The 71,328-nt window shown below is 39.6% G+C and overlaps 6 protein-coding genes and 1 long non-coding RNA gene across 11 annotated transcripts in view; 4 read left to right on the top strand and 3 right to left on the bottom strand.

Moving 5' to 3' along the window:
- Positions 1–338, bottom strand: part of LOC104449210 (protein DETOXIFICATION 48) — a 2,360-nt gene extending 2,022 nt beyond the window's left edge. The window contains exon 1 of the mRNA XM_010063280.3: positions 1–338. This exon is cut by the window's left edge and continues 43 nt beyond it. Within this exon, the coding sequence (XP_010061582.2) occupies positions 1–83 (83 nt within the window). The 5' untranslated portion in view covers positions 84–338.
- Positions 339–2,051: 1,713 nt separating this feature from the next.
- LOC104449211 lies at positions 2,052–9,450 on the bottom strand. Of its 3 annotated transcripts, none has more exons than XR_005552250.1 (3): positions 9,165–9,450; positions 4,548–8,527; positions 2,052–2,546 (listed from the first exon to the last, which is right to left on the bottom strand). It is a non-coding gene; the product is annotated as an uncharacterized LOC104449211 (long non-coding RNA). The 3 variants fall into 3 exon arrangements; XR_005552249.1 differs by having other exon boundaries at positions 2,217–6,265; positions 8,435–8,527; XR_001988600.2 differs by having other exon boundaries at positions 2,217–8,527.
- A 7,563-nt stretch (positions 9,451–17,013) lies between these two features.
- LOC104449212 (receptor-like protein kinase 7) lies at positions 17,014–20,679 on the top strand. The gene is made up of 2 exons (XM_010063281.3): positions 17,014–19,724; positions 19,883–20,679. The coding sequence occupies exons 1-2, from the start codon at positions 17,153–17,155 to the stop codon at positions 20,260–20,262; spliced, it is 2,952 nt and encodes a 983-aa protein (XP_010061583.2). The 5' UTR covers positions 17,014–17,152; the 3' UTR covers positions 20,263–20,679.
- A 6,663-nt stretch (positions 20,680–27,342) lies between these two features.
- On the top strand, positions 27,343–31,063 carry LOC104449213 (receptor protein-tyrosine kinase CEPR1). Its single transcript, XM_010063282.3, is given in 3 exon segments — positions 27,343–27,657; positions 27,660–30,029; positions 30,375–31,063. Coding segments are annotated over 3 exon segments (2,862 nt in total). The 5' UTR covers positions 27,343–27,545; the 3' UTR covers positions 30,755–31,063.
- A 10,189-nt stretch (positions 31,064–41,252) lies between these two features.
- TUA1 (tubulin alpha chain-like) lies at positions 41,253–43,759 on the top strand. The gene is given in 4 exon segments (NM_001302731.1): positions 41,253–41,469; positions 42,131–42,365; positions 42,449–42,819; positions 42,936–43,759. Coding segments are annotated over 4 exon segments (1,356 nt in total). The 5' UTR covers positions 41,253–41,376; the 3' UTR covers positions 43,593–43,759.
- A 1,529-nt stretch (positions 43,760–45,288) lies between these two features.
- On the bottom strand, positions 45,289–54,476 carry LOC104449216 (protein FAM135B). Of its 3 annotated transcripts, none has more exons than XM_010063287.3 (16): positions 54,146–54,476; positions 53,428–53,797; positions 53,242–53,327; positions 51,388–51,542; positions 50,627–50,713; positions 50,260–50,454; positions 50,095–50,149; positions 48,728–48,967; positions 48,462–48,595; positions 47,726–47,915; positions 47,574–47,633; positions 47,244–47,486; positions 46,735–46,993; positions 46,449–46,654; positions 46,230–46,280; positions 45,289–46,081 (listed from the first exon to the last, which is right to left on the bottom strand). In XM_010063287.3, exons 3-16 carry the CDS (start codon positions 53,281–53,283, stop codon positions 45,791–45,793), a joined length of 2,208 nt encoding a protein of 735 aa, XP_010061589.1. In that variant the 5' UTR covers positions 53,284–53,327; positions 53,428–53,797; positions 54,146–54,476; the 3' UTR covers positions 45,289–45,790. The 3 variants fall into 3 exon arrangements, with proteins under 3 accessions (XP_010061589.1, XP_010061586.2, XP_010061588.2); XM_010063284.3 differs by having other exon boundaries at positions 50,627–50,691; XM_010063286.3 differs by having other exon boundaries at positions 50,627–50,691; positions 53,428–53,551.
- An 11,327-nt stretch (positions 54,477–65,803) lies between these two features.
- Positions 65,804–70,817, top strand: LOC104449217 (amino acid permease 6). Its single transcript, XM_039315084.1, is given in 8 exon segments — positions 65,804–65,960; positions 66,158–66,391; positions 66,738–66,831; positions 66,923–67,071; positions 67,074–67,142; positions 67,268–67,413; positions 69,130–69,357; positions 70,206–70,817. Coding segments are annotated over 8 exon segments (1,458 nt in total). The 5' UTR covers positions 65,804–65,845; the 3' UTR covers positions 70,629–70,817.
- Positions 70,818–71,328: the final 511 nt, after the last annotated feature.

The raw sequence follows: 71,328 nt of genomic DNA, 5'->3' as shown, positions 1-71,328 counted from the left end.
ATGGAGCTGCTCTTCTTATTGGGGTTCTTGTTGAGAAGGGTCTTCTCAGGGAAGTCAACTGAAGATGGGTTCGGGTTGCACATGATAACTCGATGAAGGAATGAATTATCTTTGTGGGGTGTAGTGATACTATAGCTTGTGGATAAAGAACACGAAAGAAAAGGTGTTTTCAAATGTTTGTGTAAGAGAGAGAGAGAGAGAGAGAGAGATATGGAAGGGAATGAAAAAAACCGAGATTGTGCAAAACTTTGGGTATCGTTGCGGCTTCGTTTGTTTGCTTTTAGAGGACGAGCTCTTTCTTCCTTTTTCTTCTCTTTTTTCGAGCCTTTTGATGAGAGTTCGGATGGCCTGGAAGGGTGGTGAAGAGGGGGTCGTCTATATATACAAGACCGGGGGGGGAGCCGGACCCGCTTTCGGTTCTCGTCCCATCAGACGTGTCGACGACCCGGGAAAAGTGTGCACCTTTACGTCTTTAATTTTTGCTCGCTAGTTATATCTAATGTAGGAGGGGCCTCCCCTAGGAATTGAAAAAGAAAGAATAGCATAGGAGGACCAAGTAATGCTCAAGCATACACCCGTCATCGAGTACGGTAAATTTTGTGTTAGGCCATTATGCGGTCACGGTTGTAATCATAATGAAAGGCGAAGAATGTAAAGTTAGACGGCCTGGGACTACGTATTATGTAGTCGCCCTTTCAGTGTCGACCTTCCCGTCGCCTCTAAGTCCCTTCTTAATTGATTGAATATAGAAAATTGCTGGGGCAGCCGGGTTGATAGTGAGTGACTGACGCTTTTTGTTAGGATCTAGCTGTGTGATCTTTATCCGACTATATAAGAAGGGCGAAAACCCCAGAAAGCTATTTGGTGGGGATAATTAGTATTTTCAAACCGACATTGGGACGGTGTCGGTTTGGGAGAGCATACACAGTTCAAGGTCTGTGTAGTAGTGGCCAATCCTCTTTTTGGGATGGGTGGGATTACAGTGATGAAGCCCGAGTATTTTATGGTTTTCACTTTAAGAGGGGATAATATTTTTATGAAGCTTGTGGCTTTAGGTGTTGTGATATCTCCCTTTCTTTTCGTTACGTACCGAGGATCCATAAAGAATTTTATCTTGAAGAAAAGAGTAGTGGGGGGGCAAGTGGAGAGAGCAAATTCGCCTGCCTGAAATGACATTGGGGAATAATTGGGGGAGGGGGTTTTCGTTTCTGGGGACATCGCTGGGTTTGCTTCATGGCTTGGTGGCAGAGGGGATGTTTGCATGCACTAAAGGGAGGCATGTCATCCTCCATGCATGCATGGCTCGCAAGGCTCTGTTTTGCCTTTGCCCAAAACCTCCGCCCATGTGATACAAACCCCCTGGCCATGTCTGCAACTGCTGTATGTTCTCTTATGCCGTCAAGGCATCTGAAGCCGGTTGTCAGCCACCGACTAATCTCCATCAAGTATGATAATCCTCCCCGTCTCGATCCCACTGGCTTATTAGAGATGGTGGGTCGGATCGCGCCACATCACTGGTGCCAAGTGTCGCAACACCAGAGCACGCCCCCTCTCTACTTGCTCTGTTTGAGAGGTAACATGCTGCTCTCTCTCTCTCTCTCTCTCTCTCTCTCTCTCTCTCAATCAAGTTTGAATGAGGTTAAAGCGCTTGGATTGCAGTGAGGTGAATATATGCATATAAAATAAACTTGTGGTGGGAGGTCATTTCTGGGGAGTAAGTGGGGGGGATATGGCTGATATCTCTGATCCATTTAGGAGATATCAGCTCATCCTATCTCCACATAAATTCATTCTTGGTCAATGATCAAAAGAGTCTACTTAAACAATGTCATCTGTTAAAGATTCTTTTGCTGAGATCTGTGATCCATTGGGAAGATATCAACTCATCCAATATCGATGTGAAATGATTCCTAATCAGTGATCCAAAAGATATATCTAAACTATGTCCTGGGTTAAAACTTCTAATCGATCCATTTGACAGTCCCCTTTGGTCACATTAATTTTCTGATGCACTAACCTAATCAACATGTTGGCCCAAGAAATTTCACTAATTAGACAAAAATAAAATGTGTTTATCAAATTCCTCGCAACGCTTTGCGCTAACATGATATAATTTGTCCATATTGATGGGTACGTGGAGTTTGGTGTATGGGTCCTCCATGGGACCACAAGGGGAGTTTAATGGCTGTGTACAGTACCGGCAGATGGAAGAAAGGGAGCAAAACAGGGGAGTTTACGTGCACCCACTCCAACCATTTAATCTGTATCCCTTCACTCACAACAGAGGAGAGACTGTCTCTCAGAAGGAGGGCCAAAAAATGGCTGTCTTCTGAGCAAAAAGAAACAGAAATCCCTTCCCCCTCTCCCACCACCATCTCCTGCCCCAATAAGCTAAAAAAGCAGCTCCACTTTTTATTTGCCTTTTATCTCAGACAGAGCAGCTTCAAGCACCAGTTTCGCCTCTGTTTCCTTGAATAAGAAATAGCTTTTCTGAAATCCACATCCTGTATGTCAGTGTCCATGTGTCTCCAGCTCACTGAGTGGCTCTACATGGAGATTGAGAGCTAAGTGACATGAAGGTTAAAAACAAGGGAAGAAGAACAAAATGGTCCAGATTTAGTGAGATAAGCACGTCAGTCATTCTCTAATTATTCAATAATGCCTGCTCATTTTGGTTAAATATAGGAGCTAACATGAGTAGACATAAAAGGCATGACACTGATTAATATGAGTGAAAAAGGTCCATCTTGGGTTTTATCATCCCCAATTGGGGAAGTGGGGCTAGCAGAAGAGGGCAGACCCCCCAGACTGTTTTCATGGAAAGGGACAAGCTCTAGGATCACATGGAGGAGATGCCTTCGCACTTGCATCAAAAAGACACATTGCAGCCAAAAAAGAAAAATATCACATAGTGGCCATCAGACCGAATTTCTTCTGCCTCCTAGCAAACAAAGTACTTAGACACTGTAATGCAACTCTCAATGCGAAAAGGATATACAGAAGTGACAGGACCTGCCAAGGATTTGACATTAATTAAAAGGTTATGCCCTTCAAGATTAGAACCAAATTCACAGATTCTATACCCTCATTCCTACGGTTCTCACCCCCCAACTTTTCTTGAAAAGGTTGATGCCTGAACTTGGAACAGACCCATCATACCAAAAAATAAACGCCTGACATTTCTTTCACTTTAAATACACTGTACAGGTAATCTAAGATTTCTTAAAGTCACATATGCCCAACAGCCCCCTCGACCTATGTATTACAAACATTCAAGCACTTATTGCTTCGTTCTTTCAGGTCGACTTCAGTTTAAACCCAATAAGAATGAAGATACTTGAAATAAAAGAAAAGTTTTAACAGCTTCATAGGTTAAATAGAAATTCAGACTTGAGCAGCTATGATACAGTAACCAAAAAGCATGTCACAGTAATAATTCTCAGGAGCAGGAAAGCAAGACATGCTCCTGTAGATACATTTAAGTGCATTAACAAAAGAACTTATTCCAGGATTCAGATGCAAGCAAGAAGGAAAAGGAAAGCTCGCCAATGGCCTTCCACCATGATCAATCAAGCTTTTTGGAATTTTAGAGCACCAAATATTGTCTCTATCAAGGTCTCAAGCAGCACAACTTATGTGCAAGCTGTTAACCACCAAGCATAATTGACCATATTCATACAACAAATTCGCTGGAAAAGAAATGCATGAGATTCCAATTCCATGATTTGGCAACCCATGCGTAATGACATTTACATTAAAAGGAAAATGATACTTTCTGGAGAATATATCCCAACCACCAGCAGCTTTTTTGGTTGGTGAAGAAGCAGCTGTGGGAGTATTTCCCGGATCTGCAACTCTCTATTTCACTTAATAATCAACGGTGATCACTGATCAGGCAGAAGTTTGAGAGTCCCAGAAAGCAGCATCTATCTTTTAATGAGAAATTCTTTCTTTGTGGAAAGTATACCCCACCAAGCATATTATACAACCATACCCGAGTTGCCATCAAGCACGTGAAGATCATTGCTTCCCGCATAGTTTGTCTTCCACAATTCCCAACATGCAAAATGTGTACTACTACAATTCTGATTGTAAAGATACCTCAATCCTGTGCTACTATTTATTGTTCTAACAACTATCACGAAACTCATGTATCTTTGCACATATAATGATAATCCAAATTTTAATTCTGTTGTCAGAATATGCTGTCAAAATAATAATAATAATAATAATAATAATAATAATAATAATAATAATAATAATAATAATAATAATAATAATAATAATAATAATAATAATAATAATAATAATAATAATAATAATAATAATAATAATAATAATAATAATAATAATAATAATAAGTATGCAGAAAGCAGGTACTAAATAATTTTGAGTTGGAAAAAAAAAAAAGCAAATTTTTAGATAGAAAACCTTATTGAAAATGACTCAATCGACAAAAATAAGTATGAGCAATAAAACATATTTCTACCATGACAAATTTCTACAAACAAATCGATACAACAAAATACCTCTTCTGAGGCTCTCACCTTTTGGGCACTCGACGATAGCGAAGAGACTTGAAAGTTAATAGAGGATCCATAGCTGCACCGCATGGGCTGGTAAGTTTTCACCACCAATTTGCTAAGACCATGGTCCACTTCTCCAGACACTACCAACTGCTCTTAAAAATTGAAAATCAACGACTCGAATGGTTGAAAGCACAAGAAAGAAAGACGGCTTAACCACAACAGCTCTAATTAATTAACTTGGCAATGCAAGTTTCAAAGGACTAGAAATTGTTAAGGGAATGAACTTAACACACAAAAATACTGAGGTACAATTAGAATGTTCAGTCTCCTTGCTTCTCATCAGATGCTTGTTTAAAGACGAGGCTTTTTGACACATATATCCAGAGAAGTAACAGATTCAGATCAAATATCAGAAGTAAAACTTCCTCATTTAGCACTTGCTTAAAGTACTAGAAGCGAAAGTGCCAACAATGTGATGGGTTTTTCACAACAGCCAGGACTCTTCCTTCCAAATATCCTCATATAACTAGTCCATTGATGAATTTCATAGTGAAAACAGAATTTGTAACTAATAACATTTTAATGGTATGCTTGTTAAATTTGCAAGCATCCATATAACCAAGTTCTGCATGATGATGCAAGGACGGCCTTATATTCAGTATAAACTCTTATGGGATATCAAAGCCACAATGAAATTTTATACATCCAGAATGCAGTAGCGAGACAAACAGTGATATCTGCATAAGTTGCTCACAGATAAAGGAATCAACCTCTTTGTGAGAATGGCTATAACAGAAGCCCCCATGAACATGAGGTTTTCAAAGCACCAAACACAAAAGGCATGCCATCAGCATTGGATGTTGCCCACTTGTATATCTATTATCAATTAATGCATACTGATGCCCCAGAACAGAAGCCTTTGCCTAATGTCAATATATGTACACTAATCATAAATGGCAGATAATCCGATCAAACCTTTACCCTGCCCCTTTGCCAAAAAAAGAAAATGATTCAGTGGATATAGCCTCACCAAATTAATTCGAAATCCATAAACCAATGTTTACCAACCGGAGGATTCAAAAACAGGTGAAATATTCAATCAAAAAGTTGGCATTCCCTCCACCATCTTTAGAGATGCACAGAAAGGACAGCAAGCTTGTCGTGAAAGAGACAACAAGTAAGCTTGTGAAACCATAAAAGCATGCATGATAAACTTGGAGCTCAATCTCACGTGCAGTACATATCATGTATACAGAGAGCATTCAACCCTAATAATAGAAAACAACAGTCCATATTAAATACTCAGATGACTTGATGGATGTGGTGTTGGTGAGATGTTCTTGCAAACTATGTTAGTTTCTTCAAAGTCAGTCTTCAGAGTTTAGTTTGTCCAAAGCAATAAATATAGAGGTCAAGAACTTAGACCATGCTTAAGATTGACAAAGTGTAAATTGTATAATATGCATGTATGTGTGCATTGGGTAGACTTTTTTTTTTTCTTTTTTTGGTCGGTGTCTGGATCCTTGGGATCATCAAATACATCCCTCCAAGAAATCATCAAGCTTGCCAGAAGACATTTTTCGGCTGCCATCTAGCAACTTGTTTTCCACTTATCAACATCTTTTACCTGAAACCATGCTCCACATATTTGGCATGAACCCAACTGTTTCAAATTGAGAATCTACAACCAAGGTCTCCCACAGGCACCACTGAACCTGATCGACATGTTTCATTGTCTGTCCAGCAATAATTTGCATTTCAAATCAAAAGTTTACCAGCTTCATCAGCCCATATTTATATAAAAACAAAGAACTATAGCTTCTATTGAATTTACTATGAATGCTCAGCAATTAACTGAAGACCCAAAATGGTTCCCTATGATAATCAAAGAGTTCAACAATAACCTGTCTTATTTTAACTAGAGATGACAAAGTAGTACAATTCTAACATAAAGAAAAACCACACAGGAGATCAACCCAGGAAAAGGATGAAAAGGAAGTTCCACAGGTTAATAAAACCCTGTTGGAAAACCCTGCAAAACAAGTAATCAGCGCAAGATGACATCCAGACTACATACTAATAAAATCTCCTCGTATAAAGCCAATAATACCAGCTATGGTACTACTTGTCGGGTGTTTTAGCTCCAAGATCACTGATCCAGTGTGGTGGTAGTAACACAAGGAGATTACGAAAGACGAAGCAGGACTACTTATACCAGATGTGGTACAGGTATAATGTTCACAGAAAATATATTAGTAGGCATTAAGGCAACAGTTCAAGACTTCCATGATTTACAGCCCATATAGCTTTCATGAGCCCACATTTGGAGAACACATCTTAGGGACTGTTGGGAGGGGGCCGTTCCTACCTGATGGTTCCAGGAAAATTAGCCATTTTTTTCTCCAGGGCCGTACTCCTTCCTTTCCAAGAATCCTCTAACATTTCTCTGGGATTAATCCCACTTGATTGTCTTAAGAGTACATGCCTGTTACCTCTACTGATGTTCTTGATGATTCTCTCCCCAAGCTTCATTGATGTGGCTCATTAGCTAGTCCATTCATAGTTGGCCCAGTCCTGGATGTCCATTGTTCTTATAGATAGAAATAAACGTGTTTTTCCTTCATTTATGCATCTTCTTCAGGTTGACAATCCAAGATATAGAGATCTCGCCTTTAACCTTCCACACTTCAATGGGTAACCATGGGTCTACTGCTTCACGATTCTTTATCTTTATCGAAGTTCTAGAAACTTCCCATTCCCTTATTTGTCAATAGGAGTTCCTACACTCTTGCAAATTATGGAGTTCCCCCCGGTTTAGAATTTCTCGTGACACTCCATTAAAGAGCTTACAAAAATACTCCATTTGTTTTTAACTGCTTCTACTACAACTAGGGCTTTTTCATCCTCGTCCTTAACTCATCTCAGCCTAACTAGATCTCTCGTCCTTCTTTTTCTTGCTCTAGCCTACTTGTGCATATACTTATCTTCTTCTTTGGTGTTCGAGAGATTATAAACATCATTGCTTGTTGATAGCCTCGTTGCACTCGCAGCTTTCTTATTCTGTTTCTTTGCCTCCATGTGCTCACCCCACACACTGCGTCATTTCTAAGAGATGACCTAGTTTTTGCACAATATTACAATAGGACTCGGTTTCATAGAGATTCTACTGTAGAAAAAGGAGTGCCCATTGTCAGCTACCTGACACACACCTCCCTACCTCTTTTATCCAAGCATACCCAACCATGTAAGAAAACTCCTACATTAATGGAGTTTGGCTTAAAGCACTTAATCTTTTTATCTAGCAGGTACTGACTTTTCATTGCTAATATCTCTACCAATCTGATTAAACAGAAATGCTTTTCATAGGCTTCACTTGGCTTGCCACCATGATTTCTTCAACAGATAACAACGATTAGCGTCAAGAAGAAATGCAAACTAGCAATTCAAGTAGGAGTAGTGCAATTAAGAAATGGTCAAAAGAAGTAATGCCTAAAAGGCCCAAACGGTTCCCTAAATATATCCTTTTAGATGGTTTAACTCTAGATGTACTTTAACAAAAGGGATAGTCAAACCTAATAGTCATGTTGGGTTGTCCATATATAAGATATTCTATATCCTATATGACAATTGATGACCGTTGCTAAATAGGATTGAGCGGATACCAGGCGCATTAAACTAGATGAGAAATGCACCTAAAATATGACTAAGTTCTGTAAGGCAGATGCAAAAACCACAACCATTTGTTGCCATATAAAGAAAGAAAGAAAGATGACTGAACATTGGCAAAATCAACCCCAGAGGTAGATAAAAATAGTAGACAAATCCTAATCAATCAATGGCATGACCTGATGGCAAGTACAGACATGGACAAAATCGATCTGAGGAGACAAATAAGCAGTATTCACCTGTTCATTTCCCATTAAATGGCCCTTCTCTCTTTTAGCCGCTCAATCTCCTAATTCAAAGTCAGAGCTGGTGCATGTCCTGATTAGCAACCACTGTCATCCAGAAAACAAGAATTAGAATGGTCATAACTAACCCAATGTTCCACCCTCCAACAACTTCATGTAAGCTGTTATCCCATTCAATCATTAAAAGAAGCACAAGCACACGAACTACTTAACATAGACTATCTTGCTAGACTCTGCAATACTCGGCAGTCCTCGACGAGTTCAAATCCTCAGTCAAGAGTCTTAGCCCTCCACACCAGACCATTGGAAATTCAGAACCCATTCGAGCAGCCGCAAAATATTGCCCGATGAACCCCCAACCACAATGTTCGTAACCACATATTGGCTAGACTATACTTAGTCTGAAGCATTCCTCCCACAGAAAAAGTTCCACAATTTACACACGAGACAAACTTGGGCAAGCTCACTCCCTCATCATCCACGAGCTAAAAAAGAGTAAACCCATTTCTAGGACAGCCTCGCCTCCGAGATCACACCCCCCGGGGGAGTCAATTAAGAACCAAAAACCCGAGCCAACCCCAATCAATCATTCGCAATCGTTGGAAAGAGAGAGAGGGAAAGAAAGAAAAAAAAGAAAAACTTTCTCGCAAAATTGCACAACCAGACATCCGCATTTCGATGCGGACCAAATGGGGATTAAGGGTTCGCGGTGCAAGGACGATACCAGGTTTCGCTTCGATAATCAACCGAAACGAACGGCACGCAGAAGCGGAAGGAGCAATCGGCTGTAACTGGGCTCCGAAGCGAATCATGATCGGCCGCCAAGAATCCCAGGTCTTCGTGTTAGCAAGCGTCGCGAAGGACGCAAAGACAAGAGCTCGAACGCTTCCGTAGCTCCTGGCCTCGTCTTGCTTCCATGGCAGAACTTTCAGGAGCAGTCCAGGGAAAGAGAGGGGGAGAGAGGGGACGGGTTCACCGGCGGGACGGCGATCCTGACTGTCGACCGTTTGTTGACCACGAATGAAAGTAAATCGGATTTTTTTTGTTCTTTTTTGAACCCATGAGAACGAGGGCACCCACCTATGGACTACAGCCACATCAGAACATTTAAAATAAAGACATAAACAAAAATAAACGATTGAAAAAACCTCATTATCTAATTAAATGCCCAAATTTCGACCGAAAAATATTAAATGCCCAATTAATCTTATGAAGGCAAATTATCTTTCATCATACTCAATTTCTTCTTGTTTCACATTTCTTTTCAGACAATAATTCTAAAGTCTAAAAATTCATATCAGGTATTGTAGTTTTGCAATTTAATATGTGTCGATAACAATTGAAAATTAAGGTACGTGCTTGTGCAGATTCCAAATGATAAGGTTTTTGTTGAGTTTTTTTGTTACTTTTGCCTCATCTGACTTCATTAATAAATGGGCTTGAGCAAGGAAGACAAAGAGGCTTATTTTGGCTTACAATGCTGCGGGTGGGAACATGATCGGTCAAACTGAAAAGTCAACTTCACTTGGACCTAGTGCAAATGGAAAAAGGCTCATCTGAGATGTAGAAAAAGAGGGATTGGATAGTGGGAATTGGGCTTTCGAATCAATAGGGATTGACGAACCCTCCATAGTACAGAGGCAAAGAAAAAACAATATTTGTGGCGGCCCAAATCCTGGCTTGCCACCTATTAATTTTTATAAACCAAAACATAGGGGTACCATATGTTGAACAATGTCTATCAATCCTACTTCCAATGAATAGTTCGTATGAGGTTGATATTGCTAGATGGCACGACATTTGCATGCAAATCAAATGTTCGATGACATAGTTTGATATTGCGCTGATGTGATCTTTGATTAAAAAGATAAAAGTGATTTTTTCTTGTACGTTAAGATGTCCTCACTTGGCCATGTAGGTCAGATTGCACGCTGGAATTGCCAGCAAACCGAAACCGCACGAAAAAGGGGCCTCACTTGAGCATGCTCGATCTGTTTCACTATGACGGCAATGTGGAGTGAAAGCTCGAGCAATGGTCACGGGAAGAATGTTAGGTGCTTCAGTATAACATTTTGAAGATCTATTGAGGAAAAAATTTGGGTGTTTGGCAATCATTCTTAAGGAGCTTTGAGGTAAAAGTTAGTATTGGAAAGTTTAAAAGCTCGAGATAGTTGGAGACTTGTTTTGAACTTTTGGCATTTTTAAAATGCTGAAACAAGAGTTAAATGATTATTTTCTTCCAAAACTATCCATATCAATGTTTCGGTTTTTTAGTTTTGCCCCTCGTTGTATTGTTTATTTTATTTGCGTGAGGGTGGCTGGCGGGGGCCGACAAGGCCAAATTTAACCACAAGCAAACAAGGGGTCAATGAGGTTACACGACTCACACGACCATTGCTTAAGGTCAAGCAACCCAAGCGACCTTCACCAAGGTTAAGGTCATGCGACTTTAGCCAAGGGTTGCCCGAGGTCGTGCAATCTCAATCGAGAGCTGCTAGTGCTAGATCTGACTTGTTGATGACCTAAGCCCTTCATCAAAGTTAGCAAAGGATTTGAATTATTTTTAATAGATAGAGAGAGAGAGATTGCAGCTAAAGTCCGTTGCAAATTTTTTTTTTTTTTGCAGCTAAAGTCCTTTGCAAAAATATTTTTTTATAAAACACTACTTAATCCAAAATTGCTTTACAAGAGATCTTTTAGGCCCCGCATGGAAACATTTTGTTTCTTTTCATTCAGGGAACATAAATAAAAAAAGTGTGTTTGTTGGGAACGGTTTTGAACAAAAGAACGTGTTTGGTAACGTTTGTTAGGGAATAAAAAATGAGTAGAAACACGTTTGGTAAATTTTTATTCTTTTTTTGTTTCTTTTAATTTTTTAATATTTTGATTTTGTTTTCCATTTTTTCCTTTGTTTTTTATTTTTTTCTTCTTTCGGCCAGCAGCCTCGCCCAGCCACGGCGAGGCCGAGCCTCACCGTGGTTGGGCGTGGCTTGGCCTCGCCAGATCTGGGCGAGCCCGAGCTCACCCAGCCAAGGCGAGGCGAGGCGTCGCCGGCGTGGGCCCGAGCCTCGCCGCCCTGCCGTCGGAGTCGAGCACCTGCGCCCGGCCCGCGGCTCAACGCCACCCGAAGCCCGCGGCTCAACGCCGTCCCGATCCCGAAGCCTCTAGTGCCGCGCCGCCGTCGCACCGTCCTCCGGAGCCCCTCGCGGAACCCTAGCCGAAGATCTCCCTCGAGCGAGGCCAAGCCTCGCCTTGGTGGGCGAGCTCGGCCTTCTTGGCGCGGGCGAGGCTCGGCCTCGCCGGGGCCGGCGACGCTCGGCGAGGTCGCCGACCCTCGACGGCGTCGCGGCCATGGCCGAGGCCGGCGACTAGCCAAAGAAAAAGAAGAAGAAAGAGAAGAGAGAAAAAACGCTTCTTCAAAATTGTTTAAACAAAAAGAACTTTTTGTGTTTCTTTTTTGCTCCAATTTTGTTACGGAACAAAAAAAACAAAAAGAACAGAAACGCAACCAAACGCGTTTTTGTTTTTTTTTTGTTCAGGGAAAAAAGTACAAAAGTGTTTTAGAAACACTTTTTTGGAGTGTTACCATGCAAGCCCTAACTAAACACAATTGTTATGCAGTCCCACCATGGATGACTCACATTTTAGAATACTTAAATATTAAATTACGTATTTATCTAATAACTTAAAATTTTAAATAATTAACAATAATTTCACAAAATTTTACATGGCATTGAAGTGTTAAACACTTAAAAGTCAAAATGTGACCCATCACATTTTCACATCGCAAACAACAACTTGCAAACAAAGACCTACCGCGGCTACATCTTTTTTATGAAGTTTTGTTTTGGCGTGTAGATTTAGGGATTTCATGGGGTAGAGACGGGTCGAGAGAGCATTGGGAGCACTTGCACTATGCAAAGTGAGAGCGAAACGGAAAAGAAAATTTTGAAATTTCAATTTTTGATGAAACGGGAACAAGGGCCAGTTGTATATCACGCAAGGTGCGGTCCAAGAAACTTCGTGTAGAGTGAGTCCAACTTGAACTTTACACCTTATATAAAATGAAGTGAGTGAGCTTGAATGTGCGCACGTGACAAGAAGCGAATGAACCTGCATAAATCCCACGCGACGCTCGAGGATCACCCAGAACAAACTAACATTCCAATACACATGTACCATTCCTTTCTCTTTTCCTTTTCTTCATCGGACGATACCAGCATTCGAGAACTCTTATCCGGTCCCGTGATTCCACGGTTCAACGTGGTCCAATGACGATAGGAAAATCGAGGCACGTCTCTAGAGAGTCCAATTGCAAATGACAAGGTCGGCTCCTTCTTCTTCTCCCTTTCGGTTACTTTTCCTCATTTGACTTCACGGGTGAATGAAAAGCTTGGGAGAGCAAGAGAAACGTGCTTTATTTGCTCGAAATGCATTGGATTTGGTGCCTTGGCAGTCAAACTGAGTAGTCAACATCACTCGGACTGGCGCGCATACGGAGGCCTACCAGAGATGTTGAACATGGACTACCGGTGGAAAAATGAGGGATTGCATTCATGGAACTTGGGTTGTCAAATCAACTGGTGATTGACGAGCCTGCAAAACAACAAATTTCCAGCGGCCAAATCCTGGATACCGCCTCTCATTTTTAATAAATTAACACATTTAGATGTCGAATTTCAAACGGCATAGATCGATCTTATCCTAGATGAATATTTTATACATTATCGATATGGCTGGACGGTATATTATTTGCGCACATATCTCGTGTTTGGTAACAGAGTTCAATCTCGCATCGTAATGATTTTCTCGATAAGGTATTTTCTTCGATAACTCCTATGTTGCAATAACGAATATTTATCTTTAGTCAGATTAAAACGATCTATTTCATCCATCGTGTACGAACTATCCCACAACATTGTTTATAACAACACTTTTCTAAACCGACGCAATTTCACATCTATTTTTGCCGTGACGATTTTATTGTCCGGCTATTGAAAAGCTATTCGTGCTGCTTGAGATCATTCCAAGCAAAGTCAAACACAAGGTTGCTGAAAACCACGAGGCGAATATTTCAAAAAGAATCATTCGGCTGATTTGGATTTTTCTCCAGTTGTCCTTTCACCTTGAATAGTAGAATAAGGGTGTGATGTTGTTAAAAAAAATAATAATAAATGGGTTGATTTAGCATTTTTCATCAACTAAATCAAAAGGAGTTAATGAGAGAATCCAATTATGCCAATTTAATAAATTTTTGAATTTGATCGCCTTACTTAAAAATTTTATGGATTAATTACACTTTTGTTACGAATTTTAAAACTTGTCATCAACTTATCTATTCACATTCTACTTAAATTTCACGGTATACACACTTTGACTTTTGGTTAATCCAAAACATCCGAAATTTTCACATCATACAAATGTTGACATATAAATTCTTATGTAATTCTTTCGTTATTTTAAAAACCCAGATAATCATTTATATTTCGGCAAAAGAAAAATATGTGCTTTCTTAATGTTTGCCTAATAAAAAAGCAAACAGGCTAATTTGATCTTCTAGATATCCGGCCTCCACACGTGGATCATTCTTATAATATAAAAGAAAAGCCACGCCATTTCACTCGAACATAAAAATAGAAAAATAAAACAAAATAAAATAGAAAAGCAAAAAGGTTAAAATGCAATACGTGGCCAAAAACATTATTTGCCAGTGAGAAACCGTGTTCCGGAAAAGGCTTCTTCCCACGAGCCTTCCGTTCTCCTCGGTCTACTAGTACTACTACTCCCGTCCTTCGGATGGAACCTTTCCTTTGTTTTCCACCGCTCTCTCTGGTCAGCTTCGGCTGCTGGCCATAAAGTGGAAAGGCAATTATGGAATTAAAAAGTGAAGAGAGGGAAGGGAGACCGTCCAAATTCAATGCTGAAATTCAACTTCTTCCTTGCCCGTCTTTTTCAATAAGGAGTCGGCACTTTCGTGGTGTTTTCCTAGATTCTGTACACATTCGGTGCGCGAATTAGGCTTCCATTAGGTTTAATGGGGACAATATATGCTCCGTTAATTAAGGATATGGTTTGTGGCCTCAAAATTTTAAAGCTTTTATCTGTTATTCTTGAGTGAGGACTGGGGAGAGATGATTTTTCTTAAAGCAATGCCGCGTTCATTTGTCTTAAGTTAAGACCGGTTTAAACAAGGTTGCCAACTTTTTGAATAGAGGCTTTCAAATTTTCAAGATTGATGTACAATTCACTCCAGACGGAATGTAAAGAGGCTACGCTGGCATTTTTTTTTTTATTAGTTTTTCGGAGAAATTTTCAAAGTGCATCGATTGTAAAAAAGAAAATCGGATGATTAATATCAAAGTTTACGAAATTATTATAACCATAAATGAAGTTTATTGTTTTCTTGTTAATGGGGAAAAAAAAAACAGCTCCACAGCTAGAAAAAAAAAATATCGCTTGCTCTAGGCTCATATATCACGAATGAGATTGGACCGACGTATTATCTAATCCAAGAGTGGATGTGTAGTGGAGGTCACTGTGCTCAAGTAATACAAGCATGATGAAGCCTAAAATTTGATATAAGTTGGACGCAAAAAGTCGACCCATAAGGCAATTTAGAAAATAGCAACTCCTTGAGTCTACAAATATGCATAAACTCACTCTCAATTATTATTGGACTCACCATTAGAATGATTTTTTTTTTTAACATATTGATAACGGTCTTTATTGTGATGCGAAAATTCATCGTTTACAAATGTCATGAGATCAATAGTGTTTATATAAAAAGTTCAAATTAACTTTCAACATGCGGGTTTGTTTACATTTATTTGGTCCTAGAAAAGTTTTTATTTTTTATTTATAACATTCCAGCACTCTTTTTCATTCCACGTAGATTACAAAACAGATGGTAATTTTTTTTTCCAATAATTTCCTAATGAACCATTATCGTCTATCTATATTATAAAACAAGCGACCCAAGAAGACTAATCATGCTTTCCCACAAAAGTTTTGTATGAATTGTGTAATTCTGTATTCATGTGGACCGTTAAATTCAAAGGCTCCGCGTTAAATTTTGGCTAGATTCATGTAATATCACCTCCTTTTTTGACCAAATCTCTAGTTTTGCTTTAATAATAAGATAACGAAATGCCCGGCGAATTCTCCAATTTCTTTCCTATAAGATTTTTGTTTTTATTAAGGGTAAATCCAATTATAACTATCCCTCATCTCAAGTATCATCTAAAGAATCATGTTTATCAAAGAGTACTCAATCCCTATCGCTTTCAGATTAGCTTATTCAATGTTCATCAGTCAATGTAATAACACTGTCTCCACGTCATGTTTGAATCACTCGTCCTCTTTGGCATTTGAATTCTTGTATTGAATCCATTGTAGATAAAAACCCATTTGAAGCCTCCAATCAATTTAAATAAATAAATAAATAATTGCTAGGAACCCACCTAAATAATAATCGATGGGGCAAGTGGTCAAAACTAAATTAATAGAAAAAGGAAAAAAAAAATGGGGGCAAAGAAGAAGAATGGAAGAAAACCAATCATTGTCGTTTTGCTAAAAAACCAAGCAAAATCAAACAAAAGTAAGAAAACGTATGGATGAGGCTTCACACTAAGTTTAATCATGTTCCCTCTTTATTGCTATAATAATAAGGGAAGCTTCCATGGAATTGCCCGAAAGATGGGGCATCGCCATTATATGGCAAAAGGAAAACGTTGCTCCTCTCAGCCACTTCTGAAGTAGAAAGCCACGAATGTTGTCTATATAAAAAAAAAAGGTATGCTATTTTTTTTATCCATTGAACGTGCAAATCTAGGCGACTTCTTGTCCTTTCTCTTGGGTATTACTATTTGTACGGAAGAAAAATGAGAAAAAAAAGAAGTATATGATATAAATGGTTCTTAAACTTTAGCGTAATATGTAAAGTAATTGATGAACTTTAATTTGTTCAATTTGGCCCTTTAACTTTAGCCTAATATATAATATCATTCATGAACTCTAAATTTATTTAATATGATCACTAAGTATATAATGTTCGCTTTTATGCAATCTAGAGACTTTGAACTTGTAGCAAAAATCTAAAAATCATATTGAATAAATCAAAAGTTCATGAATGATATTGCACATTTGATTAAAGTTTATGGACCATATAATATATTGTCATTCATGTCATTATCCCAGGAAAAAAAAAGAAAAAGATCCGAGACATTCACGTTAAATAAACTCATTTCAATTTCTGGCAAATAAAGAAATAGAGAGAAACAATTTCTGATAAGCATAAAGAAATTTGAGTTCGTTTGGCTTATTAAAATCGATTCAATCTCTTTCAATATGATTTTTAAATTGATATTCTAAGTTGGACGACACTGACTAGATTTCGAAAAATGTAGTTGGTACACGCAACGTGATGCTTCATCGAGTCGCCAATTGCGTATTAAAAGAGAAATTAAAGTTGGATGACTTATACTTACACCACCGCAATTAGCTCCTAATTATAACGAGGCACAAATTTACCGTTAAAACAGAAAACATGAACGCGCCAAGTCCCCTGCTCGAAGAAAAACAGAGCATTCATTGATGATGGCAACACAAATCTTCCTAAGTTGACTTGTCTTCATCTTCAATCTCCCTTCAACTTCACTTCTCTCTCTCTTTCTCTCTCTCTCTCTCTCTCTCTCTCTCTCTCCAGCGCCAATCATGCCGGCGTCGACGGCTCCCGGCAGGCGAAGCCTCCCTCCTCTGTTCCTGCTCTGTTTCCTCTGCCTCTTCTGCTCTGTCGCCGTTGCCGACGAGCTCCAAATACTCCTGAACCTCACCGCCACGCTCCGGACTCCAAACTCAAACCTGTTCTCCTCGTGGACGCCAAACAACCCGCCGTGCCGATTCGCAGGCATCGCCTGCGACGTCAATGGGTCGGTCACGGCAATCGACCTCTCAAACCAGCAGCTGACAGGCGTGCTCCCCCTGGGATCGCTCTGCGAGCTCAAGAACTTGGAGAGGCTAGCGCTAGGATTCAACTCCTTGCACGGAACGCCGACGGGCGATTTGAATGGTTGCGTCAAGCTACGGTACCTGGACCTCGGAAACAATGACTTCTCAGGATCGGTCCAGGACCTCTCGTCTCTTCATGAACTGCGTTATCTGTACTTGAACAGGAGCGGGTTTTCCGGGGCTTTCCCGTGGAGTTCCCTCAAGAACATGACGGATTTGATTGTCTTGAGCGTCGGAGACAATTCCTTTGATAGGACTCCTTTCCCTGAAGAAATAGGAAGCCTTTTGAAGTTGAATGAGCTTTACATGTCGAATTGCAGCATCGAAGGGCGAATCTCGCCCGTTATCGGGAATCTCATTGAGCTTGGAAGCTTAGAGCTTTCAATCAACCATTTGACCGGTGAAATACCTAAAGAGATTGGAAATTTGGTGAATCTCTGGCGACTTGAGCTCTATGACAACAGTTTGACCGGAAATTTCCCCGTCGGATTCAGAAACCTCACAAAACTTGAGTACCTTGATGCATCGATAAACTATCTCGAGGGCGATCTGTCTGAACTGAGATTCTTGACAAACATAGTCTCTTTGCAGCTACTTCAGAATCAGCTCTCTGGGGAGGTACCAATTGAGTTTGGCGAGTTCCAGAGGCTCGTCAATCTGTCCCTCTACACGAATATGCTCCATGGTTCTCTGCCCCAGAAGCTTGGCTCATGGGCGCAGTTCGATTACATAGATGTCTCGGAGAATTTCTTGACGGGTACGATCCCGCCAGATATGTGCAAGCAGGGGACGATGAGGGAGCTTCTCATTCTTCAGAACAGCTTCTCCGGTGAAATCCCAGGGGCTTACGCGAATTGCTCGAGTTTGACGCGCTTTCGGGTCAGTAACAACAGTCTCTCAGGTGTTGTTCCTGCTGGTATATGGGGACTGCCGAATGTGGACATGATTGACATCTCTTTGAACCAGCTTGAAGGGCCAATCACCTCTGATATTAAGAATGCCAAGGCACTGACTCAGTTACTAGTCGGAAATAATCACTTGTCGGGTAAGTTGCCAGAGGAGGTTACGGAAGCTGAATTGCTGTTTAAAATCGACTTGAGTTACAATAAATTCTCTGGGGAAATCCCAGAGAGTATCAGCAATTTGAAAAGTTTGGGCAGCTTCTATGTGCAGTATAATATGCTGTCTGGTGCCATACCCGAGTCACTGAGCTCGTGTGTTTCCCTTAGCAACCTTAACATGGCTCACAATTCACTGTCCGGTGAAATACCGTCGTCTCTTGGATCTTTGCCGACTCTGAACTCTCTGAATTTGTCCTATAATGAACTCTTGGGACCGATTCCGGCTAGTTTATCTTCCCTAAGGCTAAGCCTTCTTGATCTCTCCAACAACCGTTTGACCGGCCCTATCCCACAGTCTCTCTCGCTTGAAGCAGACAATGGAAGCTTTTCCGGAAATCCTGGCCTATGCACCACCGCTGCAAGGATCAAATCCTTCAAGCAATGTTCGTCTCATCCAGGCTCATCGAAGATCATCCGAACCGTCGTAATTTGCTTCCTTGTAGCTTCAGTGCTACTTCTGACCTCCCTGGCATGCTTTCTTTTCATCAAGAACAGAGAAAAGAATGGAGACAGCAAGTCAAGAGAAGAGTCCTGGGAAGTGAAGTCGTTCCACACGTTAACCTTCACAGAGGACGAGATTCTCGAAACCATAAAGCACGAGAACATCATTGGGAAAGGGGGTTCGGGCAACGTGTACAAGGCGAAACTCCCTAGTGGCCGAGAACTCGCTGTGAAGCACATCCCGACGGCGGATTCTAGTACCCATGGAAGGAGCCTCAGTACTAGCCCAATGCTAGGTAAGGGCTGCAAAAGATCCCGAGAATTCGAATCCGAGGTCCGTGCATTGAGCTCGATTAGGCACGTCAACGTGGTGAAGCTGTACTGCAGTATCACGAGTGAAGACTCGAGCCTGCTTGTTTACGAGTATCTCCCCAATGGCAGCCTGTGGGACAGGCTCCACTCATCCGGGAAGTTGGAGCTGGACTGGAAGACGCGGTACTGGATCGCGGTCGGGGCGGCCAAGGGATTAGAGTATCTGCATCACGGGTGCGAGAGGCCCATGATCCACCGGGACGTGAAGTCGAGTAACATCTTGCTGGATGAGTTCATGAAGCCTCAGATTGCAGATTTCGGGCTTGCCAAAATCCTTCAAGCTGGTCGCGGCGGCAAAGACTCCACACAGGTCATAGCAGGAACACCAGGTTATATTGCCCCTGGTAAGGAATCGATCATGGCCATGCCCCATGTATTTCCTTCTCTTCAATTGATTTCTGAGAGTTCTTTTGCAATTGAAACCAGATGGAAATTGATGAATAAGCCAATAAGGTTTTGGCAGTGCTTAGTGCTTATGATTCCTGTTTGGTCTATGTCACAGAGTATGGATACACGTCCAGGATCAGTGAGAAGAGCGATGTCTATAGTTTTGGGGTGGTCCTGATGGAGCTCGTGACGGGGAAGAGGCCGATAGAGCCAGGGTACGGGGAGAACATGGACATCGTGAGCTGGATCTCGAGCAACTTGAAGTGTAGAGAGAGCGTGATGCGCCTGGTGGACTCGAGGATCACGCAAGATCACACGCGAGAGCAGGCCATCAAGGTGTTGAGGATCGCGGTTCTGTGCACGGAGAGGCTTCCTTCACTGAGACCCACCATGAGAAGCGTGGTTCAGATGCTGGAGGACGCCGAACCATGCGGACCGGTCGACATTGTCATCGAGAAAGCCGGCAAGTCAGGTGTGGAGGGCGGGAAAAGCTGAGCAGGATGTGCAACTAAATAGGGGGAATGGGGTATTAGCCGATGCCGATGCCTGATGTCGTCGACGGAGCAAGACATCGAAGGCCCGGGATGAAGGGCGAGCGCTCCGCATCACTAGCCCTCCGGGAGCACCCGATGCTCCGGAACCCAAACATTTTGGGATGGAATGTTAAGGACCGGACAAACGAAGAGAAACTCTGGTGCAGGAGCATTTTTAGATTGTGTAGTATGGGAAACTTAATGTAAATGTGGATATAGTTAGTTGTATCGGAAGCCTAACGTAAATTCTACTTTAATGTAAGTGCTTTGGCGATTGCGTTTGTCTGTGTTAACTTTCATGGACGACAACACTCACCTGAAGAAAATGTGGCGGAAGATGTTGATGCGGATTGCGGAGTAATGAAAGCCTCCGTTCATACGGCCCATGTGATTTACGATCCAACCTATACTGGTATTTACACTGGGCCGGTGGCCCAAGTTGGCCATAGGTAGGGTTGACCAGTTCCTAGTCCAGTCTAGTAGAATTGATCACTATTTTTTTCCTATGTTTCCATTTGGAGCTTGAGCCAAATTTAGAGCTTGAGCCAAATTCTATGCTTCCATCCAGATATCATATTGTCAAATTACAAGCTCCTATTTTCTCAAAAACAATAAACTAAACTCACTATTTTTTCTTTTTGAAGAAATAAGGATACAAGTATATGTAGTCGATTTAGTTAGGTCCGATTCCGTATTGGAATTAGGAACTAGACCGACACTTGAGGGAACAGGATCAAATTGGGTAGTACAATCCGATCTGAACAGTCCGTTCTGTACACCCCTAGCCATGGGTGTGTCATTTCAATTCACATTGGGTCCAAATTAGATGAACGACCGGACGTAGAAAATTTGCTGGTGTTTCCAAAGTTCAAGGCCTCACTTTTCTATTTTCTCTTTTATTATTGATAATCCAAGCGTACAAGCGCAAAGAGCAATTACTTGAAAGCCCATGAAAATCTCGAGAAGTTTCGTAAACCAGTTAAATCCAAACCTTTGAAGCGGTTTGCACGTGGGCGTCTCGGTTCTTTCACTCGAATTAGTGGACAAGGTAATTGAAGCATTGAGAATCACTTCCTTAGGTATTGAATAAGCTCGGGGATGGGAATATTAAATGCTCCATCGGCCCACGCCCTGGAAGGTCTAAAGAGATCGGGGAAGTATTTGGGCATTCCAAACGGAAGATTTGCACAAATCGCAACACGAGAGATGATGCAAGTATTGGGTAAACAAGCTTGGAGGATGGTCGGAAGAGTATTCAGATAAAGGGTTTAAACCTTCATATTTGTTCAATCAAGATATGAAATAGAGTCGACATATTAAATTTATGAATCGTGAATTGAGAATTGAAAATCAACTCAAATCTGTAATGATGGGCCCAAATAAACCCAGTCCATGTTCTCCAAGCCCAAGCCCATATTTCAATAGCCATAATTCAGCCCACTTGCAAATTTCCTCCTTCTAATATGCATATGAAGTAGTGAATCCAGCGGACAAAACAATAAACGAGATCGTCCTCGACCTGTTAATTCATTGAATAAGAGGATTTCGGAATTATGGTACCAATTCGAAATTATGTAAAATTTGAGCCGCAAATTCTGATTTTGGAGTTACTGAGCTATGTGGGATTTCATGGAAATTGTCAAGTATGGCGTTGTAGAGTTGTGGAGTTTTATGGGAGTTGATTGAAGCAACACTTCAATCAAAACGAAATCTTAGAGTTTCAGGCATAGGCTACACGTTGTGGATGGCTTTGAATAATCTCTTGGGGTGAGCAATTTGCTGACGTATAGGAGTTGTTTTGTTAGCAAAAATATTTAGTTTGGCTGATTTGTAGTTGAGGTAACAATTTGCTCCATTTTGACATTATTTATCGCTTATTTAATAGGATTGTGAGTGCCATGATTCGAGTAATCCTTGCTGTTTCGTCGCAAGTATTTCCAGATAAGTGGTACTATCTCTTTTTTTGAGTTATGACTCATGAAATAGCATTTTTATGCATAAATATCTAGATTGAACATTTGCTACTCTTTCGTTATTTGATAATAGTTTGAAAAACGTGTTACAAAAGGTGTTGTGAAGGTTTATATATATGTATTGTGTTATGGACTGTTTTATGAAATGAGATTGATAATGATTTAAGAAATTTTTTATACTGGGCTTTTCAAAATGTCAAGGGTATATGAAATTGATTCTAAAATGATGTGAGTCATGTGAAGTGTATTTTGTTTGATGAACTAGGTTGCGAAATATTGTCTATTTTGGTTTGTGCAACCGATTTATGATACGAATTCTGGATTTGATTTTGTGGAAAGAATTGATTTGTGAAAGGATATGTTTGGTTTGTGAAACAAATTGTGATATGGACTGGTCAAAGCCTAAGTGCTACATAGCAACGTGACTCACGTGGGAGCCACTTCTAGAGCTTTGAACCATTGACATATGTTGGTTAAAAGTTAAGCGCTATATGGCGACTCCAATCATGTGAGAGCCACCTCTAGGGCATTGTATTGCTGATGTACGTTAGTCAAAGATTAAGTACTACACAATAACGTAATTTTATGAGAACCACCTATAAAGTCTTATACTATTGATATGTGTTGGTCAAGGGTTAAGCTCTAGGTGATAATACAAATCTCTTATTAGCCACCTGTGGAGCCTTGTACCACTCAAGAACTAAGTATTACTTGATGACATCACTCTTATGGAAGTCACCTCTGCAGTTTTATAAGAGACATAATGAAACCATCAAGAAAATACTTTCATACTTCTAGAAAATACTTCATGCCTTGGAATCTGGACAACATTTGGAATATCATCATCTCGAAAGCCCAAGTTTGGTCAATGGAATAAATCATTAACATGTGATTTGACATTAGTCTCATAGGAGAGCTAAGCGTTACATTTTTTTTTTTTTGGTCGATAGCTAAGAGTTACATGATGATGTCAATTTTGTGAGAGCTACCTCTAAGGCTTTGAGATGTGATATGATGTGAGTTTAGCCAATGAAATTGACCATTGACATGTGATTTAAGATTGATCAATGGACTGGATCATTAATAATATGTTTTCATATTATCAATGAAAAGGGTATTTCGAATATGAGTATTAAGTTTACTATATATTGGATTTAGGATATTCAATCCTAGTATTGCTTTACAAATATGCATGGTGGGTGCTCAATTCAATTATAAAAGATATGTACCACTCATTGAGCTGTGGTTGGTTATCTCCCCTCACATTCCAATCTTTTTGAGGTCTTTTCGTTAATGACTAGTAGGACGAGAGCAATATCTTAGGGTATGAGTTGATATAGTTTGATTTATCTCTAAGATGACATTTGTTGGGTTTAGCTGAGTTGGAAGTGTAAATATTCTTTTGCTAGATTATGGAAACCCCCATATGTTGTTTTGACTTTGAGGTTGTGTCCTTCAAGTGAAGAAAAAGATAGCCATGAAGAAAAGGATGACTGTGTCATTATTCCTATTCCCATAAGATTAGGGGTATGATAGAATCAAACTGCGAAATTTAGTGAAATACCCAAAATATTTATTTTGTCTTAGGCATATATTAAATTAGCCAGGAATATTAATGCTTCTTTAGGACAATAAGACAATGGTAATCATGTTTGCATAAGAAGACGTCTCGACCAATTATTTTCTTAACACGAGGATCATATTTAGATGCAATGACAAATCCTTGCACGTTACTCGATTTTATATTTGGATTGTGAGCAATAGAATATAGTGAAAATATTGTATGATTATACCATTATACACGAACAAAAAGTTGCATCTTTTGATAAGAACCAATAACACCAAAATTACGACTTAATTGAGTCGATGGATATATTCTAGATCATAAGTTCAATAGGGCAACGGATAGGTTCTTTTGCAATCGAGTAAATTGTCTTCTAATGGGTTTGTACTTGAAGACAGATCAAATCAAGAATCACACGGTTCCGATGACTATAGAATTACGAAGCTCTAGCTCGAGCTCAGCTCAACTAACTCTCACAGCCAGTGCTTGAAACACGACCGGGCACGATAGCTTCGTGGTCGAGATCAGCTCCAAAATCAGGCGGTTCAATCGCGGTGATCGACAACAACGATGACGGAAACGATTTTGGGCACTTAAAATGGGACCTTTTGCTCCGCATAGCATATCTTTCACTCAATCTTTTGGGGGAATCGCACTTAGGAGCAGAATTTGCAAAAGAAACGAGGCGAATCTCCTTTTTCATGTCATCTGATTAGGGTTTTGGGACGCGGCAGACCGCAAGAATGAAGAAGATGGCGGATTAGCAAAAGGAGATGCGAGAAGCATTCGCGGCCCTTGATTTTGGCCTGGCGTCCTTGTCATTCCTTCTCTTCCTCACTATACAAGAGCAATAGCCCAATGCCATCAAGCAGCAGAAGATGCACTTTGCCCTCCATGATTGACTTAACTGTTAATCCCCTACCTTTTGATTACACTAAGCCATTTTTTTGCAAGAATATTATTTGTTTATCCCGACAAAGCGGCCTCTCGGGTGCAGCCACGTCACGCTCCTTGAGCAATTCCAAGATGCCATGTCCACCTCCCTCTCTCTCCTTTCCTCTCCTCTCCTCTCCTCTACTCTCCTCTCCTGCTTTTGGAGAGTGGGCATCTTTGCTTTGGGAATTCATCATTAAGCTCAGCATTCCTCCATCCAGAGGAAAATATCATTTATTAATATTTAGATATGCTCTATGAGTGAGTTGATTTGAGAGCCAAAATCATGTGCAATCCGTGTTTTGTTTCCTACTAGATGCAATCGCATAAAAATCTTATGTGGGTTTTCAAAGCGTTGTTTATAAGAATTCTGGTTACAAATCCACTAGAAAATGTGATGCGCTTAAAGCATATTTCGATAGAATTTCAAGGCCTTAAACAATTGTTGACCTATTATTATTAGATGTTTGGATATGTTCTATGAGTGAGTTGATTTGAGAGCCATATTCATGTGCAAATCCAAGTTTTGTTTCCCATTAGAAGCATTTGCATAAAGATAGTATATGGATTTTTTTAGCGCTATATATATGAATTTTGAATACCAATCAATCAGAAGATGTGACGCACTCAAAACATACTTAGATAAAATCTCAAAGTCTATGTAAGTATCAATCTTTTATCAAGAAATTATCTGTGTTGATCAAAATCCAAGTACCACAAGAGTAAGTACTTGCACATCACGGAGACGGGAAACGATGATCAATCGCAATATTGGAATTTATCAACCGCCCTGAGGAAGATGACGCCTCAATGAAAAGGAAGTGCTTTAAAGAAAATCCAAAAAGGTGGGTGTGTGTATATATTTATGATTTGCGGATACACAGCAACCTCTAGCGACAGATGCATTTTAAAGAATTTCTTCATGGGAAAATAGAGCTGTTTAAGCCTCTAGCTTGATGACAGATGACGTCTATCGATTGATTGTTCCGACATCGTTGCACCTGGAAAAACTGAAGTTGCCAGTCACAGCTAATCAAAATCCACGATTGTCATCAGGACATGTCAGATGATTGCTGTATTATGAATGGAGAACCCACTGGGCGAACAGAGAAAAGACATTCCTGTACTCTTCCATGTACCTTTTTCCTTAAATTATTTCGCGTCGTCTCCCCCGGATTATTCCCACAAATGATCTGCGTAAAAGAAATGGGGATACTATTCCCCAAAGGGGCCACCTTTTTTTTATCTATTCAAGGAATTTGATCTTGATTCTGTGGTGTCGCTCGCCCAAAAAAAACCAGTGAAAGCAAAACCAACAAGCAACTTGGAGCGGCCCAGGACGAAGTCAACTATGGAAAGCGGTTCTTTTACCACCCCCACGATGCTCAAGAATCATATTTTTTTTACTGTGGTGGGATTATGCATGTTGTTCGGTTAAAGCACAAACAAGGCACCATGGACATGCATGGGATGGCACAAAAGTAGCTTAGGCACCACCAAGTTGAAGATAAAAGTGTTAGGACCCATAAATGAGATTGAGCAATAAACATTTAGAAAAACTGTTGGGGGAAATCGCCAAAAGGAAGCTAGATTCCAATTTATCAATATATTTGGTAGGACCCACTTTTACGAAGTTTAAGTTGATGATTTATGAGTCAAGATATATTAACTCTCTACACTCATACTTATTCTCCAATGTGATACTTTTCCGCATAATTCTAAAAATACCTTACTCACGTATGAGCTCCAATGCTAGGTTTGTTGCCCTTAATTTAGATATCATCAACTATCTCACGTGTGAGCTCTAGTGTCCCCTTTAAGTTAGATATCCTTCTGCATCAACTTATCTCATAGGTGAGTTCTAGTATTAGGTTTGCTCCCCCTTAATTTATATATACCTTATGCACCAACTTATCTTAAGTTGAATCTCTAATGCCCTTTAAGTGCTGCCATCAGGCTCACATTGCCACACGACGACGCTTCTGCATTGCTACTCCAAAACACCCACCTACTAAGAGACCGCATTGGTCACGTTGGTCAGGAGATTCCTCCCTTAAGATATATGACCAAACATTGATACATATTGAGAATAGGCCGCCAATCAATTATCAATTCTAACACCAGTTATTGGGAGCATACAACAAAAACCCAATACCTCTATCTGGGAAATCACCAAAAGAGAGCCCAAGTTCAAGCGTGTCAATTTATCAAGTTGAATCCACCTTCAACTGAGCCAATTAAAATATAGTAACTGCTCTGCACTCATGCCAGTTCTTTGATGTGTAACTTCTCTAACACAACCTAGTCGTGCATTCTAACAAAAACAATGGCACGTGGGATGATGGATGAGAGGGCAGCACAGCTGAGTGCTGATGCTTTGCTCTGGAAAAATGTAGAGATGGATACATGGAACTTGATTGGGATCGGATGCGGTTTATTCATGCGTCTCATCAGTTTAAAGTTGGGGCAAAACATTGGATGATATTCTCTGCTTGATTTAGTGGGGGTATACTCATAAAGGCTCCTTTATGCAAAGTCATGCATCTCTCTCTCTCTCTCTCTCTTTCTCTGTGAGAGAGATCAACGTACGTGCGCGCGCGCGCAGGGTACTTGTATGCACAAGCCAATCTTTTTCCTGTCAACCGGGCTTGTTACTGCTGTGCACCCAGTGATCCCATCAGTCCTGCAATTTATATACTTCTCACCAAGCTCACCAACTTCTCTGCAACAACAAACTTCCTGCACTCTCTCTCAAAACACGCCGAAACACGCTCAATGGCTCTTCACTCTGCCGTCTTCCTCTGCGTGTCGCTTGTATGCCTGTCGTGCCTATCTCAAGCGGCCAGCACAAACCAATCCCAATTCTTCGCCCTGATGAAGGATTCTTATATGGAAATGCTATGTTGAGTTGGAATCTCGATGGAGGGGCAGAGAATTCCTTCTGCAGCTTTGAAGGCGTCACCTGCAACCATCAAGGGGAGGTGGTAGAGTTGGACATAGACGGGAAGTCGCTCTCTGGTGAGTTTCCTGCCGATATCTGCTCTTACCTGCCGCAGTTGCGCATCCTTAGGCTCGGCCGCAATAAGCTCCGTGGCGACTTCTACAACAGCTTCATCAACTGCTCTCTTTTGGAAGAGCTCGACATGAGCTTCTTGTACCTCCACGGAACTCTACCTGATTTTTCTCCTATGCAATCTCTCCGGATACTCGACCTCTCGTCCAATCTCTTCACAGGCAAGTTCCCCATGTCAGTCTTTAACCTTACCAACCTCGAGTCGCTCAACTTCAACGAGAACGACCGCTTCGAACCCTGGAGACTTCCCGAGACCATCTCGCAGCTGAGCAAACTCAAGTCCTTGATCTTGATGACGTGCATGGCCGAGGGACGGATCCCGCCATCCATAGGAAACATGACCTCGTTGGTTGATCTTGAATTGGGTGGGAATTACCTGGTGGGGCCAATCCCCAAAGAGCTCGGCCTGCTAAAGAACTTGAAGCAACTAGAGCTGTACTACAACCAGCTCAATGGTAGCATACCAGAGGAGCTTGGGAATCTTACCGAGCTCATAGACTTGGACATGTCGGTCAACCTGTTGACGGGGAGAATCCCGGAGTCTGTGTGCAGGCTCCCTCATCTCGAAGTCTTGCAAGTTTACAACAACAGCCTCAGCGGAGAACTCCCGAGCGTGATCGGCAGTTCAACAGCCCTGACCATTTTGTCAATTTATGGCAACCAGTTCACAGGGGAAATCCCGTGGAATTTGGGGCAATCGTCGCCTTTGATCGTCCTAGACCTATCTGAAAACCAATTCTCCGGTCCCCTGCCAACAGAAGCCTGCAAAGGAGGTAAACTGCAGTATTTCCTATTCCTGGCTAATAATTTCTCTGGAAAGTTACCGCCCAGTTATGCAAATTGCTTGACCCTGTTGCGGTTCCGGGTTAATTCTAACGACCTAGAGGGCCCAATCCCGGAAGGACTTCTAAGTTTGCCTCACGCTTCGATCATAGATTTGTCTGATAATCATCTGAGTGGTACTATAGCGGGTACAATCGGGAATGCGAGGAACTTGTCGGAGTTCTTCATACAGAAAAACGACATCACAGGCGTGATACCTCCTGAAATCTCTGGAGCCACCAACTTAGTCAAGATTGATCTGAGTGGCAATAGGCTATGGGGTCCAATACCTTCAGAAATCGGCAACCTCAAGAAGCTCAATTTGTTGCTGCTGCAAAGTAATAGGCTGAATTCTTCCATCCCCAAGTCCCTGTCTTCACTGAAGTCACTCAATGTTCTTGACCTCTCCAACAACCTCCTGACAGGGAAAATCCCCGAAAGTCTCTGCGAATTGTTGCCGAACTCCATTAACTTCTCAAACAATCATCTTTCCGGTCCAATTCCGCCTTCACTAGTGAAAGGAGGTTTGGTAGAAAGCTTGGCCGGCAACCCAGGACTCTGCATTTCTGCATCCGCCGATTCATCGGATAAGAGTTTCCCCATATGCCCACAGACCTCCTCGCGGAAGAAGCTGAATTCTATATGGGCGATAGCAATTTCATCGGCTATCATTACTTTGGGAACAATACTGTTCCTCAAGCGCTACTGCAGCAAGGAGAGATCGGTCATGGACCGTGATGAGACGCACTCTTTGTCACTCTTCTCATATGACGTGAAGAGTTTCCATCGAATAAGCTATGATCACCAGGAGATCGTTGACGCCTTGGTCAATGAGAACATAGTGGGACGCGGCGGTTCCGGCACGGTCTACAGGATAGCGCTGAAAAGTGGGGAAGTTGTTGCCGTGAAGAGGTTGTGGAGCCGAAGTGCAAAAGATTGCGTCCCCGAAGATCATTCAGTTCTGGACAGGGGGTTGAAGACCGAAGTGGAAACTCTGGGAAATGTAAGGCACAAGAACATAGTCAAGCTGTACAGTTACTTCTCGAGTCGCGATTGCAGTTTGCTGGTTTACGAGTACATGCCTAACGGAAATCTCTATGAGGCACTCCACAAGGGGCCCCTCAATCTGGATTGGCCCATCCGTCATCAGATTGCGCTAGGGATCGCACAGGGTTTGGAATACCTCCATCACGATCTGCCAACGCCTATTATTCACAGAGACATCAAGTCGACCAACATCCTGCTCGATGCTCACTTTCAACCCAAGGTCGCTGATTTCGGCATAGCCAAAGTTTTGCAGGCAAGAGGCGGCAAGGATTCGACTTCTACTGTCATCGCGGGGACTTATGGGTACCTGGCCCCAGGTAATCTTTAAGTCTGACCTGACAAATAGTTCTTGCATCTTCCACCAAACGTGGTTAATTGTTATTCCAACTGGAAAAACGAATTTTCAAAGAACTTAAGTAGTGGTGCTAGGATGTTAAAAATTGTGCTATCGCCAAAAAGGGCTAGGTCACTGATTAAGCAGCACATTACAATTGGCCAAGAATGTTTTAAATTGGGTAGGAACCAATCATGAGTTCTAATTGCACACCTGCATGAGAAAATATGGTACTAATTTAGAATTAGTCTAATTTATTTCAAGTATGATTACTTCTTACTGTTGCATTGCGAATTGCTTTCACTAACCATACTGGTTTCTGAAACAGAATATGCATATTCATCAAAAGCAACCACCAAGTGTGATGTGTACAGCTTCGGGGTCGTCTTGCTGGAACTAATAACGGGGAAGAGGCCAGTAGAGCATGAGTTTGGAGAGAACAAGAACATCACATGCTGGGTTTCGACCAAAGTGGACACCAAGGAAGGCACTGTAGAAGTTTTGGACAAGCGATTATCGAGTTCGTTTAGGGAAGACATAATTCGGGTTCTTCGGATTGCCATTTGCTGCACTTATGGAGCCCCTGCTCTTCGTCCAACCATGAATGAGGTCGTTCACTTGCTGATAGAGGCCGACCCTTGCAAATTCGGTTCTTGCAAAACGTCAGACAAGATTAAAGAAACATTCGATCCTCCTAAAACAAAGTAACTCTTACGATCTGATGAGCAGTTCGGCAGGCTTCTCGGTGTAGGCATGTAGGAAGTATATTATATGTACACAAGTACAGTCTCTGAACACTAACGAGAGACACTTTTCATAAACAAGAATTTAAGAGCTCTGTTTTCTCTTTTTGGTCCTATGTATTAAGAATGTTGGCTTGTAGATTATGCCAATCCTTAAAACTTTCTCAGTTTCCTTTCTTTTTAATTTCTGGTTTCATGGCTCTGTAGTATACTGAGGAACTAAATGGCTATGACAGCTTTTTATGACAGATAGAATCTGTATATTTCACAGTCCCACCTTGATGTCCAAGCTTTTGACATTTTGTTTTATCTGCTCCTTTATATCTTTTGCCTTCTCATCTCTTGGAGGTGAGGGCGACGTAAAAAAGAAAGAGGAATTCAAAACGAGTGAGCGCATCGGTAAGGAGTGGAGAGCCGTGATTCGCAAGAGGCTCCTTTAGCAATAAAGTGGGGTTCTTGATTCTGAATTGATAATTGGGAGATAAATCTATGTGGAGGAACCATTCTTGACCGAGCCTATCCACTGGTAAAAGATAGATAGGCCCTTTGATTGACTGAATGAGCATCTTTGTCTCCACTGGAGTCAGAGACAGCGAAGGAAGCAGAAACCCTTTTCATCATTTTCACCTTTTCTGCGATCCCCGCTCTTTCTCTGTTGAACTTGATCGTTTTGCAAGGGAAAGAAGGAACAAAACCTGTTTTACCGTGGATAGTGGCTCTGCAAGTTGGAAGAACCTCGCCTCATTTGGAGGCATACAAAGCGAGGGATAAGAATCTTTATATTTGTCAGTGCCCTTTCACTTGATCTCGAGCCATTGCTGAGCAAGTGCAACCTAAAGAATTGACTCATATTCCAGGAAGCATAAACCAACAGGTTACAATTCAACTTCAAGTAACATAGTCTATTACGCGACGACCTAATAGACCAAGACCTCATCTGAAGTCAATTTCTATACAAGATAATTAACAATATCAATTTTTAGGACACCCTTTTTGGATTTCTCTTGTGGTTAGTCTATAAAAGACATAATTTCGAGAGGAAAGCATCACAACTATGACCGCACGTGTTTGAGCGCAAGAGCACGGAATTTGTTGTCTTGGCACTTTGCAAGGTATTAATCCTGGCTTTTATGAGTGGCTTGCGGGTCCTCTAAGAAGCATAAGATTCATTGGCGAAATGTATAACTTTATGGCATGGTGGAGACACCATAAAGAAAAAGTCGGAAGCTTTGATCAAAGGGGTGATGCTCCTGAGCATTAAAAGGACAGGAATAGCCAGAAAAGCTTCCAGGTCATGTTTGTCCACCATTTCGTACGCAACGGATCAAGAATCTGCAATAAGAATACACCAGATTTAGAGTAGCTAGTACGTCGATGTCTTTCAAATTGCATCGACCTCCTCACTCTGTTCTAGTAAACTGTAGTTGGTTCCTCAACTGACGCCATCAGATGAAAAGAAGGGTCTTGTTAAATTTTGAAACGATCAAGAACAATAACAAGTGCTTTCCAAACAGATGTGGAAGTTTTGCATTCTTTTCATATGCGTTTCTCTTGGACGGTAGGATAAAGGCCATTATTGCATGCCCCTGTAGCGGGTGGACCCGATGATCTCAAAAACACTTTCTAACAAGAGCCTTTTTTTAGCAGATAGACTAGCATTTGGACCGACATATGAGGCCGATAGGGGAAGTTCATGCTACTTAGCCTCGTCTTTCATGAGAAGAGAGTCCCACTTAACAATTATACCATTGAAATGATGGGACAAGCCAATCATATTTCATTAAAGTAAATTCTGTGCATCAAGAAAAATGCAACAATATGCTGCTCAATATGTTTGGGAATTCGAAAATATTTTAACTCTGATCAACAACACGTAGTGTATTTTATAGCGCTCTTTCGCATGAGCCCTCCGACCTCATGAAAAGACACTAGGGACTTTGCCACTGGCCCAGCTCATGATTGACCTAAACACAAAGGTTTGCCACGGGTGGGAGCTATCTCTGTCTCTCTTGGTATTCATTCAAACAGGATCAAGGCACGTTGGATCATGCAAATGATGATAGATGACTCATGCTTGCCCATCACATCCCATTTAAGTTCCACTTCTCAGAGAGCTAAAAGAAAAGGCTCATGAGTGAGGTGAATGAATTTGCTCGCTAGAATGCCAAGAACGTTCACAGCACCATTGCAAAAGGTGGCAGCAATGATTATACAAAGTCAAGTTGCTGCAAAGCATAATTTATAAAGCCCCACGAATGCCGTTTCCCTGTGCATTTGAATATGGTGAGGCTAATGCGGGTGTCACAATGCCCATCAGTGGGGCACTAGAGCTGGTAATAATGCCAGGAAGACGGTGGAAATCCTCATATGCACTCCAATTTACTGCTTTGAATCATAGTGTGAGCAACAGTTGTTTGGAGATCATCTGCTAGACCAGACATTGCCCATAAAAGGCTTATCTATGTAAAAGCACATGTCGAGGCACCAAGACATTGCATTAAAATTTCACTAATTTTTACCACTTATGGAGATGAAATTAATATAATAAGGGATATAGCGATATCACAGACATGTTAGGTGGACTTCCACAGTTCATATTAGGAAAATTATCAAGAAAGTCATGAGCTTATTATATTTATATCAATTTAGTCATGAACTTTTTACTTTGGCTAACTCAATCATGAATTTTTTTGACAATTTTCTAATATAATCCATGCGGCCAACTTTGATAGGAAATCTCTAAAGTGGATGCCGGCCATCTGTTGTACGTGGCACAATCGGCGATCGGCACTAATATGAATAATATTTGAAAATTTTTTGATTTTTTTTTTAAATATCTTTTTTTCCCTTTCTTTTTTCTATTTGCCAATGGCCGGCAACTCAGCCACCTACCATATAGGGAAGGGCGAGGGTGAGGGCCACTAGGAGTGAGCATGGTCCGGGTTGGTCCAAGCCACCCGCTAACCCTAGGACCAACCCGTACAGTGTCGGTCCTCAATTTTTAGGACCGAGGACCGACCCTATTGAGCCTAGGACCAAGGACCCGACCGACCCAACGGGTTCGGTCCGATTCCGAGATCAACTCGGGACCGATCGATAATTTTTTCGTCTTATTTTTATACTCCCTAAAAAACAAACTTACAAATTCAAATTACACTTCCATCAATAATGCGACATTGTGCAACTAAACTATAAATACCAATACATATTTAGCAAATTTAAGATGACACAATAATAGAAATTTTGTACTGCTAACCGCTCATCGAGATATGGGACAAGATGGAAATTTCTTGTAATCATCTATCTTTAATATTCATAACATCATATGCAAAAGCGTTTTCCCGCATTTGATCATGTAGAGTCCACTCAACCAAAAATGAGCTTCACACCACTTGACTAGCAAATCACCGTAGCAAGCTAAAGATTACTACTCTACTCTTCAAAAACTTCTACCATTTGACACAAATTGAAAAGCAAAGTGCAGCTGAAATTCACTAGTAAAATACAATTAAACCATAAAAAGTTCAAAATACTTAATATAAACCATGAATATATAACTTCACATCTTGTTAATTCACTTGAACTTCTAAACACTTGAAAACAAAACAAACGACACTTAATTAATACTCAACAAAAGTTTTAAATTGAAATTACTATTAGTACTATTGATAGAACATTTCAATATAATATAATATAAATGACATTTTACTTAGGTTTGAATATATAAGAGAATTGTAAATAATATAATATAATATAATATATAGGGTTGGTCTAGGGTTGGATCGACCCAAAACTCTTAGGACCGGGACCAACCCGCACGGTGTTGGTCGGGAATTTCAGACCAAGGACCAACCTGGGTCCTCTTGGGAATCGGACCAAGACCGGCGGGGTTGGGCCGGTCGGGGGCTGGTCTAAGGTCAACCCTAGACCGCTGCTCACCCCTAAGGGCCACCCTCGCCTAAGCAACACTTGGCAAGCTACCTTAGCTCGGGCGAGGGTCGGCCTCGCTAAATTTGGCAAGGGGGGCCTTGCCGGCGCTTGCCCTCACCTAGGCGAGGTCTGACGAGGACAACCATCGGTCCATCACCTATGGGAAGTGGTCAACAATTGGCCATTGATGAAAAGAAAAGGGAAAAACAAAGAAAAATATTTAAAAAAATTATTAAAAATTATTCATATCAAGTATCGATTGTGTTACATAAAACAAGTAGTATCCATGTTAGTCATTTCCGGCCAAAATTGGATGAATAAACTGTATTGGCAATTATGACCACAAAAAAGAATTGTATTGGCAATTTATGATAACAAAAACTAGAAAAAAAAAAAAAAAAAACTAAATTGGCAAGCGCCAAGAGGTTTTTGCCTAAATTAATAAAAGTGCGGTAGGTTAAAAACTTTCATGGTAATTTTCCCGTTAACATCATGCATACTAGAAAAAACCACGTGATGAAGAAAGAAGAATTACTTTTTATTTTGTAATGCATTTATCAACTGAATTTTTCTCGATCGAAGAATGGCTTTTCTGAATTTTTATGCAATTTTTGTATTCTCTTGCATTTCCAGCGGCATTTTCTACCAATAAAACTTACCACGTGGAGATGATGAGAAACCGTTTGTTTGTGGGCACACCATGCTAATGAGCTGAGGGATTAGTTAATAAAAAATCCACAAGTTGGAATAGCATTTCAAATTAATATCAAAGCACTCTTCTACTTTGCCCCTAAATTTGTTTCTAATTCAGTAAATGGATTTGAGAAAAATGAAGCGATTTGCTTGCAGTTGGATTTGATTTCAAATTATTTTAAAGGACTAATAGCGAAAATATTCAAATTCAGCTGCATGATTTTTACACTTCCACGGGAAAAATAAGCAAAAAAGAAAATGTGGAGAAAAAATTGAAATTTGTGTTGAAATGACCGGGAAGTTGAATTGTTTGACCTCAACATGGCCTGAGCTGAATCGGGCTTGGGCTTAGATTTTTCACGGCTTTTCTAACTTGGGCCGAGAGTTGAAGCATCTTCTTCTTCTTCTTTTCCCCTTTGGGCCGAACCACACATCGATGATTCTCGCGCTGGATCGCAGTATGAGCTCGAGCCCAAGCCTTGTTATCCAAGATAATGAACTTGTACACCTTTTAGCCCGCTGAAATTATGGTTTAAGTACAAGTTTCGGCCTTCCTACAACAGAATTATTTCGTCGAATCCAGTCCTTTGATTTCTTGATTTGTGCAATTTGGTCATTTGAGTTTTACTTTGTGTAATCAAGTTATCAAACTTCCCTGATTTGTTAAATCAAATTCTTCAATCAATCGCTCTCACTAAACCAAGTAAGCAAAAAACAGGGTATTTACCGCAATAAAAGAAAACCTGGTCGACTCAACTTTGACCCATAAATTTTTGGGTTGGGTCAGGTCAATTCGAATGAGAATACACTTCTTTGTTATTTTCTCTCGAATTATTATTTGAAAATTTGAGATAGTATAAGTTACACACTATCATAATCATCTTGAAAACAATGCATAATTTCTCTTGTTTTTTAGCCTCAATGGATTAGTCAGAGTAGTTTTATCATAATAGACATTATAAGAAGCATCTCCTGAGTTAGTATGTGCTTTGACAGCATTCTATCAGTACTTACAGGGTCAATAACTTGAATAACTACTTATAAAGTGTCATATTAATCTAATAAACTAATTTAGTAGACAAATCTTAATATCTTTGGTGCTGTTCAAATAATTCACAAGTTGAGTTAAGCTACCCTCTCGAATCATTTAAACTAGAGCAAATCATCACAATGAGATCGACCATTCTCACTGAGGTATATTTCAATTTTCTTTGTATCGAATTTCAGCTTAGAAGGACTATAAAACTGATCAGCGATATCCAATATAGCCAATAAAGTCCCCCTATCCCTTTTAAAAAAAGATCAACGTATGGTTTGCGAAACTAAGATCAACCTTAGAACAACATGGACAGTACTTAATTTTCCTTTCGGGAAGTAATTTTCCTTTCGAGCACGACTTCCCCATTGGTATTACAACTTGGATAACAAGTACAGATAAGAATTAGCGATGCAAAGCCTTGACCCATCATATAAATGTCTCAAGAATCGGATCGGACCAGCTATCTATCATTTTCCTAAACCTAGCCTAGTATGCTTGGATAACAAGTACAAATATCATTAATTAGCGATGCAAATCTTTGACCTATCATATAAATGCCTCAGGAATCTGACTAGTTTTCAAAATACACATTTAAGGAAAGAAAAAAAGGGGAACCCGAACATGGATAACATGAATGCATTGTATCCATCAGATGTTGACCCTACCATTTTTAAATGTTCATGATATGATATTGACCCTATAATCTTTCTAAAAATGATCCATTCGGCCAACATAAATGAAAAAATGAAAATAAATTAATCATTCACACCAATTGTTAATGAGGAAAACATTTTTATTGACTAATTATTTCAAAAAATATAATTGATCATTTGTAAAAAAAAAAATCAAATTATTTATTTATGTAAAACAAATAAAGCTTAAGGCTCCATTTGTTTCATGAAAACTATGGTGTTTAGGAAGTCATTTTCCATAAAAATGTAATTATTTTCCGGTGTTTTGGTGAAACTTAAAAATGAAGTGGAAAATATTTTATGCTATTCAAGTAAGAAGAATCTTTTTCTCCATGTACTTATTTTCAATAATTTTATTATTATTTCATTTTTAGAATCAATCTTTCATTATTTTTTTATTTTTTAAAATCAATTATTAAATTATTTTTTCTTTCTCTTTTTTTGTTTTCTTCTTCTTCTTCTTTAGCCAGTCAATAGCCGGTGACTAGTGACAAGTGAACCTCAAGCTCACTCACCCACCTCGGCAAGGCTTTGGCTTGTCGATACGATTTGGCGAGCAACAAGCCTAAGCTTGCTAGAGGTGGGCGAGCCTTGAGATCGCCGATGGGCTAGTCTTGAGCTCACCGATGAGCTCAAGGCTCGCCTATAACTCGCGATTGCCCAAGAAAGAAGAAGAGTGAAAATAAAATAAAATAAAAGTAAAAATAAAATAATTTAAAAAAAAAATAAATAAATTGTGGGGCTTGTAAGGATGTGAAATAAGAGAGAGAGCCAGGAAAATGTTTTCCTTTTTTAAAAATGAAAAACATTTTTCTCCAATTTAGAATATTTTTTTCCTTCATAAAAATTGTTTCCCAAAGCAATTTATTTTTTTATGAAATGAACACCAAAAATCCAGAAAAAGGTTTCTTTGAAATTATTTTATGTAAAACGAACAGAGCCTAAATAAATTGGAGATGATGAATCTAATAATAGCATAATTCAAGTTCATATGCGTCGGTCCGCTAGAAATTTTAATCATGTTGTTTCTTAGGGGGCGCATTTCAACATTAAAGAAATTTACTTGTACTTTTTTCCCTGAAATAATAATAATGATAATAATAATAATAATAATAATAATAATAATAATAATAATAATAATAATAATAATAATAATAATAATAATAATAAAATAAATAAATAAATAAATAACGTCTTCCCTAATCTAAATATGCCAACTAAAATTATAAAATCCTAGAATTGAGCTCTCCTTGTTGAGAATGCTTTGGCTTGGCACCTTCTTCACAATGCAAAATTTACAGGGTTACTACCACAAAAATACACAAAATTGATACACTTATGACAAATTTATTGCAAACTAATTTTTTTACCTTGAAAAATCCTAAATTGATATACTTGTTCCAAACTAATTTTTTTACCATAAAAAACCTACAAATTGGTATGTTTACCATCCATTAGTTTCCATTAAATTGAACTAATACCACAAAAAATCATAAATTGGCATGCATGTGATAAACATGTGATAAAACTCCAAACAAGTAAATTTGTCAGATGTTATATGTCATCCTAATTAGTAATTTAACATAAACTAACGGATGATAAATTCATTACAAATGTATCAATTTTGAGTTTTTTGTTGTTAAATAACTATTTTTGGATAAATTTGTCAAACATTATCAATTTGAGATTTTTCGTAATATTAACCCAAATATATATGCTAATTTATTTCCTACAGAAATATGTGATGTATACAATGGGCGTCACTTTTTCATTGGAAGCTAAAATCGGATACTATGATGCTAAAAGCGAAACTTCATTTCGTTATTCTTTTTTTCCTCTATCAATTAAAAAAATAGCACTCTATACAATGTTATCTTTCTAACGTACTGTTTTTGCCATTTGTTTTACTGTCGTTTTTATTCATCCTTTTGCTTAATTTGCTAATATCTCTGATCATAGGATTGTTTTGAGTTTTCTAATTCGACATGTGTTCATTATTATGATGTGTCAAGCAAACTAATTCTATAGTTATTTAAAAGTTATTGGGAGATTTGTGATTGACAGGGAAATTTTCTTTTTATTCATTCATCGAAAATTATTATGAGAATATTTACACAAGAAAACAAAATGACTCATTTCATAAAGAAAAATTAATAGGGTAAATAAAGATTATCTGAGTTTTGTATGAAGTTAGGTGTGGATCTTGATGCATTTAAAATGACCTGCTCTTATAACTCAGATTATTGATTCGAACTAGACAACCTAGACCCAAACTAGCCTGAATGCCAAGTCTACCAACATTGTTAATGTGGCAAAAAATGTCACATAATGATGAGGTACGGACATTTGGAGTGCCAAAATTTAGCACGGATGGATATTTAAGTGCCAAAAGTTTGGAAAGTGACACTTAATTGCAAAAATCGGAGCAAAAATGATAACTTAAATGCCACTCCGACCAAAATGTTGACGTGGTGATTTTCCGACAAAGGAAGTGTAAAACGACACTGTTTTGTATGCTGACATAGCTAAACAATACAAAAATAACGTTGTTTTGGTGCTAACATCATAAAAAATTAATATAAAAATTAATTAAATTAAATTTAAAACTAAACCTATTTAAAACATTGAACAATAAAATAAAAATATTAAAAAACTAAAAATTAAAAAAAAGGGAGGGGTAGGCGGTTGAGGGTTGAGCCCTCGCCACCGCCGTCGAAAGGTTGGTGGAGGGGGGAGGGTGGCTAGCGTCGCCGGCGGTTAGGGCCCGCAAGCCCTCACCTAGCTCCGACAAGGGTTGGGTCCCTTAGTGGGCCCCTTAGTGGGTGGCGGCCCTTGGCCCGGTTGGGTGAGGGGTTGACCCTTTGCCGAGGTTCTTGGTCCCCGGCGGGGCATGGTGACCCCGGTCGACCCTCCTCCTCCGCCACCGACCCTTTCGGCGATGGCAAGGAGGTGGACAACGCGGGCTTAACCCTCAACCGCCTCGCCCTTTTTTTTTTAATATTTATTATAAATATTTTTATTTTTTATTTTAAAATTTTTTAAATAAATTTAGTTTTATTAATTTTCATATTAATTTTTTTACCACTTAGTACAAAACGATGTTGTTTTTATATTGTTTAGTCGCGTTAGCATACAAAACAATGTTTTTGCATTTCATTTGTCGGAAAATCACTACGTTAAGCATTTTAGCGGAATAACACTTAAATGATCTATTTTGTTTTGATTTTAGCACTTAAGTGTTACTTTCAAAATTTTGACACTTAAGTGTCCATTCGTGTCAAGTTTTGGCATTTGAGTGTTCTTTCGTGTCAAATTTTGGCACTTGAGATGTACTTTTGCTCATAATGCTAATGTGATAATGAGACTAAATTAAATATATATTAAAAGTTCAGAGTCTACATTGAATAATTTAAAAATTCATGAATCATATTACATATTACGATAAAGTTCAAGAACTATATTAAAAAAATTAAATATTTATGGGTCACATTACATACGAGTGAAAATTTAAGGACTATTTATTTTGTTATTTCTTTTTCCATTAACAAAAATCTTCCCCACCTCATTTTAAATTCGAGAAAAGAAGAAAAGCAAAGAAAAATAATAGAGAGGAAGGGACCCAACTCGAGATTGGGCCCCATTGATGGAAACTCGCTATCTACTCCATCTCGACTCGACAGCCCATCCTCTGAAGATAACATCATCGTCCGCACCGCATTTGCACCCTACCTTCTGGGCTGAATGACCACATTGCCCCTCCACCAAATCTATCCGTTGCCTCGAATGCCGGATGGCAAAGCAGCAATTCCCGCAAAAGTCCGAGCCCATTTCCCTCCGGCCAAATCGAGAAAGGACTCTTGATTTTTGAAAACTGGGCGGGCAACTAACCTTGGTTAGGCGCCTCCATCATTAACCCCACACCAAAGTTAACACCCCCGCTTTCGCTGGCACTTTCTAAATCGAACCGCGGTTAACCAACCGCGGTTAACCAACCAGATATTTTTCAATTTTTTTCCAGTGGCGCTCTATATATCTTTAAACTTCCCCCTCTGCATTTCCCATCAGCTCTGCAAGTCCTCCTCCATCTTCATCTTCTTCATCGTCATCTTCTCGGAAGGCGTCTTGATAAACGCCTTTCTCCCCGTTCCTCCCTGCATCCCCATCCTCCGCTCGGAACCTTCTCGAAGCTTCCGATCCTCGGCCCCGGTCCCCGTCTCCGGCCAGCGAGAGAAAATGAGGGAGTGCATCTCGATTCACATCGGTCAGGCCGGCATCCAGGTCGGCAACGCGTGCTGGGAGCTCTACTGTCTCGAGCACGGCATTCAGGTGAGCCCCCTCCTCCCTCGGATCCGTCGCCGTCGCCGCTGCCGTCGTGTTCGTATGCGATGTTGTTTCTAGTAGTGAGTTTGGTTCCTCTGCTTATGACGTTTGGTGGACTCGCGTTCTCCGGCGTTGAGGATTTTTGTTCCTTTTTTTTTTTTTTTTGGGATTTAAGGTCGATTCGTGTTGTTCTGTGTAGTCTAGAGGTAGAACCGGACTCGCATGTGATTAGCGACGCGGATGTTGACGCTATCGCATGCGAAGATCTTGTCCGTGATAGCCTTGGATCCGAGTTTTTGGTCTGCGTTTCGTTGCTAGAAAATGCTCTAGATCCAGGCGAGATTAGGCTTTGATCTGTATCCGTTTCGCATTCGATCGTTTCCGCGGAGATCTGGACAAGTTGCTGCACATTGTCACCCTGTTTTAATCCTTGTAGTCTTAGACCTTCAGGTCGAGCAATTACAATAAGATCTGCCTGCGATTGGATTCGTACCTATTCTTCGTTGTTGTAATGTTAAACTCTGTCGATGCTATATGAATGTTCGTTTCTCGTGGTTGCTTGTGTTGCTACGGTTATGGTCGTGTTAGATCACATTGCAATGCAAGACACGGGATATCCTGTTCAGCTCATTAATTTTAATCGTGCTTTTCCAATTTGCTTCTGTAGCCTGATGGCCAGATGCCGGGCGACAAAACTGTAGGCGGAGGTGATGATGCCTTCAATACCTTCTTCAGCGAGACTGGTGCTGGAAAGCATGTCCCGCGTGCTGTGTTTGTCGATCTCGAGCCCACCGTCATTGACGAAGTGAGGACCGGAACATATCGCCAGCTGTTCCACCCGGAGCAGTTGATCAGCGGCAAGGAAGATGCTGCCAACAACTTTGCCCGTGGTCACTACACAAGTAATCATATATCGATAGCCCCTGATCTTGTGATTGTTGGGCAATGTGGTGGGTGCCTAACAATGTTGTTACGATTTTTTCAGTTGGGAAAGAGATTGTGGATCTCTGCTTGGACAGAATCCGCAAGCTCGCGGACAACTGCACTGGCCTGCAGGGATTCCTTGTGTTCAACTCTGTTGGAGGGGGTACCGGTTCTGGTCTGGGGTCACTTCTCTTGGAGCGACTCTCCGTTGACTACGGCAAGAAGTCGAAGCTCAGCTTCACTGTCTATCCCTCGCCTCAAGTTTCTACCTCTGTTGTGGAGCCCTACAACAGCGTCCTTTCGACCCATTCCCTCCTCGAGCACACCGATGTTGCGGTGCTTCTTGATAATGAAGCCATCTATGACATCTGCAGGCGCTCCCTTGACATTGAGCGCCCCACTTACACCAACTTGAACCGCCTTGTTTCTCAGGTAAATTGACTGGCCAGCTCATCTGTCTATATAGTTTGAGAGCTGAATGCTCTTTCTTGATGCGATTATGAAGATTAGATGCTGAATGTGCATCCCGATTACTTGTTTCGATGCAGGTTATCTCATCCCTCACTGCCTCACTGAGGTTTGATGGTGCCCTGAATGTGGATGTGACCGAGTTCCAGACCAACCTGGTGCCTTACCCTAGGATCCACTTTATGCTGTCCTCTTATGCTCCTGTTATCTCGGCTGAGAAAGCCTACCATGAGCAGCTGTCCGTGGCTGAAATCACTAACAGTGCCTTTGAACCGTCTTCCATGATGGCTAAGTGCGATCCTCGCCATGGCAAGTACATGGCCTGCTGCCTCATGTACCGTGGTGACGTTGTGCCCAAGGATGTCAATGCTGCTGTGGCCACTATCAAGACCAAGCGCACCATTCAATTTGTGGACTGGTGCCCTACTGGGTTCAAGTGCGGTATCAACTACCAGCCGCCTACTGTGGTTCCCGGTGGTGACCTTGCCAAGGTGCAGAGAGCTGTGTGCATGATTTCCAACTCGACCAGTGTGGCCGAGGTCTTCTCTCGGATCGACCACAAGTTTGATCTCATGTATGCCAAGCGTGCATTTGTGCACTGGTATGTCGGTGAGGGTATGGAGGAAGGAGAGTTCTCTGAGGCCCGTGAGGATCTGGCTGCTCTCGAGAAGGATTATGAAGAGGTGGGTGCTGAGTCTGCCGAAGGGGAGGATGGTGATGAGGGAGAAGAGTATTGATTTTGGTCTTCATGAATATTTTCTCTCAGCAAAATGCTGTGATGGTCTATGTAATCCTTCCTTTTTAGTTTTTTTGGCTTCCTGTACTGTAATGTGGCTGTTGGCTTTCCTTGGCACGTATTTGCATTTGGTGCTTTCAGGATTATGTCTAATAATCATTTCTTGTGTTTCGACTGCGTTTGGGAAGGACTTTTGCAAAGTCCCTTGGACCTCCAAAGCCCATTGGGCAAATGTGTTTGTGTTTGTCAATTATATTTGGAAGCTCATTTCTAAAGGCCCTCAGCTCAAGGCACCCTCTCCCTTGCTTTGGCTTTCTCGGCATTCAACAGTGAAGGGCTAAAAGAAATTTTCTTCCCAAATTATCTTAATTGATTTTTCATTTTTCCAGTTTCGCCCTCGCTATTCATCGTCGTCTTCTTCTTCTTGGGTGAGCGGGCGCGAGCGAAGGTCTTCTTCTTCTTCTTCTTCCATAGGTAGTTGTTGGTAACTGTCGCCCAAATGATTGTTGTCGGGGAGTGGCGCGACCGCCACGCCATTTGGGTCACGGTGACCTAGATCTGGGTTGAGGCGGCGTCGCGCGACCTCTCACGACCTCGCCGCCCTAGATTCGAGGGTGGTAAGGTCCTCCCGCGACCTCAATGCCCTAGATTCGGGGTCGTCGGAGGTCGAGGTGGCGTCGCGCAACCTTGTTGCCCTAGATTCGGGGTCGCCGGAGGTTGCGGCGGTGTTGTGTGACCTCGGGCGGCCTTTGCCGGTGGTCTTCGGGGGTTGGCGGAGGTCGCCGGAGATCATTGGCGGTTGCCTGCTCCTTGCCGGTCAATTTATTTATTTATTTTTTAATAAACTTTTTTATCACAAAAGTTCTTTATAAAGTAATTCCCTCAAACATCATTTTGTTCAAAAGTGCTTCACAGATTTCAAAATACAATTTACTAAACATAATTTGTATTTTGAAAAACACCTTTTAAAGGTATTTAAATTTTCTAAAGACTTTCTCCAAAAGTCTTCCTAAACGCACCTAACATCCTCGCTAATATGTTTGTTTCTGTAACAAAATTTGATTGAGATATACCACCGTCCCAAGAGACCTCTTCTTCCACGAGTGTTCTGCATGAATCAGTACGGAGATTGCAAGAGCTGAATGTCACTGAAATTCAGGTGATTACTTGAGCGATCTAAGTTCCGAGGACAGGGGGTGCGTGCGAAGATTTCACTTAAACATATCTAACATGAAAAGGATGAATTAGCAACGAATGAAGTGTCTCTTCAAGGATTAGCTTCTAGTTTTGTGAAATATGGATTGATGCATTGAGAAGAGATGTGGCAGCACGTGGAAGAAGGAGATGATGCTGTGATTATGAAAGTATGGTTATCTCCAGGGCTAATGAAACCAATTTGGTGTGGCGCTGCGTTATTAAGAAGAGTGCAGGTCGATAGGCTTCTTTATCAGGACCTGGAGTCGGTCTTTCTAAAGAATAAGATCAACCTCTTGATTTTACATTTATGGCAAAACTAGGGAGTTCTCAAAACTCAAATTTGGATGCTCAGAGCATCGATCCAATTCTCATTCATTCTATAGACTTATTAAACCTCCTTTTTCACCTTTTCAAATCATACTTCGTTCCGACTGAAAAATGAAAAATAAAAAATCACTTCGTAGCTCAGGAAGGATATTGAAATCAAGACACATGAAGGATGAAGATCAAACGATAGCTTCTAATTATTGCAAAAAAGCCAAAATGAGGTCTGATTACACAAATTGCCATATTTTGGACCCCCGGTATTTACAAATCAATATTAGGGCAACCATGTCAAAGGAGTGGCTGATTAAGTTCGTCAGCCTACAAACCGAATCATACTCATCGCGGCCTATTATCGAGCCACATCTACAAGAGAGCAGTTGAGGGCTTCCATCACAAAGCTCAAACCTGAGTCTGTACAACGAGCAAAAGATCAAGGGGGCAGTGCTTCTTGTCTCCCACTCTCGTGCAATTAGTCTGCTTATGCTGAAAATGTACATTGGCCTGACAGAATGACGTGCCAACCAGCTCTTTGGCTTTGGCATTGGAAAATCCAGCCCTGAGAAGCCGATCAACACTGATCCATCATCTTGATAAAGTAGGGCCCAGAAAAGATTTCACTGACGATAAGCTAAAGAGCCGATGTGACAAGTGTCTTCAATCGAGATATCCAGACTCTCAACGAAATAGTTCTGGGAAAGACCACATTACAAATCTGGCAAAAGCATCGGTCTCCAGGAACTCGATATGAGCAGCCCTCCCGATCAGGGTGTTCAAGTTCCTTCCCTGGGAGGAGGTATCAAAGTTGACATCACAGCGCATGAAGACTCTATGCTCTGATGAGGGAGCCCGTATTTGGTCCAAGCAATCATTTAACATCTCCAGAAAAATTTTGCCCTTCTTGGAGTAGTCAGAGGAGGATGCCTGGCACAATTCAATCCGTGCAGAATGATATGGAACATACCCATCCTGAGTCATAAAGCAAATGAACACTTATTGCATTGTTTACATAAAGACAGATGTGGTGAAGGCACCACCTGTGGTGAAGGCACAGAGGCATAAAGAAAAAGAAAAGAACTTCGTTCAATTCAAAGTTCCAATGGGATGAAGGCACCACCTGTGGTGAAGATAAAAGGATAATATGCCGGAAACTCTCCAGTGTCTTCTGCTGAAAAAAGAGAAAAGAAAGAAGATTTCAGACCTTTTGTCAATTATTTTTTTTTTTGATGAGGTGATACATACTCCCAACACTTCATGCAATCCAAAGACACGGATTTTCATCTTTTTCTTTGGTGGGGGGACAAGGAAAAGACAGAAAATAACTTGCTGGCAATACCTTACACAGTTTGTACAAAAATGTATTCTGGAGATCTAAATCATCAGTGAAAGTGAGCTGATGAATACACTGGGTGCCCTTAAACTTCTTCAGAAGCCACAATCCTGAGTTGAACAGTGAGTTTGAACTGTAGAGATACCCCAAGTGGGGACCAGATATCGAAATATATGTGTAAAGATATCTCAAGTATGGCTCCATAATGCCCTCTGCATCAACGAATAGACGAGTTTTAAAAACTGGATCATAAGTATGAAATACCACCAAAAGAAATGGAATGAGAAAGTACCAGTCAACGCAGTTCGTATTATAATATTTCCAATAGAATGGCCAACAAAGCTCAGCTTGATATTTCTCAAACTTCCTGACCTTGAAATTTTGTCCATTTTCTTCTTAAGGAAAGAAATAACTTCCTGCGCCAACCTCTGTCCCATTTCTTTGAAGTCCCCAGATGTCTTATCTTCATTTACTTCAGACATAAGAAATTCAATTTTTGGATCTATCAGCAACCACTGATTTCGGACAAGCCGTAAATCAAGATGATTTCCCTATAACGAAGAGGCAGATATAACATTCGATCATGTCAGCAAAATAAGACTTCTTTGAGGAAAGAGAAAAGAAACAATAAACATTATAAGCCAAATGAAAACTTGGCAATGCCAAAAGCAAGTACAAACGACCGCATCTTCAACATGGCTCATAAGCACTAATTTGGTGACCATGTGAGAACTGCTACAAAGTACATAAATATAAAGAAACACAAAGCTGATAACAAGAGCAAGGAACAGGCAAACATGCCTGAAATCCATGCACAAAAATGACCGCCTTCAAAACGCGACCACTCTGTTGCGTAGATGGTTTTTTGGCAGCATCGTAGCTGGGTCCACTTAAGCCTGGATAATCTTTCAGATTCATGTGATTAAAGTAAGAATTTACACTAACTGTACGTCTTGGTGCATTGACCACACGCTCCACGATTACTATTGGAATACGTGAAGGATCTCCGAATATATGCATGTCTTGGATAGAACGACTGTTTATCTGCGAGGAATGATAGATGTTAGAAGAACGCAACCTAAGCACATTATAAAAGGCTCAAATACTACATGTAAGAGTCAGAGATCTAACCCTCATTTGGGCAATACTACGGCGGTGGAGATCAGCACGCATGGCTGCACTCTGGGCAGGCTGCATTGAAACCAGAAGACATCAGAACCTGAAGCAAAAGACGTCCTGGCCCAAACTTGAATCTGAAGAAAAAATGAGTTCTAGTTCAGTACATCATCAGCTAATTTCCACAAACTTGAAACTCTCCTGTGTACACCATGGTGAGTTGGCTCATCAGCTCCACTGTGGATATAGTGAAGGGGCATCTCAACCTTTGTATATACCATCCATATCGACCATTCAGCTCTTCGATCAGTAGCCCATGCATCGCGAAGATATTCCATTATGCTAGTTTTATTAGCCCTGGAGATAACCATACCATCAGTTTCAGAAAAGCACAATTAGCAAGCTTACGAGTTAAATTCGAATATGAGATATATAACTTGTCAATTTGACTATGCAAAATCTATGTCATTTCTGACCGATCTGACGCAATGCTTTGAGAAATATGATCCAAAGTTCCCTCTGCAATTTCTGGTCTCATCCTAACATTGAGGCGTTCACCTTTCTAATGCGAATGTGGATGATTGATTTTTGCAAATTACCACCTAACAATTCAATTTCAAGTGAGACCACATTAAGGAAATTGGTGCCAGCTTTTTCATGCCACCAAGGGTCAGGCAGGAACTAGGAAGTAAAAGAAACAAACTCAGGCAGTGAAGTCCCCCAGTGCAATATCCCTGGAGCACACATAGGCATGCATACATGTTCCTTTGCACACGTGTGAATTTGCAGGGTTTACTGTGTTTTGTGTGTTATTAACCAAGCATGTAAGTCCAGAAAGGAGATCATTTGTTACAATAGCTTGAGAGATCAAATTGAAACCTTTAAGAAAGGTAAGAAGAAAACCTGTGGAACTGCAGAAAAGTATTCCACAAATATAGCACCTGGTTTCCCAACACATGAAAAGAATGAAACAAGTCCTCCCTGGATGCGGAATAGAGCAATCCATCATTCCGCGTATCTACATTTTGATTTGCTTTCTGTTCACGAGCCAGCAGGATGCATCACAAAGGAAAAATGAAATGACTAAGGGTAACAATTATCGATTCTTCATCCTCTAAGTGGAAATGAAAGAACCCAGATTCATTTTTTGCATTAAATGGAGTACAGACCTCAATACCATTTTGTAGCTTGTCTGGACCCAAGACCTTATCAACTTCGATACCCAATTCAGCTCTCAGGTCAATGAGTGTCTTATCATCTACTTTAGCAGTAACATCCGTTAAATCTATAGGTTGGTCAATTGCTTTGCTGAGATTTTGCAGCTCTTCAACTAGTAGGTCCCGAGAAGCTAATAATGCTCTTAGAACTGACAATTGTCTCTCATCGAAGGAAGACACCGGACCTACAGCCTGATCAAAAACCAATTATCATAATTAAAGAATCGCGATTTTATGAATTGGCAATAGATATTATTCAAATACAAATTTCACCAGCTGCTTCATAGTGGTCCATCAGTGACTGGTATTTGTTCCCAGAAACTTAAGGTACAATGTCCAAATTCTCCAGCAATGGTGTGAAAAGAGGCCATTGCCAGAACTTTTCTAACACGCCACAGCTTAACCAATTTTTCAATAGTTGTAGAAGATACTCTGAAGATTCAACACTTCTATACGCAAGGGATGATTTCCATGGCAACATATTTGAACAATACTTGAAGCAACTAATGGATTAGCAAATCTCATTCCTCTTTCAAGACTTTGAAAGGGGAGCACAATGCGTCTTCATATCTAAAATTTTTTGCATCCTTCTCTTGTAAAGGTAAAGCCTCAAACCTCATTCCTCTTTCTACACCCTTCCTCTTATATGTAATCAATACCCACACTAATTCTTTTCTCACTTGCAAGTAGACACGAGCATTCTTTAATTTGACCTCAATTCTATCGCATATATGAAAGTAAAGAATAAGACTTACCCAAAAAAAATTCAAAGAAGAGAGCACAGACACCAAAAGAAACAATCAAGTCTTTCCCCACTTAGCAAATATCTTACACAACAATCTCTTCAGCATAAAAAATCCTCGATAAAATCCCACTACCCAAGATTGATTCTAAGAGTGTCCTCCTATGTCCTTTGATGTCAAGTCGAAGGAGAGAACATTGTAAAAGGCCACCACAGCTCAATAAACAACTTTTACTCCTCATGGGGACATTATCTTTATGCAACCACTTTAATACATAGTAATGGATCAAATGGAAACATTTCAGGCTCATTCAATTTGTATGTGCTTCTTCATACATAAGATCATCAATACATTCACCAAACAAACTGCTAAAGCAAGCATACAAGCACACTAGCCATCAACCTGCCCTCAAATCCACAAAGATCTTCACTTCATTTGAGTAAACCGATGCAGTACTCATATGTCAACGACAAATCACATGCTATATAAAAAGCGACAATGACAGAATTGACAATACGAACCAGACACAAGAGAATGTAGAAGTCTCATAGAGAACACCTCAATACAAAAATGTACCTGACCAAGTCCATGGATATTTTCACCAGAAAGCTCTTCAACATTACGAGAATCTCTGAAAAACATTCCAACAGATTAAGAAGGCCAAAGTGTCAGTTTGCCAATGTGACAAATGACCCAGATACACAAAATTTCTGAAACATGGAAAGAAGGATGATTACGAACCTGTTTACCTTTGGAGGTGCAACAACGGAACTGGATTTTAACAGACTGATATGCACAGTTGTATCGACAAGTACAGCATGGAAAGCATCGAAATGGACAGGGCAATATGAATGCAATCCTAGAAGAGCCTTAGGAGGTATTCGGAATTCATGAACAGCAGCAGCACAAGAATCCAGAGAAGCCTGCAACCCAGACCTTCACAAGTACACTACAATCACCTTCCTGGTTCTATAAATTGCTTGAATCAAGCTCAATTTACATTTGTACATTGCATATTGTAAGCACATGCAATAGGGAACAGGAGGAACAAGACAATGAACTCTAATTATTAATTGAACTAGAAACAAAACTAGGCTGAATGACTAACCCGCTCTCGGATATGGGAGCATACATAAGCTCAAACTTCAATACTACAGCTGATGTGGATAGACCCTGAAAAAATTTGCAATGCGAGCTATAGATGTGTTACTAGGTTGTTTACTCAAACAAACAGCAAAAAGAAAGACAAGATAAATGGGATTGACAAAATTGACTACAAACCCAAGTGCAATGACTATATTCCATAGAAAGTCACAGAGATACAGTTGCCTCTGTCCTTGACCTAAATTAGAACTGAAACCTCTACATAAGGCAAATGAAATAGCTCACAAACATCTAAGTTAAAAAATGGCAATTATCAGCATTTATTGATCCATATTGCCAAAAAACCCCCTGTTACAGGTTTTCATCTGCCCATGAATACTTCTCTTAACAGTTGATGATTCCACATCCAACCGACTTTCATTTGTTACTAATCACACAGTTACTCCTTACTGCACATGTAATAGCCAACAGAACATAAACTTAAAGACTAAGAACAGGGAATTAACCTTTGTAGAGTTATTCTCTCTAATATTGCACACACCTTAGTTGCGATTTTGAACTTGAAGCATTAGAAATAACTACAAGAAATGGTTATTATTGGCACTTTATCTGATAACTCTATTTAAATTAGGGGTGCCTCCCCTTTCTTCCCATCTATCTTCCTTCCGGGGTTAAGTAACTCAAAAGAATCACATTTTGTCTATGTGTGTGCATCACTGCGTGAAAGAGAAGGCATGTTAAGGAGGGAGGGGAAGGGGGCATCACCTCAAATTTTCCAAGAGGTAAATTAAATGACACCATGATTGATAAAAGAACATCCTGCCTCGCGTATTTGATCCGAAAGGGCTGTGTAGAGAAACTGTTATCTGTATCATTGATCCTCCAAATACCATGTACGTCTTCAGAACCCAAGTCAGGAACTGCAGTACGAAAGACAAAAGCCAGAAGGTTAATTGAGAGAGAAGTCAATCAAAATGAACATCAAACCATGTAAATATCAATAGAAGAGTGAGAAAAATAAAGACAATAAAACATACAGTTGAGTCTTAAATGAAGATTCCAAATCGTGAGCTCAACCAAAACTTTCTAAAGTGTTCCAGTTTTTGGCTTCACATTACTCGGAAATTATAAATGGTTATTTGCGTATATGCAATTACAATTTCTGCCAAAGAGACAATGCTGTCAATGCGTTGCAAGCAGTTTCCAGAATAAAAAAGTAGCAAGGAAAAAAAGCAGGAGACACTATAAAGTGCATAACTTACACAAAATGTTTCAGCAAAAATAAAAATAAAAATAAAAACTTACACAAATTGCATTTAGTAGTTTTTCCTTCTTTTTCTTGAGAAAAATATAACTCAAAAAAATGAAATACATGAATCAATAGCACAAATAGATAGAGCTGAATCACAAATAACTTTTTAGTTTCAAGAAAACTATGACAAAAGAACAGGCATGATAACAGACAAGGCTTTCTGTATTTCCGCTAATGGAATATGGGAGTACTTTCACTAGTTAACAATCTCTAGTCGTCATTATCTAAAGGGATAATGGCACCGCTAGGCCCTGTATTTCTTCAATTGTCAATTTCTTCCCTATACTTTCTTGTTTTGCCACTATGGTCATTGAACTATATGTTTCTTTTTCACTTTAATCCTTCCGTGGAAATTATGGACAGAAATGCTGACATGGATGCCACATCAGCATGCTCTTCCACATCATTGTTGACCTGGATTAAAGAAAAAAAATACAAATCATGGAAACTCTAAGAAAGAAAAAATGATTGTGAGACACCAAGTAAAGGGACAAACGGTTGGTGGCAAGGGTTGCTGGCAACTAGGCCAACAACAACCGTTGGGCAAGCACACACCTTTGCTGTGAAGAAATCAGAGAGATGAACTGCATCAGGGTTGCACGGCCCCACATGACCGCTTTCCGGGGGTCATGCAACCCTGGTGATGCATTCCCTCACCCCCGCCACATGATGGCTGCAAGTGGCAAGGGCCTTTATTTAGGCTATTAAGGTGAATAAGTGGTTATAGTAATTATGTGATTTTTAATGAGCTCCAATGGTTGAGGTTATAATTTAATATGTTAGATTAAGGGTTGAGATAGTCCAACACTAGTAACCTTAGTATAAACAGGCCTTTATGTCATTAGTTTTTCTCAGTCAATAAAGATCACTGATTTTTAGAAACCCTGGATAATCTTTTCTGTTCCAAATTCAAATCAATTCAATTCAACTATTAATTGGCATTGTTGCTCCTTTTTAGGGTTTTCGTACATCGTTCCTGACATATGTGCTTTTCCTATTCCCTTTGCACACTCCATAGATGTTTGTAATTAACTATCTTTTTAGTTTATTAATTTCTACTTATCAATAGATGACGATAATATTTGGAACAATGCTTTAATTTGTTTTGAGTCGCAACCTATCACATTATGGTAAATTGGGGGCAAAGTAATTGCAATTGATCACCTATATATGTGCTAACACATAAACTGGTTGATGCTCAAAAAGTGTTTGGCATAACCTTGTCTCTTTGGTGTTTTTCTGGTCCTGCATGGAGAAAATTTGCTATGCAGAAAAGCAGAAAATAATCGCTATAATCTTTGACACACCTTCATACTGAACCACTCTTGCTGGAGTTCCTGGCGAACCATGTTCCCCGTCCTCCCACTTCATAGTAATTTTAATTTGATACCACCTGCACAAAGCATGACCTTAAAGCTAAAGCACATTGTCCCAGATTAACTCAAGAAACCAGGAAATTTAACCGTCGGGGGAAGTGTTCCATAGACACATACCCTTGTTGGAAAAGGTCCAGATTGTGAAATCTGTGGATGTAAATGGCAATCTCCTGCGTCGTGTCCATAATAGCCACCGGCTTAACCTTAGCCGGCCGTGGTTTGGCATCAGGTAACCTCTTCGCTGAATAACTATGATTGTTCAGACCAATAAACCACCCAATACGCCGAAACATATGTAATTCAGAGTTCCGCAGTATCGCATTCCACCTTCTTTCAGTCAAAGCATCATATCTCCAGCTCCACAAGCCAAAAGATCAAACTATTTTTTAAATTCTTCCAATCACACCATATTTCCGAAAAGAGGATGTTGCTTCCTAGACTTGCACATCAATTAGTTCATCTGCAATCCCTCTCCCAGTTCACTCTCCTATTAAATTAATAAAGGGTAAAGGCACATTAATTAGCTTCCAGTTTTAGACGATGGCGTGGAATTAAATCGCAGCGCGGGGCGATGTCAACAGAGGCGGCCGCCGCGCCTGTCATGCGCCGCGATTGGTGGCGTCATGCCTTCACGACGAAATGCAGAAACATTTTCAGCAAAAAGGCCCCACCTTTTCAGGCCCCTTTTTTTTTTTTTTTCCCTGAACACTCATTCTCCGGATTCCCACTTCCAAGTCCCCCATTGAAGCTCAAATTAGGCTCTTACAACAGAGAGAATACACAAGACGAAGCCCCCATATCGCAGATCCGAGTTCGATTTGGAAAGACGACTCACCTGAAATCCTCAGAGGTCGAGGTGAACTTCCCCGAATCCCTTCAATCTCCCGGAGCTACGGTTGCAGAATGCAGAAAGTGGGTCGCTCGATTCGCGGGCGTTTTGGGTCTGAAACCTAGTCGTCGTCGCTGTCGCCGTCGCCGCCGCCGCCGTCCCCGGCAGTAGCGGGACCTGCTGGTGTTGCTCCGACGAGACCTATGCAACTCCGTCCGTCTTGGACTCGAGCAGGACAAGCGAGAGAGCGAGAGCGAGAGCGAGAGAGAGAGAGAGACAGAGGGGGAGAGAGAGAGAATTGATAGATTAACTTAGAATTTAGGAATGGATTATGGATCGTGGGAGAGGCATGAATAGCTAAAGTTTTCCTATTGCTGTATTCAGCAATTTACACACGACTTTTGGAGGGGCAATTCCTACTATTTCGAAGTGTCCGGATAATAAAATGGCAAAGTTTTAATTATCCCACAGTCAATGACTACTTATGAAATTTTTTGGCCGGCCCGACATTAAAGTAAAAATCGACCGATATTGATATGGATAATATTTTACTATCTTTTATAATTTTTTATTAATTTTTATCTTTTTTTTTTTTTTTTTCTTTTTCCTCCATCCTTCTTCCTGGCCGGCATCGATCGATTAGAGACGAGCGCTGGCGAGGGCTAGGCTGCCCTTGCCATTGTTGAGTGAGGCCCCGTTAGATCTGACGAGGCATGACCTCGTCGTATTTGGTGAGACAGAGCTTTGCTAGCCGAGTGGGCAAACTAGGTGAAGTCGCCTAGCCATGACCAAGCTTCCTAGAGGCCAGTGAGGTCCCTCGTCGGCCCTACCTTTGGTCGTTTGTCACCGGTGACTAGCTAGAGGAAGGAGGAGGAAGTGAAGAAAAAAATTAATATAAAATTAAAAGAAATAAAATATTATTAAAATATTTTTTACGTCAACGTCGATCGACGGTTAGCCAAAATTGAGCGGATGGTGACCGAATTAAGCATAATTACAAAATGTTCATGACTCGATTTGTAAAAAAATGTTTATGATTGAATTGAGAAAATTACAATAAGTTTATGACTTTTTTGGTAATTTTCTCTATTGACCATATGATTTACCAACGGACATTAGAAGCCAAACTAACACACTAATTCCAACATTGCATTTATATCATAATCTATATTGAAGAACAAGGAATTGCACTCATCCCGTGGTGGATGAGATGGTTCGCGCCTCGCCTCTCAACCGGCAGGGAAGGGGTTCGAAACTTCTCGTCCCCATTATGCGACTCACCTATGACCTGTGGGAGGTGGGTCCTTGTGGGTCACCCCAGGTTTACGTCGCCGGTTGTTGGCTGTACGGCGGTTCCTGGGTCAAAAAAAAAAAAAAAAACAAGGAATTGTAACACAAGAGATTTTATGTGATATGTGCAATGGGCATATAAATAAAATCACGATACAATAAACTAATTAAAGTTGATCATTAGGCGGGCCTAGACCAAGCTTGGCCTTAGGGTTGGGCCTAAAGTTTCATCCATGCTTTGCCCATCATGAAATAATCTTCCAATCAGGTTGAGCTAAGCTCGGGCTCAACTAAGCCAAACTTTCTTCTTAAGTGTCATTATCCAAGCTCGTCCAAAAGTGCTTAAGCAACAAACAATGCAATAAAAATAAAGTTATTTTATCTATTTTAGGTAACAAATAATACACTATCTATGAAAAAATATTTGGATTTTCTTTTAATTATTCGAATTTTTCTTGTTTATGCAGCATAATGAGATATGGAGAGGACAAGGAAAAAAATAACAAAAATCGAGAATTCAAATTAAAAAGCGTTCGAAGATGGATATTAAATTAAAGATTCTCTGATTTATTCGCTAATTTTGTGCGAAAAATAAGTAATTGCCTAAGGATAAGGTCTTGAATGTGTCCTGTAAATAGTAGAACATTGTAAATAGTAGAACATTAAGAATTGGGGGAACAACTAGGTTTCTATTTTTAGATGGTTTTTTCATTATTTTGAGAGTTTTTCAAGTATTTAGAGAGAAGATAAAAGTTGTGACATAATTCCTGTTATTTGATTCAATATATTGAGTTTGATTTATGTCTTTGTTTTTTCTTCTACGGTGTTCTAATTTTCTTTTGTTAGAGCTACGGTGTAGCCTAACTATGATGATATGAATTTCATGATTTTTATCATGCAAATCATATATCATCGTGCTTAATGCTTTTAAGTGACTGGCCACTATTTGAATGATCTGATGTGTATATTTGAAATTGAGAAGTAATAATATGCAATTACTTTTTATAATATATAATCATGAATTAAATGTGGATAGAGATATACTACTTTGGGTGGTAAAGTGATCCAAAAGACTCATTGTAAGCCGATAATATTCATAGATTTTAATACACTTACGTTTATTTAAATTCACATAGAGATATAGTGGATTAATAAACTGGGTAAGTTTGCTATACCTAGAGATATGATAATAAATAGATTAAGAAATTCTGCTATTATATGTTTGATATTATTTTTGTATGCGTAACAATCTGAAATTCATATTTAGTGGTTATGGTGAAATTAGATATTCTAACATATTATCAAATTAATTTATTGCATTTAGTTTCCAAATTTTTCTTTTTAGATTTTTAGTTTTAATTTATTCTTAATTCTATTTTGATTCGTTAAATAAATTCCAGAAATAATCTATTTTTTAATAATTAATTAATTTATTATTTATCAATCTTTGTGTGATGGTATTCTTTTCTCATCATTATATTATTTGTTCGACGCGTTCACTTGCATTTATAATTTTGCAACAAATTTTGGCACTATTGCCGAGGATTGTTTGTTTAATACTAATTAATATTGATATCGGATAATTCTAAGTTTAATCTAGCTTTTTTTTTTTTTTAGGGTGTATATCGGTTTATGACACGAAGCCAACAAGGGAAATTTTTTGAGTTTGATCCAGAAATGAGCGTACATTTAAAAGATGACTAAGAGAACAGAGAAATCACATTAAGAAGATGGTAGATGATAGGAATGAAAATCCGTGTAGACTCTTGAGAGATTATGCTATGCAAATAGTTCAATGTACCATATCAAGCATCGGGAGATCTATAGTTCAAGCAAACAACTTTTAGATCAAGCCATCACTCATTCAGATGCTTCAACAAGTAGTGCAATTTAATGGGTTACCAAGCAATGATCCAAACACTTACATTGATGCTTTTTTTGAAATCTGTGACACCGTTAAATATAATGGAGTTATAGATGATGCTATTAGATTAAGATTGTTTTCTCTCTTAGAGACAAAGTTAATGGTTGGCTCTCTTCTCTTCTTGCATAATCAATTACTACATGGAATGATATGCCTTGAAAATTTCTTAGTAATTTCTTCGCACCTATAAAGTTTGCAAAGATGTGTAATGATATTACTAATTTTATAAGAAATTTCTTAGGAGATGTCCATATCATGGATTACTTGTATGGATGCAGACACAAACTTTTTACAATGGATCTATTACAAATCTTTGTTTTATAATTGATGCAATTGCATGGGGAACTCTAAATAATAAAACGCTAGAAGAAGCCTACAATCTATGAGAGGAGATGATATTCAATAGTTATCAATGGCCTACTGAGAGGTTACCAATGCGTAAAGTTAGCGGAGTTCATTAAGTGGATGCTTTTGCTGCAATTGCTACATGATTTAAAGCACTTAACAAAAAGCTAGATAACACGAATGTTTAGGTTATGAAAATTCATAATTTGTAATGTGATTTTTGTGGTGGACGACATTTTAGCATATAATGTCAGGTAGATAATGCCTTTTCACAACCTAGTGAAAATTCTAACTTTGTTGGAAACTTTAATAGATCACAGATAATTTCTACTCCAACACATACAATATGGGATGGTGCAATCATCCAAATTATTCATGAAATAGTCAAAATGTGACGAGACCACTAAAATTCAAACAACAAGAAGAGACAAAGTCAAATATGGAAGATATAGTTACCAAAATTGCTAACATTGCTCATGACCTCATCAAGAGCATAGATGCAAGATTTTAGAACTAGGAGGCTTCAATAAAAAATTTGGAGATGCAAGAGGGCTTGTTAGCAAACATGATGTTAGGAAGACAACATGGTTCTTTATCTAGTAACACAGAGAAAAATCCAATTGAAAACATAAAAGCTAAAACCTTAAGAAATGGTAAACAAGTTGGAGAAAAAGATGCTAAACAAGAGATTTTCATAGACAAAGAAGATGAAATCAATAAAGAACCAAATGAGGTAGGCAAGAGAAGTTTTTTCCATGTAATTCCAAGCCACATGTGTTACCGATTCCATTCCCCAACGACTCTAGTAGCACAAATAGCTAAGCCATTTTCTAAATTTTTTGATTTATTTAAAAAATTGCATGTTAACATTCCTTTTTTAGATGCCTTAGTGTGAATGCGTAGTTATGCAAAATTTTTGAATGAGATTTTAGCAAACAAAAGGAAACTAGATGATTATGAAACCATGAAGTTGTATGAGGAGTGTTTAGCCATCCTATTTAAAAAATTACCCCCAAAGTTAAAGAGGTCGAAAGAGTTTTACTATTCATTGCACTATTAGAGATTCTTACTTTGAAAATGCATTATATGATTTAGGTGTAAGCATTAATTTGATGCCTTTTTTAGTTTTTAGGAAACTAGGATTAGGTGAGGTAAAAATAACCACAATGTCGCTTCAAATGACTGATTGATGAATTAAATATCCTAGAGGTATTGTGGTAGATGTATTGGTAAATGTTGACAAATTTATCTTTCCTGCAGATTTCATAGTTTTTGACATGGAAGAAGATTTTGAGATACCATTTATCTTAGGTCAACCCTTTCTAGCAATGGGAAGAACCTTTATTAATGTGCAATAAGGGAAGTTAACTTTTAAAGTTTAAGCTAATTTTATTTCCTTTAATGTTTTAAAGTAATAAAATATCCATATGATGATAATTTTTGTTTTAGAGTTGAGAAGGTTGATAAGTTGATAAACAAGGTTTTTCAAGAAAATATTTTTAAAAAACCACTTGAAGCACGTCTAGTTTGACCAAGAGACAAAGAAATTGAGAATGAGGAGATAAAAAGGAGTATGCAAATTTCATAGAGGCAATTCCATCACATTCAAGGTAAAAGGCAATTAAATTTGAGTAGTTAGGACTTTTAAATTGCTAAAAGGAGGAGAGATGAAGCTAAAACTTCATCTTACGTACTGAACAACCAAGTCTTTTACAAAAGACAAAATACATAACGTAAAACACACCATAACTACTCATGTTCAACATAAAGCACTTACCCCACTAACACCTAAAAACTAGGATAACCAACACACATGACCCCACTAACTCTAATAACTGAAAAACCAAATCAGCAACACGTGTAAAAGGAAATAACTATTATAACAACAATCCCTCCCTTGAACTAATGTTTGCTAACATTCAGTTTAAAGGCTTGACTTTTTTCATCGTGCAAACACCTAGTAACCTTTTGAGCTTCACAAATGACTCCATCTTGAGGGCCTTGGTGAATATATCAGCAACTTGATCTTCACTCCTGCAACAGATTAGATCAATTGTTCCATCATTGCTAAGATCTCTCAAGAAATAAAACTTCACATCAATGTGCTTGCTTCTTCCATGTAACACTGGATTCTTGGAGAGTTTTATTGCTGAGTTATTGTCACAAAAATTTTTAGTAGGTCCCGGTTGCTTGAATTGTAACTCCTCAAGAATTCTCCTTAGCCAAATAACTTGACAAGCACTAGTTGTTGTAGCAACAAATTCAGCTTCTGTACTTGACAACAATTGGTTGCTTCTTGGATGACTACAGAATAACACATGTTCCAAACATAAAAGCATAACCCGAAGTGCTCCTCCGATTGCATATAATTCAAAAAGATGAGGACTCACATACACGCATGGATCACATAGTTAGAATTGCTCTTAACTTACGAATCAATTTCAATGTTTGGATGAAATTTGTTTTTCTCTTTAAATTGTGGATTCAAGCAAATATGGAAATATGTCAAGGAGGAGATATTTGGCTTGAGTATATATTATCTTGCTTTTGCTCGAGAACTAGCAAAATGTTAAGTTTGGGAGTTTGATAACTCTATAAAAATAGAGTTATTTTACCTATTTTGGATAATAAATAATGCAATATCTATGAGAAAATATTTGAAGTTCCTTTTAATTATTCGAATTTTCCTTTTTTATGCAACATAATGAGATATGGAGAAGATAATGAAAAAAATGGTAAAAATCGGGAATTCAAATTAGAAAGCATTGGAAGATGGATATCAAATAAAAAAATTTCTGATTTACTCCATAATTTTATGTGAAAAATAAGCAATTGCCTAGGGATAAGGGTCTTGGATGTATCCTATAAATAAGAGAACATTGAGAACTTGGGAGGACAACTAGGTTTTTATTTTTAGATTGTTTTTTGTTACTTTGAGAGTTTGTAAAGCCTTTTGGAGAGAAGACGAAAATAGTGATAAAATTCTTATTCTTTGATTCTAGATGTTGGGTTTGATTTATATTTTCGTTTCTTCTTCTACTATATTTTTTTTTTTATTAGGGCTACAATGTAGCTTAACCATGATGATGCGAATTTCATAATTCTTACATTTTGCAAAGGATTTTATTCATATGAGTTATATATCATTGCGCTTAATGCTTTTAAGTAATTGGCTATTATTTGAATGATTTGATGTGCATATTTTAGATTGGGAAGTGATAATATGTAATTACTCATTATAATATATAACGATGAATTAAACGTAGATAGAGATATACCACCTTATTTATGCAGCTTTCGGTGATAAGGTGATACAAAAGATGCATTGTAAGCTGGAAATATTCATAGATTTTAATACACTTATCTTTATTTAAATTTACATAGAGATATAATGGATTAATAAACTGAGTATGTTTGCCATACTTAGAAATATGATAGTAAATAGATTAGGAAACTTCACTATCACATGTTTGATATCGTTCTTGTATGCATAAAAATCTGAAATTCATATCTAGTAGTTATAGTGAAACCACTCTAAAAATATTTATCTGAGTGATTTAGTGCATTTAATTTCCAAATTTTTCTTTTAAGATTTTTAGTTTTAATTTATTCTCAATTCTATTTTGATCCGTTAAATAAATTTTAGAATTAATCTATTTTTAATATTTAATTAATTTGTTATTTATCAATCTCTATGGAACGGTATTCTTTTCTTATCTTCGACATGTTTACTTGTGTTTAAAATTTTACGAACAGGCCCATGGGCTGTCAAGTTTATGATTAGTTTAATTTTCAATTTTATGAATCGATTTTAATATACTTAAGTAATTTTACAAATCATTATTCATTGTTAAGGAGGTCATAAATCCTGTAAAAAAAATAATCCTTTTTTTTTTATATATTTGTTTCGTGACATTTCTTTTTTTGTACAAGTCAAAATGCCATAGGCACGGCAAATGTGGAGCTCCCCTATGACGATGTATTTTGCTACTTTGATCCCTAGCGGATGGCATTAGACGAGGGTTCTATTTATTTTACTGAAAGTGAATAATTTGAAAAAAAATCTTTTCCTAAAAAGATAATCGTTTGAATCACCCATAAAAACAAACGGATGAAAAATATTTTCATGATAACCGAAAATGTTTTTTTTTTTTTTTTTTGGTAAAAATGATAACCGAAAATGTTTGGACATGTATTATTGTGGAAATTATTTCAAGCAATTTTTTAAATATTTTTCAAATTATTCATTTTTCATAAAACAAACAAATGAAGTCAAAATGTTAAATTGCGAGTGTAACTGATGATCATATCCTCAAGTGATAAGAGAAGCGACAAACATGGCATTAGTAAAATTTCAAAAAAAAAAGAAAAAAAAAACCCATCGCTCATTTTGGTATCCTGTCAATCATCATCTTTTCTTTTCTTTTTATGTGCATAGTTTGTATCATGAAACCATGACTCCTAATGAAGAACATCACAACCCGAAAGGGGAAATGAGAAGCTGACGATGCACCTCACATTTTCCCCTGGGAAATGACAGCCCCACTCGCACATTTTTAGCTGGTTCAGAGCACAATCTTCTTCTCAAGTTTCCTCTTTCCCATGGCTTTTCACTCCTTTTTCTCTTTCCTTTTCATTTTGTGCCAGGTATACCGCAACTTCCAGGCGATCATACTGTTATCCAGTTTCCGCATCAGCGACTTTGAGTTGGTGGTGGGCAAAAAGGAGCAGCAAAGAGCCGAGCAGGTGCTGCCACGGTGTGAGTCGATGCACTTTCTCCTCCCATATCGACTCCTTCCCTTTTTCACGCCACGTCGTTCAGCAGTCCGGTCCAAAGAGAGAAGAGAAGAAAGCACAAACTTACCTTCTCTGAAAATGATCTAAATTGGCGGGTCTCTTCGTGAAAGGCCATCTCCGGCAATGTTCCCCACCTCTCCGGCCTCATCGACCTCAAGTCCCCCTACCTAAACGGTAATGCCTTCTCCGGCAGCTTCCCCGCCCTCCCTCACTGGCCTCCACCGCCTCAAGATCCTCGTACTCGTACTTGTTAGGAACTGCATCTCGGGCAAGATACTTGGTGGTCAATAACCCCATTAAATTCTTTTTCTTGAATATTATTACATTTGTTTCTTTCGTTCCTATACAGATGCGAAATAGATGGTCTTCCATAGCAAATTTGAGGTCCGGTCGCCCATTATACGCAAACAAAATGAATGGCCCAAATTGGAGTATCGGTGCCGTTCTCCGAGGGCGGTCCACCCAAAAATTTCAAACCTTAACTCCATCGCTCTTCCCCCTCTCTCCTTAACTTGCTAGCTCTCGGTATTGCTCTCTCTTTTCACCCCTCACCCCCAAAAAAATTGAAAAGAATAAAAATAAAAATAAAATAATCTACGTTATTGCTGGTCGTGTCATATAAAATGGCCGGTGCTAACTAATCCCTTACCAACATAAGGGAATGTATTATCCATGCGATTTCTGGCAAAAATAATCGAAAATACTAAATTGACAATTATCAAAAGGTTTAGAAACAACTTGGGAAATCGTCAAGAAATTCATGACTAAAATGACTAAATCCAGACAGAAAAAATCAATTAAATCAAAAAGTTTGCGAATGAATTCCCATAATTTCAATATATTTAATTTTTTTCGATAGTTTTCCCGACTAGGAATAGCCCTAAAGAGTAAAGAAGACCTCAAAATAAAAAAATGCAACCCGAAATGAATATATTAGTGAATAAGGTTGGGACCAATAATACAAAAAAGAACAAGAGCTTGTTGGGTCATGGTGACTTTTGGGGCTCGAGGTTAACACGTGACACCAAAATTCTATTGGACCCCCATCATGTGTTTGTCCCTTATCTCTCCCCGACCGTAATTGGTTTCTGTTTTGTCAGTTTCACGAGGGAATTAATATATTAAACAGAAAAATGTAAGGAAATTACTATTAAAATACTAGATAAATAAAATTTGGCTCATAACATATCCTTGCCTCGACCGACCCAAACGCACCCTCTCTTTCTTTCTTCATTTATTGTACTTTTCTCTCTCTCTCTCTCTCTCTCCCTGCGCACCATCTCTCTATTGTAAGCTCATTTCTATGACCGGGATACAAGATAAAGGCTGCCCTCGATTAGCTTAATATGGATATGATCAAATTTAACAAAATACAAAAGGGGTGTCACGTTTTTATTATGGAACAATAATGTAAAGTAATATCTGTACCTATTCCGATGTCATATATATATGGATTACATAAATGATATTTCATTTAATGTCTAATCTAATGTAATTAGGCTTTGAAAATAGTTAAAACGATTGCTTTTACATCCATTAACAATAATCAGAGAACCCACTTCAGGTTAAGTGTCCACTAGTCACAAAAGGTGGATGTTAAATGATGGAATTAAGAATATAAATCACATAATGCATTGAAGTGAATTAAACTATCCAAAATGATCAACCAAGTCTTACATGGAGCAACAGTGATTAATAAATCAAATTTTTGGTGGATTTTGATGGAAATATATCTATATATACATGTATACATGAGTTTAATCAGGTATTATCCTTTCATGTTTCGTTTAAACATAGAACAAACCCTTTTTTTCCCATCGTTTTAACGTAAATTTTTTATCACTTTGTAAGGTGACGTACTATTCCGACGGACGAACCGATTTTGGCCAAACAAATATATGTCATCTTAGCACTTCGGGAGCTATTCATATAAAGACTGCTCTTGGAGGAAAAAGATTCTAAACTGAAATCTGTCTGATCGCTTCTCCATTTGATAACTACGTCGACAGAGGCGGTGACCGCCAAAGAATCGGCACGCGGCAAAATGATAGCGCTCCCGTCGTTTTCCTGCGGATATCGCAACGAATTGCCAGGGATAATCGTGCGGGCCATGAGCGTTGTTTGGGGTAATTTGGAGTTAGGTCCACGTCATTTCATTTCCATTTAGTAAATGATTTTGAACGTAATTCCATGGAATAAGTTACGCCCCGCAGGTTGCGGCGGCTGCTATATTTTAAGTTAATTTTAACTATATAGTTTATATTCTTTGTCTGCTCTTTTTGTATTTTTATTAAGATGTGATGTTTCTTCTCTGGTGCCCCCGTGATCAAGATACGTCATTGCCCTTACAATAATTGCTACAAGACATATTCATGTGGTTCGTAATTTCAGAAAGCAAATCCAGTGGTGGTGAAAGATTGAAAAATAAAATAAAAAGTACAAAAATAAAAAAAAAATAAAAGGGTGTTTGTCTGACCCCCTTGACATGACTTTCCCGAATTGCACATTGAAATGACTAAGTTGACCTAAGTTTAACCAAGTCGAAGAATGCCCATTAATGGTTTGCTAATGCAAGATATGGAAAATATAGATCCCTCAATTCAAATGTATTGTTATTTTTACCGTCTTCTACGAACAAGCATTTGAGAAATGTGAAAAATGGGTAATCCACCCTTTAAAAGAATTGATTATCTGAGTCCTGATCATTAATTACACATCACATACCACTGATAAAGTAGTATGTAAATTATAATTATTTGTATCTAGCAATTAAGGAATGTTCATAAAAAGGTACACATAAGCAATTAGATGTAGGTACAAGAGAGAGGACTCCATAAAGGGCACAAGAGGAAGGAAAACAAGATCCAACCTTATGTTACCAATAACATCTTTGGCATTTACTCTGACCTACCGAAAAGGGATTAATTCCAATAATCAATCTCTACCCTTATCGAGAGAGAGAGGCCAAACAGCAAGATATAGCTACGAATCAAGCAGCGTCGAGAAGAGATCAGATAGGCTTTGATGAACACGGTCTGATGGAGGACAGATCGAGGCCTCATATAAAGCGGGGACCAATGTTCTAACAAGCATAACCATCAAAAGTGGAAGAAGGAAAGGAGAAACGGAAGAGAAGACCCCATTCAATTCCAAAGTCCAACCTCGCAAGTTTTTATTACTTTGAGGGCCGTGTCTAGTGTCCCTCTCCTTACGTCTCCTCCGCGTTCGGAACCCGAACCCTGCGGTCCCATTTCCCCCCATTAAGTTCTCCCACATAGAATCCTGAGTCCCAGAGAGAGAGTTCTCCCACAGAGAGAGAGAGAGAGCGAGAGAGAGAGAGAGAGAGAGAGATGGAGAGAGAGGCGATGGCAAAGAGAAACATGTGTGTGGAGCAAGATCCTGAAGCCTTTCGAAGCGGTGGCGTTCAGAAAAACCTGGATGACGACGGCAGAGTCAAAAGAACCGGTAGGAACTGAATCTTAATGAATTTGTGTTGCTTGTTTTCTTGCGTACGAATCGCTCCTTAGCTCTCTGATGCATTTGAATCTGGTTTGACGTGAGCTTTTACAGTTTTCATGACGATGGCACCGACTCTTTTAACATCGTTCTTCTTGCATGCAATCAATTTTTCTTCTGGGTTTTCTTGTTCCTTTTTTATGAAGGCACGGTGGTCACGGCCAGTGCGCATATAATAACGGCCGTGATCGGGTCCGGGGTGCTGTCGTTGGCATGGGCCATCGCCCAGCTAGGCTGGGTGATGGGGCCGGTGGTCCTCGCAGCCTTCTCCTTCATCACCTACTTCACCTCCACCCTCCTCGCCGACTGCTACCGGTCGCCGGACCCTATCACTGGGGAGAGGAACTACACTTACATGGACGTGGTGAGAGCCCACTTAGGTAAGTAGAGAAGTTGGTAAAATCCTTTCTTTCCATCTTCTTCTCCTTCTTTTTAACAATTAGATTTTCGGAAATTAGTAATGCATTTCCAAAAAAGAATATGAACGTGTCGGATTGAGGATTTTGTCAAGAGATTGGTCAATTAAGAGCATCATTTGGTCATTTCCTAAAAGAAACCCCACTTCCCCATGAGATCGAGACCCCCATGTTGAATTCTATTTTCTAAAATGATTCAAATGGGTTTCATTAAATTCGCCAATTGAACGAACCAATGACTGACATCCCCCCTTTTTTGGTTATTTTTCCTTATAATTAATTACCTTTCTTTCAAATATTTATATTCTAGGAGGTCGAAAGGTTCAGCTATGTGGATTGGCTCAATATGGGAACCTCGTCGGCATCACAATTGGCTACACCATCACAGCATCTATCAGCATGGTGTAAGTATATAAATGGGGCTTGATTTATCATTTATACCAAAGGATATTTTTTTCTGTCTCTATTTTTCCAAAAATATAATGAATTTTCCAGGGCGGTGAAGAAGTCGAACTGCTTCCACAAAAATGGGCACGAAGTGAAGTCGGTGTGCGAAACATCGAGCTATCCGTTCATGATCATATTCGCATGCATCCAAATCGTGCTCAGCCAAATCCCCGACTTCCACAAGCTTTCTTGGCTCTCCTCGTTGCCGCCGTCATGTCCTTCGCTTACGCTTCCATCGGCGTCGGACTCTCCATCGCCAAAGTTGCAGGTAAAGAGAAGAAGGAAAACAATCGCCGGAAGAGACTCTATATATTTCCTTGACATGATGTTAGATTGATTAGTGGAATGAGCTTCGATGTCGCATAAAACATGGTGAATGATTGACGTTGTAAGGTGGGGGACACCACGCGCGGACGACCTTAACGGGGACAACGGTGGGAGTGGACGTGTCGGGATCGGAGAAGGTGTGGAGAGTCTTCCAAGCCGTCGGCAACATCGCTTTCGCCTATGCGTACTCCACCGTCCTCGTTGAGATTCAGGTAAACATCAAACCTTAATCTGTCTATTCTAGCCTTTCTGGAGGAGTCGTTTTATTGTTCCGGTGCTTGAATATGGAACGACGAGTCATACCCCGATGGTCTAAGCAAAAGTTCCTATAAAAAAAGTAAATAGGAAGGCATGTTTGCATGCAATTGCATCGATGAAACCCAAATTTGTTTCAGAACAAAAGTCAAAGCGCAGTCATGAAAATTTGGAGTGCGTGCCCGGCAATTTCGGCTTTCCTGCCACGTTTTAGCATCTCATGCTCCAAGGATTTTCCATCAAGTGCGTATATACATGTAATAATACACTTGAAGTCACGAGAGAAAACAGAGGAAAAAAACAATTGTCATAATTTATAAAGTGATGGGCAATAAGAAAGACTGTCGTCCTAAAAACAAAGAAATAGGAGGACCATCGGCGTCAATCAAGCCCTGGCCACATGAAGCCTGGCCACATGCAGTGCATTTGCCTTTCGGTAGTTGTCCTCGACCGGCGTAGGACCCGCCCAAAGCCGTCTGTTTAGTCTAGTCAAGACAACAAGATGGTTATATAACCCTAATGAAGTCCCTCGATCAAGAAGATATTGAAATGATAGCGGCATAATCGAGGATTCGTTGTGTATGATATAACCTTTAATCTCATTTGTACACACTGATTGACAATTAGTTAATTTCTTAGTACAATCTATATCGAATAAACCAATTTATTCAGGTGTCATTTCATATGGAAGGAGGGTGAGTTAGCATCCCGTTTTAGTGTCGCACTTCTCATTTTGTAGAAGATAAGTCAGATTATTATTATTTTTAATTCTAGGAAATGGGTTTACAAACGAGGTTTAGGCGATGAATGTGGCGGTCTGTGAGGGCAAAAGGAGGCCACCTTTTAGGGTTGAAAGTACTATATGCTAATTGTAGAAAAGATTCCTTATGGACCATGAAATGAATGGACCACGTCTCTTTCTTTTCTTAAACTTTTCTTGGCCACCGAATGTGCCTTGACGTAATAGGAATGAAGTGAAATCCCACCTTGAAATCTTCTTGTCTTGCCTCTCTCTCTCTCTCTCCACATATATCATCAGTTGTCATGCAGTGCAATGTCTGCACATGATAATCGCGACCTACGTGGCCACATGCAGATGCATTAGTCACGCTCTACGTGACACCACAAAGGAAGGGGCGATGAACTGTTTGTGTAGATGTCTTCTTCTGTGACATGCGTTATCGGCATATGGATGTTGCCTCAATAATTGAAGTCAACTCGCTTCATCTGTTGATGACGCTGATTATTTTTTGGGTTCATTGTGGATTATCTCTCCTTCCATGTCATTACAAACTGTATTCGACGGATAAGGATGAAGATTTTTCCGGCGTCAGAACTGTTCGTAGGTCAGATCGAGAGATGTTCTTATCATTGTCCTTATGATCTTATATGCTCGATATTTTCCATGCCTAACATGCTTATTAGAGAACCTGCAAGCTCCTAGAAGACGCTAGTAGGAAAATGAAGGTCGATTTTTATTCGATACGACACGGCCTTTTTTACTTAAAGGGACTCATTCGAGATTATGCTGGCGTCATGTACGCCCCTTTTTTGAATTTGCAATGTCATTTGAGAATGATGTTTGATTATGAAGCCGGATGCTGACGTCCGAGGAAAATGTGCTTGAGCAGGTTCGATTTGTATGACGTTCGGGTGTTGACCTCTCTCTGCAGGACACATTGAAATCAAGCCCACCGGAAAACAAAGTTATGAAAAGGGCTTCTCTCATCGGCATCTCGACCACCACTATGTTCTACGCGCTCTGCGGCTGCATTGGTTATGCAGCCTTTGGAAACGATGCGCCGGGGAATTTCCTCACTGGCTTCGGATTCTACGAGCCGTTCTGGCTCATTGACTTCGCCAATGTCTGCATTGCTGTCCACTTGATCGGTGCTTACCAGGTAAACCATTTTATTGAACTTGCAATATCACATAGTTTTATGTTGATCTTGTAGTTGGGGTGATAATACCAGGTCCTCAAAACTCTTACTAATTGTTGAATTTAGTCCATAAACTTATCTTTTTTCAATATGGTTCTCGTACTTTTAAAAACTGATGCAATGCTATGCTTCCATAAAATGGGCTAGTGGAATTTGCTGATTTGGTACTTGACGCCATTAACTTGCCATTAAGGATCCAAGTTCGCATATGACATGCCAATCGAACGTTCCAGATGGTACCGCACGTTCGTCTTTTCTCTTTTCCCCCTTCTTTTTCAACACACAAAGAACGCGTTTTTAAATCTCTCTCTCAACGTTGGAAAAAAAGGGGAAAAATAAATGCAAAAAACTACATCTTCAACGTCTTAGGCTGCATTTTCACTCACACCGCCTCAGCCATTGTTACGCTCAAGCACATCACCACTGCTAAGGCCGGCTATCGTCAGCATCACCACTGGAGCCCAAAACTCCACCTCCGGCAGACCTAGGCACCACCGACATCTCTTTTCTCTGCTTGGTTGACAGATCTGAGGAACGCATTGGTTTCGCATTTTGGGAAGTTCGCGCTATTGATACATCTGGTGATTGGTTGAGTCCATGGAGCTAGATCGAGTTTAGGTAGCAGTATATATGTCATAGTTATATTATCTAGCGAATCACGTGATACACACTACGCAGAAACAATCACAATGCGTGGGCTCTTGTGTAAATCTGATTTGCTATTATGGCTGATTGAGTTATGTAGTGGGACCTAAAAAATAATCCTACATACATTTATTGGCGTTTTAAACATGAACTTCAACATGCAGGTATTTTCTCAGCCGATCTTCGGATTCGTTGAGAGCTGGTGCTCCAAGCGCTGGCCTAACAACACTCTCATAACGAGGGAAATTCCGGTGGACGTCCCAGGGTACGGCATCTACCACATCAATCTCTTCAGGCTAATATGGAGGACCGTGTATGTCATCGTGACCGCGGTCATAGCCATGATATTGCCCTTCTTCAATGACTTCCTGGGACTGATCGGAGCTGCTTCGTTTTGGCCATTGACCGTGTACTTCCCGGTGGAGATGTACATCGCAAGGACGAACATGCGCAAGTTCTCCTTCACGTGGGCGTGGCTGAAAATACTGAGCTGGGCTTGTCTGGTTGTGTCGCTCGTTGCGGCAGCTGGTTCGGTCCAAGGACTGATCCAAAGTCTCAAGACATACAAGCCCTTCAAGACACAATAAATGTAGCTCAAAGCCCTACTGCCCATTACCTAGTTGGAAGCAATATTATGGTGAAAAACTCTTCAATTGGGCGAATGATTTAATGTTTGCTGCTTCAACATAAGTCGTTGAGAATAAACATTTTCATATAAGGACCGGGAAGATAGCTCATGCCAATGAGGTGAATTTCCTTGCTAAGGATTTTGATAACATTATAACTCTCATTTTTTTTTTCTTTTTTCTTTTATTTTTTTGGTAAAGAAATGAGGACAAAACCCTAGAGGTACACCTTTATTCTCCTAATAAGCATTGATCCCATCCGATCTTCTATCAACAAAGGAAGTAAACCTCTTGATAGTCTATTTAATGCTAGAGTGTCATTTACATAAGATGATTAAAGTATTCAATATGCTAGCCAACTTGCACATGAATTTCCTTCCCTAAAAGTTTGTACGATGCTAACCAACTGGAAATATTCTTGGCATTTTCCCAATCTGAGGAAGGAGAATGTTGCCAAAATTAAAGGAGAGAGTTGCTTGCGAGCCCACTTTCACAGTAACTTTGCAAATGTCCAATGAGATGGCCATTTTGAGTTCCAAACATACACCCCAAAATTTTGCTTTGAGCAAAGAATGCGCTCCCATAGTTTTCGCGAACCCACCAAGCCAATTACCTGATTCATTACCAAGAAGACCATCTATTGAAGTTGGACTTGAGTTGC

Source organism: Eucalyptus grandis, chromosome 6, assembly GCF_016545825.1.
Source record: "Eucalyptus grandis isolate ANBG69807.140 chromosome 6, ASM1654582v1, whole genome shotgun sequence".
In the NCBI taxonomy this organism is placed as follows: Eukaryota; Viridiplantae; Streptophyta; class Magnoliopsida; order Myrtales; family Myrtaceae; genus Eucalyptus; species Eucalyptus grandis.
The sequence above is the reverse complement of the archived record's forward strand: the minus strand, read 5'-3'. Positions and strand labels throughout refer to the sequence as shown.

What these genes read in the sequence shown, in the direction of transcription:
- LOC104449212 (XM_010063281.3), top strand. Translation starts at nt 17,153, where the DNA reads ATGCCGGCGTCGACGGCTCCCGGCAGGCGAAGCCTCCCTCCTCTGTTC. An exon ending in ACCAGGTTATATTGCCCCTG is followed by an intron (nt 19,725 to 19,882) that starts GTAAGGAATCGA and finishes TCTATGTCACAG; the next exon opens with AGTATGGATACACGTCCAGG.
- LOC104449216 (XM_010063284.3), bottom strand. Translation starts at nt 53,603, where the DNA reads ATGTTTCGGCGTATTGGGTGGTTTATTGGTCTGAACAATCATAGTTAT. An exon ending in TTTTTGTGCATGGATTTCAG is followed by an intron (nt 46,994 to 47,243) that starts GCATGTTTGCCT and finishes TCTTCGTTATAG; the next exon opens with GGAAATCATCTTGATTTACG. An exon ending in TCCTTTTATCTTCACCACAG is followed by an intron (nt 46,082 to 46,229) that starts GTGGTGCCTTCA and finishes TTTATGACTCAG; the next exon opens with GATGGGTATGTTCCATATCA.